The following is a 72,089-nucleotide window of genomic DNA, read 5'->3' as shown; positions in this document are numbered from 1 at the left end:
TGTATATAGCGGGGTATATTCCCTATGGGTATCAGTAACACCCCGCGGTCACTGTGTGTATATAGCGGGGTATATTCCCTATGGGTATCAGTAACACCCCGCGGTCACTGTGTGTATATAGCGGGGTATATTCCCTATGGGTATCAGTGACACCCTGCGGTCACTGTGTGTATATAGCGGGGTATATTCCCTATGGGTATCAGTGACACCCCGCGGTCACTGTGTGTATATAGCGGGGTATATTCCCTATGGGTATCAGTGACACCCCGCGGTCACTGTGTGTATATAGCGGGGTATATTCCCTATGGGTATCAGTGACACCCTGTGGTCACTGTGTGTATATAGCAGGATATATTCCCTATGGGTATCAGTGACACCCTGCGGTCACTGTGTGTTTATAGCGGGGTATATTCCCTATGGGTATCAGTGACACCCTGCGGTCACTGTGTGTGTATAGCGGGTATATTCCCTATGGGTATCAGTGACACCCTGCGGTCACTGTGTGTTTATAGCGGGGTATATTCCCTATGGGTATCAGTGACACCCTGCGGTCACTGTGTGTATATAGCGGGGTATATTCCCTATGGGTATCAGTGACACCCTGCGGTCACTGTGTGTATATAGCGGGGTATATTCCCTATGGGTATCAGTGACACCCTGCGGTCACTGTGTGTATATAGCGGGGTATAATCCCTATGGGTATCAGTGACACCCTGCGGTCACTGTGTGTATATAGCAGGGTATATTCCCTACGGGTATCAGTGACACCCTGCGGTCACTGTGTGTATATAGCGGGGTATATTCTCTATGGGTATCAGTGACACCCTGCAGTCACTGTGTGTATATAGCGGGGTATATTCCCTATGGGTATCAGTGACACCCTGCGGTCACTGTGTGTATATAGCGGGGTATATTCCCTATGGGTATCAGTGACACCCCGCGGTCACTGTGTGTATATAGCGGGGTATATTCCCTATGGGTATCAGTGACACCCTGCGGTCACTGTGTATATATAGCAGGGTATATTCCCTATGGGTATCAGTGACACCCTGCAGTCACTGTGTGTATATAGCGGGGTATATTCCCTATGGGTATCAGTGACACCCTGCAGTCACTGTGTGTATATAGCGGGGTATATTCCCTATGGGTATCAGTGACACCCTGCGGTCACTGTGTGTATATAGCAGGATATATTCCCTATGGGTATCAGTGACACCCTGCGGTCACTGTGTGTTTATAGCGGGGTATATTCCCTATGGGTATCAGTGACACCCTGCGGTCACTGTGTGTATATAGCAGGGCATATTCCCTATGGGTATCAGTGACACCCTGCGGTCACTGTGTATATAGCGGGGTATATTCCCTATGGGTATCAGTGACACCCTGCAGTCACTGTGTGTATATAGCGGGGTATATTCCCTATGGGTATCAGTGACACCCTGCGGTCACTGTGTGTATATAGCGGGGTATATTCCCTATGGGTATCAGTGACACCCTGCAGTCACTGTGTGTATATAGCGGGGTATATTCCCTATGGGTATCAGTGACACCCTGCAGTCACTGTGTGTATATAGCGGGGTATATTCCCTATGGGTATTAGTGACACCCTGCGGTCACTGTGTGTATATAGCAGGATATATTCCCTATGGGTATCAGTGACACCCTGCGGTCACTGTGTGTTTATAGCGGGGTATATTCCCTATCGGTATCAGTGACACCCTGCGGTCACTGTGTGTATATAGCGGGGTATATTCCCTATGGGTATCAGTGACACCCTGCGGTCACTGTGTGTATATAGCAGGGTATATTCCCTATGGGTATCAGTGACACCCTGCAGTCACTGTGTGTATATAGCGGGGTATATTCCCTATGGGTATCAGTGACACCCTGCGGTCACTGTGTGTATATAGCAGGGTATATTCCCTATGGGTATCAGTGACACCCTGCAGTCACTGTGTGTATATAGCGGGGTATATTCCCTATGGGTATCAGTGACACCCTGCGGTCACTGTGTGTATACAGCAGGGTATGTCCCCTATGGGTATCAGTGACACCCTGCGGTCACTGTGTGTATATAGCGGGATATATTCCCTATGGGTATCAGTGACACCCCGCGGTCACTGTGTGTATATAGCGGGGTATATTCCCTGTGGGTATCAGTGACACCCCGCGGTCACTGAGTGTATATAGCGGGGTATATTCCCTATGGGTATCAGTGACACCCTGCGGTCACTGTGTGTATATAGCGGGTATATTCCCTATGGGTATCAGTGACACCCTGCGGTCACTGTGTGTGTATAGCGGGGTATATTCCCTATGGGTATCAGTGACACCCTGCGGTCACTGTGTGTGTATAGCGGGTATATTCCCTATGGGTATCAGTGACACCCTGAGGTCACTGTGTGTATATAGCAGGGTATATCCCCTATGGGTATCAGTGACACCCTGCGGTCACTGTGTGTATATAGCGGGTATATTCCCTATGGGTATCAGTGACACCCTGCGGTCACTGTGTATATATAGCGGGGTATATTCCCTATGGGTATCAGTGACACCCTGCGGTCACTGTGTGTGTATATAGCGGGGTATATTCCCTATGGGTATCAGTGACACCCCGCGGTCACTGTGTGTGTATAGCGGGTATATTCCCTATGGGTATCAGTGACACCCCGCGGTCACTGTGTGTATATAGCGGGGTATATTCCCTATGGGTATCAGTAACACCCCGCGGTCACTGTGTGTATATAGCGGGGTATGTCCCCTATGGGTATCAGTGACACCCTGCGGTCACTGTGTGTATATAGCGGGGTATATTCCCTATGGGTATCAGTGACACCCTGCGGTCACTGTGTGTATATAGCGGGGTATATTCCCTATGGGTATCAGTGACACCCTGCGGTCACTGTGTGTATATAGCAGGGTATATTCCCTATGGGTATCAGTGACACCCTGCGGTCACTGTGTGTATATAGCAGGGTATATTCCCTATGGGTATCAGTGACACCCTGCGGTCAATGTGTGTATATAGCAGGGTATATTCTCTTTGGGTATCAGTGACACCCTGCGGTCACTGTGTGTATATATTGGGGTATATTCCCTATAGGTATCAGTGACACCCTGCGGTCACTGTGTGTATATAGCGGGCTATATTCCCTATGGGTATCAGTGACACCCTGCAGTCACTGTGTGTGTATAGCGGGGTATATTCCCTATGGGTATCAGTGACACCCTGCGGTCACTGTGTGTATATAGCGGGGTATATTCCCTATGGGTACCAGTGACACCCTGCGGTCACTGTGTGTATATAGCAGGGTATATTCCCTATGGGTATCAGTGACACCCTGCGGTCACTGTGTGTATATAGCAGGGTATATTCCCTATGGGTATCAGTGACACCCTGCGGTCACTGTGTGTATATAGCGGGGTATATTCCCTATGGGTATCAGTGACACCCTGCGGTCACTGCGTGTATATAGCGGGGTATATTCCCTATGGGTATCAGTGACACCCTGCGGTCACTGTGTGTATATAGCGGGGTATATTCCCTATGGGTATCAGTGACACCCCGCGGTCACTGTGTGTATATAGCAGAGTATATTCCCTATGGGTATCAGTGACACCCTGCGGTCACTGTGTGTATATAGCAGGGTATATTCCCTATGGGTATCAGTGACACCCTGCGGTCACTGTGTATATATAGCAGGGTATATTCCCTATGGGTATCAGTGACACCCTGCGGTCACTGTGTGTATATAGCGGGATATATCCCCTATGGGTATCAGTGACACCCTGCGGTCACTGTGTGTATATAGCAGGGTATATTCCCTATGGGTATCAGTGACACCCTGCGGTCACTGTGTGTATATAGCGGGGTATATTCCCTATGGGTATCAGTGACACCCTGCGGTCACTGTGTGTATATAGCGGGTATATTCCCTATGGGTATCAGTGACACCCTGCGGTCACTGTGTGTATATAGCAGGGTATATTCCCTATGGGTATCAGTGACACCCTGCGGTCACTGTGTGTATATAGCAGGGTATATTCCCTATGGGTATCAGTGACACCCTGCGGTCACTGTGTGTATATAGCAGGGTATATTCCCTATGGGTATCAGTGACACCCTGCGGTCACTGCATGTATATAGCAGGGTATATTCCCTATGGGTATCAGTGACACCCCGCGGTCACTGTGTGTATATAGCAGGGTATATTCCCTATGGGTATCAGTGACACCCTGCGGTCACTGCGTGTATATAGCAGGATATATTCCCTATGGGTATCAGTGACACCCTGCGGTCACTGTGTGTATATAGCAGGGTATATTCCCTATGGGTATCAGTGACACACTGCGGTCACTGTGTGTATATAGCGGGGTATATTCCCTATGGGTATCAGTGACACCCTGCGGTCACTGTGTGTATATATAGCAGGGTATATTCCCTATGGGTATCAGTGACACCGTGCGGTCACTGTGTGTATATAGCAAGGTATATTCCCTATGGGTATCAGTGACACACTGCGGTCACTGTGTGTATATAGCGGGGTATATTCCCTATGGGTATCAGTGACACCCTGCGGTCACTGTGTGTATATAGCGGGGTATATTCCCTATGGGTATCAGTGACACCCTGCGGTCACTGTGTGTATATAGAGGGGTATATTCCCTATGGGTATCAGTGACACCCTGCGGTCACTGTGTGTATATAGCAGGGTATATTCCCTATGGGTATCAGTGACACCCTGCGGTCACTGCGTGTATATAGCGGGGTATATTCCCTATGGGTATCAGTGACACCCTGCGGTCACTGTGTGTATATAGCGGGGTATATTCCCTATGGGTATCAGTGACACCCCGCGGTCACTGTGTGTGTATAGCGGGGTATATTCCCTATGGGTATCAGTGACACCCTGCGGTCACTGGGTGTATATAGCGGGGTATATTCCCTATGGGTATCAGTGACACCCTGCGGTCACTGTGTGTATATAGCGGGGTATATTCCCTATGGGTATCAGTGACACCCTGCGGTCACCGTGTGTATATAGCTGGGTATATTCCCTGTGGGTATCAGTGACACCCTGCGGTCACTGTGTGTATATAGCTGGGTATATTCCCTGTGGGTATCAGTGACATCCTGCGGTCACTGTGTGTATATAGCAGGGTATATTCCCTATGGGTATCAGTGACACCCAGCGGTCACTGTGTGTATATAGCAGGTATATTCCCTATGGGTATCAGTGACACCCTGCGGTCACTGTGTGTATATAGCGGGGTATATTCCCTATGGGTATCAGTGACACCCTGCGGTCACTGTGTGTATATAGCGGGGTATAATCCCTATGGGTATCAGTGACACCCTGCGGTCACTGTGTGTATATAGCAGGGTATATTCCCTACGGGTATCAGTGACACCCTGCGGTCACTGTGTGTATATAGCGGGGTATATTCTCTATGGGTATCAGTGACACCCTGCAGTCACTGTGTGTATATAGCGGGGTATATTCCCTATGGGTATCAGTGACACCCTGCGGTCACTGTGTGTATATAGCGGGGTATATTCCCTATGGGTATCAGTGACACCCCGCGGTCACTGTGTGTATATAGCGGGGTATATTCCCTATGGGTATCAGTGACACCCTGCGGTCACTGTGTATATATAGCAGGGTATATTCCCTATGGGTATCAGTGACACCCTGCAGTCACTGTGTGTATATAGCGGGGTATATTCCCTATGGGTATCAGTGACACCCTGCAGTCACTGTGTGTATATAGCGGGGTATATTCCCTATGGGTATCAGTGACACCCTGCGGTCACTGTGTGTATATAGCAGGATATATTCCCTATGGGTATCAGTGACACCCTGCGGTCACTGTGTGTTTATAGCGGGGTATATTCCCTATGGGTATCAGTGACACCCTGCGGTCACTGTGTGTATATAGCAGGGCATATTCCCTATGGGTATCAGTGACACCCTGCGGTCACTGTGTATATAGCGGGGTATATTCCCTATGGGTATCAGTGACACCCTGCAGTCACTGTGTGTATATAGCGGGGTATATTCCCTATGGGTATCAGTGACACCCTGCGGTCACTGTGTGTATATAGCGGGGTATATTCCCTATGGGTATCAGTGACACCCTGCAGTCACTGTGTGTATATAGCGGGGTATATTCCCTATGGGTATCAGTGACACCCTGCAGTCACTGTGTGTATATAGCGGGGTATATTCCCTATGGGTATTAGTGACACCCTGCGGTCACTGTGTGTATATAGCAGGATATATTCCCTATGGGTATCAGTGACACCCTGCGGTCACTGTGTGTTTATAGCGGGGTATATTCCCTATCGGTATCAGTGACACCCTGCGGTCACTGTGTGTATATAGCGGGGTATATTCCCTATGGGTATCAGTGACACCCTGCGGTCACTGTGTGTATATAGCAGGGTATATTCCCTATGGGTATCAGTGACACCCTGCAGTCACTGTGTGTATATAGCGGGGTATATTCCCTATGGGTATCAGTGACACCCTGCGGTCACTGTGTGTATATAGCAGGGTATATTCCCTATGGGTATCAGTGACACCCTGCAGTCACTGTGTGTATATAGCGGGGTATATTCCCTATGGGTATCAGTGACACCCTGCGGTCACTGTGTGTATACAGCAGGGTATGTCCCCTATGGGTATCAGTGACACCCTGCGGTCACTGTGTGTATATAGCGGGATATATTCCCTATGGGTATCAGTGACACCCCGCGGTCACTGTGTGTATATAGCGGGGTATATTCCCTGTGGGTATCAGTGACACCCCGCGGTCACTGAGTGTATATAGCGGGGTATATTCCCTATGGGTATCAGTGACACCCTGCGGTCACTGTGTGTATATAGCGGGTATATTCCCTATGGGTATCAGTGACACCCTGCGGTCACTGTGTGTGTATAGCGGGGTATATTCCCTATGGGTATCAGTGACACCCTGCGGTCACTGTGTGTGTATAGCGGGTATATTCCCTATGGGTATCAGTGACACCCTGAGGTCACTGTGTGTATATAGCAGGGTATATCCCCTATGGGTATCAGTGACACCCTGCGGTCACTGTGTGTATATAGCGGGTATATTCCCTATGGGTATCAGTGACACCCTGCGGTCACTGTGTATATATAGCGGGGTATATTCCCTATGGGTATCAGTGACACCCTGCGGTCACTGTGTGTGTATATAGCGGGGTATATTCCCTATGGGTATCAGTGACACCCCGCGGTCACTGTGTGTGTATAGCGGGTATATTCCCTATGGGTATCAGTGACACCCCGCGGTCACTGTGTGTATATAGCGGGGTATATTCCCTATGGGTATCAGTAACACCCCGCGGTCACTGTGTGTATATAGCGGGGTATGTCCCCTATGGGTATCAGTGACACCCTGCGGTCACTGTGTGTATATAGCGGGGTATATTCCCTATGGGTATCAGTGACACCCTGCGGTCACTGTGTGTATATAGCGGGGTATATTCCCTATGGGTATCAGTGACACCCTGCGGTCACTGTGTGTATATAGCAGGGTATATTCCCTATGGGTATCAGTGACACCCTGCGGTCACTGTGTGTATATAGCAGGGTATATTCCCTATGGGTATCAGTGACACCCTGCGGTCAATGTGTGTATATAGCAGGGTATATTCTCTTTGGGTATCAGTGACACCCTGCGGTCACTGTGTGTATATATTGGGGTATATTCCCTATAGGTATCAGTGACACCCTGCGGTCACTGTGTGTATATAGCGGGCTATATTCCCTATGGGTATCAGTGACACCCTGCAGTCACTGTGTGTGTATAGCGGGGTATATTCCCTATGGGTATCAGTGACACCCTGCGGTCACTGTGTGTATATAGCGGGGTATATTCCCTATGGGTACCAGTGACACCCTGCGGTCACTGTGTGTATATAGCAGGGTATATTCCCTATGGGTATCAGTGACACCCTGCGGTCACTGTGTGTATATAGCAGGGTATATTCCCTATGGGTATCAGTGACACCCTGCGGTCACTGTGTGTATATAGCGGGGTATATTCCCTATGGGTATCAGTGACACCCTGCGGTCACTGCGTGTATATAGCGGGGTATATTCCCTATGGGTATCAGTGACACCCTGCGGTCACTGTGTGTATATAGCGGGGTATATTCCCTATGGGTATCAGTGACACCCCGCGGTCACTGTGTGTATATAGCAGAGTATATTCCCTATGGGTATCAGTGACACCCTGCGGTCACTGTGTGTATATAGCAGGGTATATTCCCTATGGGTATCAGTGACACCCTGCGGTCACTGTGTATATATAGCAGGGTATATTCCCTATGGGTATCAGTGACACCCTGCGGTCACTGTGTGTATATAGCGGGATATATCCCCTATGGGTATCAGTGACACCCTGCGGTCACTGTGTGTATATAGCAGGGTATATTCCCTATGGGTATCAGTGACACCCTGCGGTCACTGTGTGTATATAGCGGGGTATATTCCCTATGGGTATCAGTGACACCCTGCGGTCACTGTGTGTATATAGCGGGTATATTCCCTATGGGTATCAGTGACACCCTGCGGTCACTGTGTGTATATAGCAGGGTATATTCCCTATGGGTATCAGTGACACCCTGCGGTCACTGTGTGTATATAGCAGGGTATATTCCCTATGGGTATCAGTGACACCCTGCGGTCACTGTGTGTATATAGCAGGGTATATTCCCTATGGGTATCAGTGACACCCTGCGGTCACTGCATGTATATAGCAGGGTATATTCCCTATGGGTATCAGTGACACCCCGCGGTCACTGTGTGTATATAGCAGGGTATATTCCCTATGGGTATCAGTGACACCCTGCGGTCACTGCGTGTATATAGCAGGATATATTCCCTATGGGTATCAGTGACACCCTGCGGTCACTGTGTGTATATAGCAGGGTATATTCCCTATGGGTATCAGTGACACACTGCGGTCACTGTGTGTATATAGCGGGGTATATTCCCTATGGGTATCAGTGACACCCTGCGGTCACTGTGTGTATATATAGCAGGGTATATTCCCTATGGGTATCAGTGACACCGTGCGGTCACTGTGTGTATATAGCAAGGTATATTCCCTATGGGTATCAGTGACACACTGCGGTCACTGTGTGTATATAGCGGGGTATATTCCCTATGGGTATCAGTGACACCCTGCGGTCACTGTGTGTATATAGCGGGGTATATTCCCTATGGGTATCAGTGACACCCTGCGGTCACTGTGTGTATATAGAGGGGTATATTCCCTATGGGTATCAGTGACACCCTGCGGTCACTGTGTGTATATAGCAGGGTATATTCCCTATGGGTATCAGTGACACCCTGCGGTCACTGCGTGTATATAGCGGGGTATATTCCCTATGGGTATCAGTGACACCCTGCGGTCACTGTGTGTATATAGCGGGGTATATTCCCTATGGGTATCAGTGACACCCCGCGGTCACTGTGTGTGTATAGCGGGGTATATTCCCTATGGGTATCAGTGACACCCTGCGGTCACTGGGTGTATATAGCGGGGTATATTCCCTATGGGTATCAGTGACACCCTGCGGTCACTGTGTGTATATAGCGGGGTATATTCCCTATGGGTATCAGTGACACCCTGCGGTCACCGTGTGTATATAGCTGGGTATATTCCCTGTGGGTATCAGTGACACCCTGCGGTCACTGTGTGTATATAGCTGGGTATATTCCCTGTGGGTATCAGTGACATCCTGCGGTCACTGTGTGTATATAGCAGGGTATATTCCCTATGGGTATCAGTGACACCCAGCGGTCACTGTGTGTATATAGCAGGTATATTCCCTATGGGTATCAGTGACACCCTGCGGTCACTGTGTGTATATAGCGGGGTATATTCCCTATGGGTATCAGTGACACCCTGCGGTCACTGTGTGTATATAGCGGGGTATATTCCCTATGGGTATCAGTGACACCCTGCGGTCACTGTGTGTATATAGCGGGGTATATTCCCTATGGGTATCAGTGACACCCTGCGGTCACTGCGTGTATATAGCGGGGTATATTCCCTATGGGTATCAGTGACACCCTGCGGTCACTGTGTGTATATAGCGGGGTATATTCCCTATGGGTATCAGTGACACCCCGCGGTCACTGTGTGTGTATAGCGGGGTATATTCCCTATGGGTATCAGTGACACCCTGCGGTCACTGGGTGTATATAGCGGGGTATATTCCCTATGGGTATCAGTGACACCCTGCGGTCACTGTGTGTATATAGCGGGGTATATTCCCTATGGGTATCAGTGACACCCTGCAGTCACTGTGTGTATATAGCGGGGTATATTCCCTATGGGTATCAGTGACACCCTGCAGTCACTGTGTGTATATAGCGGGGTATATTCCCTATGGGTATCAGTGACACCCTGTGGTCACTGTGTGTATATAGCAGGATATATTCCCTATGGGTATCAGTGACACCCTGCGGTCACTGTGTGTTTATAGCGGGGTATATTCCCTATGGGTATCAGTGACACCCTGCGGTCACTGTGTGTGTATAGCGGGTATATTCCCTATGGGTATCAGTGACACCCTGCGGTCACTGTGTGTTTATAGCGGGGTATATTCCCTATGGGTATCAGTGACACCCTGCGGTCACTGTGTGTATATAGCGGGGTATATTCCCTATGGGTATCAGTGACACCCTGCGGTCACTGTGTGTATATAGCGGGGTATATTCCCTATGGGTATCAGTGACACCCTGCGGTCACTGTGTGTATATAGCGGGGTATAATCCCTATGGGTATCAGTGACACCCTGCGGTCACTGTGTGTATATAGCAGGGTATATTCCCTACGGGTATCAGTGACACCCTGCGGTCACTGTGTGTATATAGCGGGGTATATTCTCTATGGGTATCAGTGACACCCTGCAGTCACTGTGTGTATATAGCGGGGTATATTCCCTATGGGTATCAGTGACACCCTGCGGTCACTGTGTGTATATAGCGGGGTATATTCCCTATGGGTATCAGTGACACCCCGCGGTCACTGTGTGTATATAGCGGGGTATATTCCCTATGGGTATCAGTGACACCCTGCGGTCACTGTGTATATATAGCAGGGTATATTCCCTATGGGTATCAGTGACACCCTGCAGTCACTGTGTGTATATAGCGGGGTATATTCCCTATGGGTATCAGTGACACCCTGCAGTCACTGTGTGTATATAGCGGGGTATATTCCCTATGGGTATCAGTGACACCCTGCGGTCACTGTGTGTATATAGCAGGATATATTCCCTATGGGTATCAGTGACACCCTGCGGTCACTGTGTGTTTATAGCGGGGTATATTCCCTATGGGTATCAGTGACACCCTGCGGTCACTGTGTGTATATAGCAGGGCATATTCCCTATGGGTATCAGTGACACCCTGCGGTCACTGTGTATATAGCGGGGTATATTCCCTATGGGTATCAGTGACACCCTGCAGTCACTGTGTGTATATAGCGGGGTATATTCCCTATGGGTATCAGTGACACCCTGCGGTCACTGTGTGTATATAGCGGGGTATATTCCCTATGGGTATCAGTGACACCCTGCAGTCACTGTGTGTATATAGCGGGGTATATTCCCTATGGGTATCAGTGACACCCTGCAGTCACTGTGTGTATATAGCGGGGTATATTCCCTATGGGTATTAGTGACACCCTGCGGTCACTGTGTGTATATAGCAGGATATATTCCCTATGGGTATCAGTGACACCCTGCGGTCACTGTGTGTTTATAGCGGGGTATATTCCCTATCGGTATCAGTGACACCCTGCGGTCACTGTGTGTATATAGCGGGGTATATTCCCTATGGGTATCAGTGACACCCTGCGGTCACTGTGTGTATATAGCAGGGTATATTCCCTATGGGTATCAGTGACACCCTGCAGTCACTGTGTGTATATAGCGGGGTATATTCCCTATGGGTATCAGTGACACCCTGCGGTCACTGTGTGTATATAGCAGGGTATATTCCCTATGGGTATCAGTGACACCCTGCAGTCACTGTGTGTATATAGCGGGGTATATTCCCTATGGGTATCAGTGACACCCTGCGGTCACTGTGTGTATACAGCAGGGTATGTCCCCTATGGGTATCAGTGACACCCTGCGGTCACTGTGTGTATATAGCGGGATATATTCCCTATGGGTATCAGTGACACCCCGCGGTCACTGTGTGTATATAGCGGGGTATATTCCCTGTGGGTATCAGTGACACCCCGCGGTCACTGAGTGTATATAGCGGGGTATATTCCCTATGGGTATCAGTGACACCCTGCGGTCACTGTGTGTATATAGCGGGTATATTCCCTATGGGTATCAGTGACACCCTGCGGTCACTGTGTGTGTATAGCGGGGTATATTCCCTATGGGTATCAGTGACACCCTGCGGTCACTGTGTGTGTATAGCGGGTATATTCCCTATGGGTATCAGTGACACCCTGAGGTCACTGTGTGTATATAGCAGGGTATATCCCCTATGGGTATCAGTGACACCCTGCGGTCACTGTGTGTATATAGCGGGTATATTCCCTATGGGTATCAGTGACACCCTGCGGTCACTGTGTATATATAGCGGGGTATATTCCCTATGGGTATCAGTGACACCCTGCGGTCACTGTGTGTGTATATAGCGGGGTATATTCCCTATGGGTATCAGTGACACCCCGCGGTCACTGTGTGTGTATAGCGGGTATATTCCCTATGGGTATCAGTGACACCCCGCGGTCACTGTGTGTATATAGCGGGGTATATTCCCTATGGGTATCAGTAACACCCCGCGGTCACTGTGTGTATATAGCGGGGTATGTCCCCTATGGGTATCAGTGACACCCTGCGGTCACTGTGTGTATATAGCGGGGTATATTCCCTATGGGTATCAGTGACACCCTGCGGTCACTGTGTGTATATAGCGGGGTATATTCCCTATGGGTATCAGTGACACCCTGCGGTCACTGTGTGTATATAGCAGGGTATATTCCCTATGGGTATCAGTGACACCCTGCGGTCACTGTGTGTATATAGCAGGGTATATTCCCTATGGGTATCAGTGACACCCTGCGGTCAATGTGTGTATATAGCAGGGTATATTCTCTTTGGGTATCAGTGACACCCTGCGGTCACTGTGTGTATATATTGGGGTATATTCCCTATAGGTATCAGTGACACCCTGCGGTCACTGTGTGTATATAGCGGGCTATATTCCCTATGGGTATCAGTGACACCCTGCAGTCACTGTGTGTGTATAGCGGGGTATATTCCCTATGGGTATCAGTGACACCCTGCGGTCACTGTGTGTATATAGCGGGGTATATTCCCTATGGGTACCAGTGACACCCTGCGGTCACTGTGTGTATATAGCAGGGTATATTCCCTATGGGTATCAGTGACACCCTGCGGTCACTGTGTGTATATAGCAGGGTATATTCCCTATGGGTATCAGTGACACCCTGCGGTCACTGTGTGTATATAGCGGGGTATATTCCCTATGGGTATCAGTGACACCCTGCGGTCACTGCGTGTATATAGCGGGGTATATTCCCTATGGGTATCAGTGACACCCTGCGGTCACTGTGTGTATATAGCGGGGTATATTCCCTATGGGTATCAGTGACACCCCGCGGTCACTGTGTGTATATAGCAGAGTATATTCCCTATGGGTATCAGTGACACCCTGCGGTCACTGTGTGTATATAGCAGGGTATATTCCCTATGGGTATCAGTGACACCCTGCGGTCACTGTGTATATATAGCAGGGTATATTCCCTATGGGTATCAGTGACACCCTGCGGTCACTGTGTGTATATAGCGGGATATATCCCCTATGGGTATCAGTGACACCCTGCGGTCACTGTGTGTATATAGCAGGGTATATTCCCTATGGGTATCAGTGACACCCTGCGGTCACTGTGTGTATATAGCGGGGTATATTCCCTATGGGTATCAGTGACACCCTGCGGTCACTGTGTGTATATAGCGGGTATATTCCCTATGGGTATCAGTGACACCCTGCGGTCACTGTGTGTATATAGCAGGGTATATTCCCTATGGGTATCAGTGACACCCTGCGGTCACTGTGTGTATATAGCAGGGTATATTCCCTATGGGTATCAGTGACACCCTGCGGTCACTGTGTGTATATAGCAGGGTATATTCCCTATGGGTATCAGTGACACCCTGCGGTCACTGCATGTATATAGCAGGGTATATTCCCTATGGGTATCAGTGACACCCCGCGGTCACTGTGTGTATATAGCAGGGTATATTCCCTATGGGTATCAGTGACACCCTGCGGTCACTGCGTGTATATAGCAGGATATATTCCCTATGGGTATCAGTGACACCCTGCGGTCACTGTGTGTATATAGCAGGGTATATTCCCTATGGGTATCAGTGACACACTGCGGTCACTGTGTGTATATAGCGGGGTATATTCCCTATGGGTATCAGTGACACCCTGCGGTCACTGTGTGTATATATAGCAGGGTATATTCCCTATGGGTATCAGTGACACCGTGCGGTCACTGTGTGTATATAGCAAGGTATATTCCCTATGGGTATCAGTGACACACTGCGGTCACTGTGTGTATATAGCGGGGTATATTCCCTATGGGTATCAGTGACACCCTGCGGTCACTGTGTGTATATAGCGGGGTATATTCCCTATGGGTATCAGTGACACCCTGCGGTCACTGTGTGTATATAGAGGGGTATATTCCCTATGGGTATCAGTGACACCCTGCGGTCACTGTGTGTATATAGCAGGGTATATTCCCTATGGGTATCAGTGACACCCTGCGGTCACTGCGTGTATATAGCGGGGTATATTCCCTATGGGTATCAGTGACACCCTGCGGTCACTGTGTGTATATAGCGGGGTATATTCCCTATGGGTATCAGTGACACCCCGCGGTCACTGTGTGTGTATAGCGGGGTATATTCCCTATGGGTATCAGTGACACCCTGCGGTCACTGGGTGTATATAGCGGGGTATATTCCCTATGGGTATCAGTGACACCCTGCGGTCACTGTGTGTATATAGCGGGGTATATTCCCTATGGGTATCAGTGACACCCTGCGGTCACCGTGTGTATATAGCTGGGTATATTCCCTGTGGGTATCAGTGACACCCTGCGGTCACTGTGTGTATATAGCTGGGTATATTCCCTGTGGGTATCAGTGACATCCTGCGGTCACTGTGTGTATATAGCAGGGTATATTCCCTATGGGTATCAGTGACACCCAGCGGTCACTGTGTGTATATAGCAGGTATATTCCCTATGGGTATCAGTGACACCCTGCGGTCACTGTGTGTATATAGCGGGGTATATTCCCTATGGGTATCAGTGACACCCTGCGGTCACTGTGTGTATATAGCGGGGTATATTCCCTATGGGTATCAGTGACACCCTGCGGTCACTGTGTGTATATAGCGGGGTATATTCCCTATGGGTATCAGTGACACCCTGCGGTCACTGCGTGTATATAGCGGGGTATATTCCCTATGGGTATCAGTGACACCCTGCGGTCACTGTGTGTATATAGCGGGGTATATTCCCTATGGGTATCAGTGACACCCCGCGGTCACTGTGTGTGTATAGCGGGGTATATTCCCTATGGGTATCAGTGACACCCTGCGGTCACTGGGTGTATATAGCGGGGTATATTCCCTATGGGTATCAGTGACACCCTGCGGTCACTGTGTGTATATAGCGGGGTATATTCCCTATGGGTATCAGTGACACCCTGCGGTCACCGTGTGTATATAGCTGGGTATATTCCCTGTGGGTATCAGTGACACCCTGCGGTCACTGTGTGTATATAGCAGGGTATATTCCCTATGGGTATCAGTGACACCCTGCGGTCACTGTGTGTATATAGCGGGGTATATTCCCTATGGGTATCAGTGACACCCTGCGGTCACTGTGTGTATATAGCGGGGTATATTCCCTATGGGTATCAGTGACACCCTGCGGTCACTGTGTGTATATAGCGGGGTATATTCCCTATGGGTATCAGTGACACCCTGCGGTCACTGTGTGTATATAGCGGGTATATTCCCTATGGGTATCAGTGACACCCTGCGGTCACTGTGTATATATAGCGGGGTATATTCCCTATGGGTATCAGTGACACCCTGCGGTCACTGTGTGTGTATATAGCGGGGTATATTCCCTATGGGTATCAGTGACACCCCGCGGTCACTGTGTGTATATAGCGGGGTATATTCCCTATGGGTATCAGTAACACCCCGCGGTCACTGTGTGTATATAGCGGGGTATATTCCCTATGGGTATCAGTGACACCCCGCGGTCACTGTGTGTATATAGCAGGGTATATTCCCTATGGGTATCAGTGACACCCTGCGGTCACTGTGTGTGTATAGCAGGGTATATTCCCTATGGGTATCAGTGACACCCTGCGGTCACTGTGTGTATATAGCAGGGTATATTCCCTATGGGTATTAGTGACACCCTGCGGTCACTGTGTGTATATAGCGGGGTATATCCCCTATGGGTATCAGTGACACCCTGCGGTCACTGTGTGTATATAGCGGGGTATATTCCCTATGGGTATCAGTGACACCCTGCGGTCACTGTGTGTATATAGCAGGGTATATTCCCTATGGGTATCAGTGACACCCTGCGGTCACTGTGTGTATATAGCAGGGTATATTCCCTATGGGTATCAGTGACACCCTGCGGTCAATGTGTGTATATAGCAGGGTATATTCCCTATGGGTATCAGTGACACCCTGCGGTCACTGTGTGTATATAGCGGGCTATATTCCCTATGGGTTTCAGTGACACCCTGCAGTCACTGTGTGTGTATAGCGGGGTATATTCCCTATGGGTATCAGTGACACCCTGCGGTCACTGTGTGTATATAGCGGGGTATATTCCCTATGGGTACCAGTGACACCCTGCGGTCACTGTGTGCATATAGCAGGGTATATTCCCTATGGGTATCAGTGACACCCTGCGGTCACTGTGTGTATATAGCAGGGTATATTCCCTATGGGTATCAGTGACACCCTGCGGTCACTGTGTGTATATAGCGGGGTATATTCCCTATGGGTATCAGTGACACCCCGCGGTCACTGTGTGTATATAATGCGGGGTATATTCCCTATGGGTATCAGTGACACCCTGCGGTCACTGCGTGTATATAGCGGGGTATATTCCCTATGGGTATCAGTGACACCCTGCGGTCACTGTGTGTATATAGCAGGGTATATTCCCTATGGGTATCAGTGACACCCTGCGGTCACTGTGTGTATATAGCAGGGTATATTCCCTATGGGTATCAGTGACACCCTGCGGTCACTGTGTGTATATAGCAGGGTATATTCCCTATGGGTATCAGTGACACCCTGCGGTCACTGTGTGTATATAGCAGGGTATATTCCCTATGGGTATCAGTGACACCCTGCGGTCACTGTGTGTATATAGCAGGGTATATTCCCTATGGGTATCAGTGACACCCTGCGGTCACTGTGTGTATATAGCAGGGTATATTCCCTATGGGTATCAGTGACACCCTGCGGTCACTGTGTGTATATAGCGGGGTATATTCCCTATGGGTATCAGTGACACCCTGCGGTCACTGTGTGTATATAGCGGGGTATATTCCCTATGGGTATCAGTGACACCCTGCGGTCACTGTGTGTATATAGCGGGGTATATTCCCTATGGGTATCAGTGACACCCTGCGGTCACTGTGTGTATATAGCGGGGTATATTCCCTATGGGTATCAGTGACACCCCGCGGTCACTGTGTGTATATAATGCGGGGTATATTCCCTATGGGTATCAGTGACACCCTGCGGTCACTGTGTGTGTATAGCGGGGTATATTCCCTATGGGTATCAGTGACACCCTGCGGTCACTGTGTGTATATAGCGGGGTATATTCCCTATGGGTACCAGTGACACCCTGCGGTCACTGTGTGCATATAGCAGGGTATATTCCCTATGGGTATCAGTGACACCCTGCGGTCACTGTGTGTATATAGCAGGGTATATTCCCTATGGGTATCAGTGACACCCTGCGGTCACTGTGTGTATATAGCGGGGTATATTCCCTATGGGTATCAGTGACACCCCGCGGTCACTGTGTGTATATAATGCGGGGTATATTCCCTATGGGTATCAGTGACACCCTGCGGTCACTGCGTGTATATAGCGGGGTATATTCCCTATGGGTATCAGTGACACCCTGCGGTCACTGTGTGTATATAGCGGGCTATATTCCCTATGGGTATCAGTGACACCCTGCGGTCACTGTGTGTATATAGCGGGGTATATTCCCTATGGGTACCAGTGACACCCTGCGGTCACTGTGTGCATATAGCAGGGTATATTCCCTATGGGTATCAGTGACACCCTGCGGTCACTGTGTGTATATAGCAGGGTATATTCCCTATGGGTATCAGTGACACCCTGCGGTCACTGTGTGTATATAGCGGGGTATATTCCCTATGGGTATCAGTGACACCCCGCGGTCACTGTGTGTATATAATGCGGGGTATATTCCCTATGGGTATCAGTGACACCCTGCGGTCACTGCGTGTATATAGCGGGGTATATTCCCTATGGGTATCAGTGACACCCTGCGGTCACTGTGTGTATATAGCAGGGTATATTCCCTATGGGTATCAGTGACACCCTGCGGTCACTGTGTGTATATAGCAGGGTATATTCCCTATGGGTATCAGTGACACCCTGCGGTCACTGTGTGTATATAGCAGGGTATATTCCCTATGGGTATCAGTGACACCCTGCGGTCACTGTGTGTATATAGCAGGGTATATTCCCTATGGGTATCAGTGACACCCTGCGGTCACTGTGTGTATATAGCGGGTATATTCCCTATGGGTATCAGTGACACCCCGCGGTCACTGTGTATATATAGCGGGGTATATTCCCTATGGGTATCAGTGACACCCTGCGGTCACCGTGTGTATATAGCAGGGTATATTCCCTATGGGTATCAGTGACACCCTGCGGTCACTGTGTGCGTATAGCAGGGTAATGTATGGAGTGCTAGTGCCATCCTGTGGTCAGTGTGTGTATTACATACCAGTGTCCCCAGGTTGATGGCGATGTTAAACCCCATCTGCACAGCCAGGAAGAGCAGGAGAATATCACCGACATAGGGACACAGCCAGGGGTGTGTAACCACCTCCAGCACAGGCATGCTCCCCCTGGGGGGGGGGCAGCAGTAACAGCAGGGGGGTTTCCCTCACTGTATTGTGATGTCATCACCATGCATACACAGCACAGGTACAGCGCGGGCAGTGCCAGCCTCCCCCTCACACACTACTACACCATGTATACACAGCACAGGTACAGCGCGGGCAGTGCCAGCCTCCCCTCACACACTACTACACCATGTATACACAGCACAGGTACAGCGCGGGCAGTGCCAGCCTCCCCCTCACACACACACTACACCATGTATACACAGCACAGGTACAGCGCGGGCAGTGCCAGCCTCCCCCTCACACACACTACTACACCATGTATACACAGCACAGGTACAGCGCGGGCAGCGGCAGTGCCAGCCTCCCCCTCACACACACTACTACATCATGTATACACAGCACAGGTACAGCGCGGGCAGTGCCAGCCTCCCCCTCACACACACTACTACACCATGTATACACAGACAGGTACAGCGCGGGCAGTGCCAGCCTCCCCCTCACACACACTACTACACCATGTATACACAGCACAGGTACAGCGCGGGCAGTGCCAGCCTCCCCCTCACACACACTACTACACCATGTATACACAGCACAGGTACAGCGCGGGCAGCAGCAGTGCCAGCCTCCCCCTCACACACACTACTACACCATGTATACACAGCACGGGTACAGCGCGGGCAGTGCCAGCCTCCCCCTCACACACACTACTACACCCTGTATACACAGCACATGTACAGCGCGGGCAGTGCCAGCCTCCCCCTCACACACACTACTACACCATGTATACACAGCACGGGTACAGCGCGGGCAGTGCCAGCCTCCCCCTCACACACACTACTACACCATGTATACACAGCACAGGTACAGCGCGGGCAGTGCCAGCCTCCCCCTCACACACACTACTACACCATGTATACACAGCACAGGTACAGCGCGGGCAGTGCCAGCCTCCCCCCCTCACACACACTACTACACCATGTATACACAGCACGGGCAGCGGCAGTGCCAGCCTCCCCCTCACACACAATACTACACCATGTATACACAGCACAGGTACAGCGCGGGCAGTGCCAGCCTCCCCCTCACACACACTACTACACCATGTATACACAGCACAGGTACAGCGCGGGCAGTGCCAGCCTCCCCCTCACACACACACACTACTACACCATGTATACACAGCACAGGTACAGCGTGGGCAGTGCCAGCCTCCCCCTCACACACACTACTACACCATGTATACACAGCACAGGTACAGCACGGGCAGTGCCAGCCTCCCCCTCACACACACTACTACACCATGTATACACAGCACAGGTACAGCGCGGGCAGCGGCAGCCTCCCCCTCACACACACTACTACACCATGTATACACAGCACAGGTACAGCACGGGCAGTGCCAGTCACCCCCTCACACACACTACTACACCATGTATACACAGCACAGGTACAGCGCGGGCAGTGCCAGCCTCCCCCTCACACACACTACTACACCATGTATACACAGCACAGGTACAGCACGGGCAGTGCCAGCCTCCCCCTCACACACACTACTACACCATGTATACACAGCACAGGTACAGCGCGGGCAGCGCCAGCCTCCCCCTCACACACACTACTACACCATGTATACACAGCACAGGTACAGCGCGGACAGTGCCAGCCTCCCCCTCACACACACTACTACACCATGTATACACAGCACAGGTACAGCGCGGGCAGCGCCAGCCTCCCCCTCACACACACTACTACACCATGTATACACAGCACAGGTACAGCGCGGGCAGTGCCAGCCTCTCCCTCACACACACTACTACACCATGTATACACAGCACAGGTACAGCGCGGGCAGCGGCAGTGCCAGCCTCCCCCTCACACACACTACTACACCATGTATATACAGCACAGGTACAGCGCGGGCAGCGCCAGCCTCCCCCTCACACACACTACTACACCATGTATACACAGCACAGGTACAGCGCGGGCAGTGCCAGCCTCTCCCTCACACACACTACTACACCATGTATACATAGCACAGGTACAGCGCGGGCAGCGGCAGTGCCAGCCTCCCCCTCACACACACTACTACACCATGTATACACAGCACAGGTACAGCACGGGCAGTGCCAGCCTCCCCCTCACACACACTACTACACCATGTATACACAGCACAGGTACAGCGCGGGCAGCACCAGCCTCCCCCTCACACACACTACTACACCATGTATACACAGCACAGGTACAGCGCGGGCAGTGCCAGCCTCCCCCTCACACACACTACTACACCATGTATACACAGCACAGGTACAGCGCGGGCAGCGCCAGCCTCCCCCTCACACACACTACTACACCATGTATACACAGCACAGGTACAGCGCGGACAGTGCCAGCCTCCCCCTCACACACACTACTACACCATGTATACACAGCACAGGTACAGCGCGGGCAGCGCCAGCCTCCCCCTCACACACACTACTACACCATGTATACACAGCACAGGTACAGCGCGGGCAGTGCCAGCCTCTCCCTCACACACACTACTACACCATGTATACACAGCACAGGTACAGCGCGGGCAACGGCAGTGCCAGCCTCCCCCTCACACACACTACTACACCATGTATACACAGCACAGGTACAGCACGGGCAGTGCCAGCCTCCCCCTCACACACACTACTACACCATGTATACACAGCACAGGTACAGCGCGGGCAGCACCAGCCTCCCCCTCACACACACTACTACACCATGTATACACAGCACAGGTACAGCGCGGGCAGTGCCAGCCTCCCCCTCACACACACTACTACACCATGTATACACAGCACAGGTACAGCGCGGGCAGTGCCAGCCTCCCCCTCTCACACACACACTACTACACCATGTATACACAGCACGGGTACAGCGCGGGCAGCGGCAGTGCCAGCCTCCCCCTCACACACACTACTACACCATGTATACACAGCACAGGTACAGCGCGGGCAGTGCCAGCCTCCCCCTCTCACACACACACTACTACACCATGTATACACAGCACAGGTACAGCGCGGGCAGTGCCAGCCTCCCCCTCACACACACTACTACACCATGTATACACAGCACAGGTACAGCGCGGGCAGCGGCAGCCTCCCCCTCACACACACTACTACACCATGTATACACAGCACAGGTACAGCGCGGGCAGTGCCAGCCTCCCCCTCACACACACTACTACACCATGTATACACAGCACAGGTACAGCGCGGGCAGTGCCAGCCTCCCCCTCACACACACACTACACCATGTATACACAGCACAGGTACAGCGCGGGCTGTGCCAGCCTCCCCCTCACACACACTACTACACCATGTATACACAGCACAGGTACAGCGCGGGCAGTGCCAGCCTCCCCCTCACACACTACTACACCATGTATACACAGCACAGGTACAGCGCGGGCAGTGCCAGCCTCCCCCTCACACATACTACTACACCATGTATACACAGCACAGGTACAGCGCGGGCAGTGGCAGCCTCCCCCTCACACACACTACTACACCATGTATACACAGCACAGGTACAGCGCGGGCAGTGCCAGCCTCCCCCTCACACACACTACTACACCATGTATACACAGCACAGGTACAGCGCGGGCAGTGCCAGCCTCCCCCTCACACACACTACTACACCATGTATACACAGCACAGGTACAGCGCGGGCAGTGCCAGCCTCCCCCTCACACACACTACTACACCATGTATACACAGCACAGGTACAGCGCGGGCAGTGCCAGCCTCCCCCTCACACACACTACTACACCATGTATACACAGCACAGGTACAGCGCGGGCAGTGCCAGCCTCCCCCTCACACACACTGCTACACCATGTATACACAGCACAGGTACAGCGCGGGCAGCGGCAGTGCCAGCCTCCCCGTCACACACACTACTACACCATGTATACACAGCACAGGTACAGCGCCGGCAGTGCCAGCCTCCCCCTCACACACACTACTACACCATGTATACACAGCACAGGTACAGCGCGGGCAGTGCCAGCCTCCCCCTCACACACACTACTACACCATGTATACACAGCACAGGTACAGCGCGGGCAGCGCCAGCCTCCCCCTCACACACACTTCTACACCATGTATACACAGCACAGGTACAGCGCGGGCAGTGCCAGCCTCCCCCCCTCACACACACTACTACACCATGTATACACAGCACAGGTACAGCGCGGGCAGTGCCAGCCTCCCTCTCACACACACTACTACACCATGTATACACAGCACAGGTACAGCGCGGGCAGTGCCAGCCTCCCCCTCACACACACTACTACACCATGTATACACAGCACAGGTACAGCGCGGGCAGTGCCAGCCTCCCCCTCACACACACTACTACACCATGTATACACAGCACAGGTACAGCGCGGGCAGCGGCAGTGCCAGCCTCCCCCTCACACACACTACTACACCATGTATACACAGCACAGGTACAGCGCGGGCAGTGCCAGCCTCCCCCTCACACACACTACTACACCATGTATACACAGCACAGGTACAGCGCGGGCAGTGCCAGCCTCCCCCTCACACACACTACTACACCATGTATACACAGCACAGGTACAGCGCGGGCAGTGCCAGCCTCCCCCTCACACACACTGCTACACCATGTATACACAGCACAGGTACAGCGCGGGCAGTGCCAGCCTCCCCCTCACACACACTACTACACCATGTATACACAGCACAGGTACAGCGCGGGCAGTGCCAGCCTCCCCCTCACACACACTACTACACCATGTATACACAGCACAGGTACAGCGCGGGCAGTGCCAGCCTCCCCCTCACACACACTACTACACCATGTATACACAGAACAGGTACAGCGCGGGCAGTGCCAGCCTCCCCCTCACACACACTACTACACCATGTATACACAGCACAGGTACAGAGCGGGCAGTGCCAGCCTCCCCCTCACACACACTACTACACCATGTATACACAGCACAGGTACAGCACGGGCAGTGCCAGCCCCCCCCTCACACACACTACTACACCATGTATACACAGCACAGGTACAGCGCGGGCAGTGCCAGCCTCCCCCTCACACACACTACTACACCATGTATACACAGCACAGGTACAGCGCGGGCAGTGCCAGCCTCCCCCTCACACACACTACTACACCATGTATACACAGCACAGGTACAGCGCGGGCAGTGCCAGCCTCCCCCTCACACACACTGCTACACCATGTATACACAGCACAGGTACAGCGCGGGCAGCGGCAGTGCCAGCCTCCCCGTCACACACACTACTACACCATGTATACACAGCACAGGTACAGCGCCGGCAGTGCCAGCCTCCCCCTCACACACACTACTACACCATGTATACACAGCACAGGTACAGCGCGGGCAGTGCCAGCCTCCCCCTCACACACACTACTACACCATGTATACACAGCACAGGTACAGCGCGGGCAGCGCCAGCCTCCCCCTCACACACACTTCTACACCATGTATACACAGCACAGGTACAGCGCGGGCAGCGGCAGTGCCAGTCTCCCCCTCACACACACTACTACACCATGTATACACAGCACTGGTACAGCGCGGGCAGTGCCAGCCTCCCCCTCACACACACTACTACACCATGTATACACAGCACAGGTACAGCACGGGCAGCGGCAGTGCCAGCCTCCCCCCCTCACACACACTACTACACCATGTATACACAGCACAGGTACAGCGCGGGCAGTGCCAGCCTCCCCCTCACACACACTACTACACCATGTATACACAGCACAGGTACAGCGCGGGCAGTGCCAGCCTCCCCCTCACACACACTACTACACCATGTATACACAGCACAGGTACAGCGCGGGCAGTGCCAGCCTCCCCCTCACACACACTACTACACCATGTATACACAGCACAGGTACAGCGCGGGCAGCGGCAGTGCCAGCCTCCCCCTCACACACACTACTACACCATGTATACACAGCACAGGTACAGCGCGGGCAGTGCCAGCCTCCCCCTCACACACACTACTACACCATGTATACACAGCACAGGTACAGCGCGGGCAGTGACAGCCTCCCCCTCACACACACTACTACACCATGTATACACAGCACAGGTACAGCGCGGGCAGTGCCAGCCTCCCCCTCACACACACTACTACACCATGTATATACAGCACAGGAACAGCGCGGGCAGCGGCAGCCTCCCCCTCACACACACTACTACACCATGTATACACAGCACAGGTACAGCGCGGGCAGCGGCAGCCTCCCCCTCACACACACTACTACACCATGTATACACAGCACAGGTACAGCGCAGACAGCGGCAGTGCCAGCCTCCCCCTCACACACTACTACACCATGTATACACAGCACAGGTACAGCGCGGGCAGTGCCAGCCTCCCCCTCACACACACTACTACACCATGTATACACAGCACAGGTACAGCGCGGGCAGTGCCAGCCTCCCCCTCACACACACTACTACACCATGTATACACAGCACAGGTACAGCGCGGGCAGTGCCAGCCTCCCCCTCACACACACTACTACACCATGTATACACAGCACAGGTACAGCGCGGGCAGTGCCAGCCTCCCCCTCACACACACTACTACACCATGTATACACAGAACAGGTACAGCGCGGGCAGTGCCAGCCTCCCCCTCACACACACTACTACACCATGTATACACAGCACAGGTACAGAGCGGGCAGTGCCAGCCTCCCCCTCACACACACTACTACACCATGTATACACAGCACAGGTACAGCACGGGCAGTGCCAGCCCCCCCCTCACACACACTACTACACCATGTATACACAGCACAGGTACAGCGCGGGCAGTGCCAGCCTCCCCCTCACACACACTACTACACCATGTATACACAGCACAGGTACAGCGCGGGCAGTGCCAGCCTCCCCCTCACACACACTACTACACCATGTATACACAGCACAGGTACAGCGCGGGCAGTGCCAGCCTCCCCCTCACACACACTGCTACACCATGTATACACAGCACAGGTACAGCGCGGGCAGCGGCAGTGCCAGCCTCCCCGTCACACACACTACTACACCATGTATACACAGCACAGGTACAGCGCCGGCAGTGCCAGCCTCCCCCTCACACACACTACTACACCATGTATACACAGCACAGGTACAGCGCGGGCAGTGCCAGCCTCCCCCTCACACACACTACTACACCATGTATACACAGCACAGGTACAGCGCGGGCAGCGCCAGCCTCCCCCTCACACACACTTCTACACCATGTATACACAGCACAGGTACAGCGCGGGCAGCGGCAGTGCCAGTCTCCCCCTCACACACACTACTACACCATGTATACACAGCACTGGTACAGCGCGGGCAGTGCCAGCCTCCCCCTCACACACACTACTACACCATGTATACACAGCACAGGTACAGCACGGGCAGCGGCAGTGCCAGCCTCCCCCCCTCACACACACTACTACACCATGTATACACAGCACAGGTACAGCGCGGGCAGTGCCAGCCTCCCCCTCACACACACTACTACACCATGTATACACAGCACAGGTACAGCGCGGGCAGTGCCAGCCTCCCCCTCACACACACTACTACACCATGTATACACAGCACAGGTACAGCGCGGGCAGTGCCAGCCTCCCCCTCACACACACTACTACACCATGTATACACAGCACAGGTACAGCGCGGGCAGCGGCAGTGCCAGCCTCCCCCTCACACACACTACTACACCATGTATACACAGCACAGGTACAGCGCGGGCAGTGCCAGCCTCCCCCTCACACACACTACTACACCATGTATACACAGCACAGGTACAGCGCGGGCAGTGCCAGCCTCCCCCTCACACACACTACTACACCATGTATACACAGCACAGGTACAGCGCGGGCAGTGCCAGCCTCCCCCTCACACACACTGCTACACCATGTATACACAGCACAGGTACAGCGCGGGCAGTGCCAGCCTCCCCCTCACACACACTACTACACCATGTATACACAGCACAGGTACAGCGCGGGCAGTGCCAGCCTCCCCCTCACACACACTACTACACCATGTATACACAGCACAGGTACAGCGCGGGCAGTGCCAGCCTCCCCCTCACACACACTACTACACCATGTATACACAGAACAGGTACAGCGCGGGCAGTGCCAGCCTCCCCCTCACACACACTACTACACCATGTATACACAGCACAGGTACAGAGCGGGCAGTGCCAGCCTCCCCCTCACACACACTACTACACCATGTATACACAGCACAGGTACAGCGCGGGCAGTGCCAGCCTCCCCCTCACACACACTACTACACCATGTATACACAGCACAGGTACAGCGCAGGCAGTGCCAGCCTCCCCCTCACACACACTACTACACCATGTATACACAGCACAGGTACAGCGCGGGCAGTGCCAGCCTCCCCCTCACACACACTACTACACCATGTATACACAGCACAGGTACAGCGCGGGCAGTGCCAGCCTCCCCCTCACACACACTACTACACCATGTATACACAGCACAGGTACAGCGCGGGCAGCGGCAGCCTCCCCCTCACACACAATACTACACCATGTATACACAGCACAGGTACAGCGCGGGCAGTGCCAGCCTCCCCCTCACACACAATACTACACCATGTATACACAGCACAGGTACAGCGTGGGCAGCGGCAGCCTCCCCCTCACACACACTACTACACCATGTATACACAGCACAGGTACAGCGCGGGCAGCGGCAGTGCCAGCCTCTCCCTCACACACACTACTACACCATGTATACACAGCACAGGTACAGCGCGGGCAGCGGCAGTGCCAGCCTCCCCTCACACACACTTCTACACCATGTATACACAGCACAGGTACAGCGCGGGCAGTGCCAGCCTCCCCCTCACACACACTACTACACCATGTATACACAGCACAGGTACAGCGCGGGCAGTGCCAGCCTCCCCCTCACACACACTACTACACCATGTATACACAGCACAGGTACAGCGCGGGCAGTGCCAGCCTCCCCCTCACACACACTACTACACCATGTATATACAGCACAGGAACAGCGCGGGCAGCGGCAGCCTCCCCCTCACACACACTACTACACCATGTATACACAGCACAGGTACAGCGCGGGCAGCGGCAGCCTCCCCCTCACACACACTACTACACCATGTATACACAGCACAGGTACAGCGCAGACAGCGGCAGTGCCAGCCTCCCCCTCACACACTACTACACCATGTATACACAGCACAGGTACAGCGCGGGCAGTGCCAGCCTCCCCCTCACACACACTACTACACCATGTATACACAGCACAGGTACAGCGCGGGCAGTGCCAGCCTCCCCCTCCCCCTGCAAAGATGGCGACGAACCCTGCAAAGATGGCAGCGAACCCTGCAAAGATGGCGACGAACCCTGCAAAGATGGCGGCGAACCCTGCAAAGATGGCGGCGAACCCTGCAAAGATGGTGGCGAACCCTGCAAAGATGGCGGCGAATCCCGCAAAGATGGCGGCGAACCCCGCAAAGATGGCGGCGAACCCCGCAAAGATGGCGGCAAACCCCGCAAAGATGGCAATAATGAATGGGAAACAATAACAAGTAAAAACAAGGCTGCCCAAACCAGCTCAGCTAGCAAGAAAACTACAGAAACTGTCCAAGAAGAGATCTCGCAGCACAATACATATGAGGTATTGGGGGAAAAGAGTTGGGGTGAAAAGATGGATGACGCAGACCCCCCGATATGTCGGACAGTCAGGCCCCACAGCGGTCTGGATCTATTCAGGACATTGAGATGGCCGGACCATCGAATAAGAGAAATCTGCCATCAGAGAGTCCCCCCGGGAGAAAGAAAATGGTCAAAAAGAAAAATGTTAATAGGAAAAAAGGGCGGTGATTGACTCACTAAATATGCCAAAGCGCCCCTCTCCGCTGAAAGTGGCAACTATTAATGTGAACAGTATTAAGGGGAAAAAGACCCGGACTGAAGCCTTTACTATTCTAAAGGACTTTAATAATGAGGTTTTCTTTTTGCAGGAAACCCGCTTGACCGCTACAAGTGACGTATTTGTGTGCAGAAGGGACTGGATTTGGGGCCCCTCTTTCTGGTCCTTTGGACCAGATAAATGTGATGGTGTAGGCATTGTTTTCAAAGGGATTTCCGTTATGTGCAACAAATTAGTTGACATAATGCCTGGAAGATGTCTTCTGTTAGATGTTAAAATTGAAGCTGTTGATTACAGACGAATTAACATTTATGGTCCTCAAAGTAGAACGGAAAGAAAAGATTTGTTTTCTTTAATAAGGCCGTATTTACATACAGCGAAAATAGTCATTTTTGGCGGGGATTTCAATTGTGTCTCACATGTTCAGGATAGAGGGAAAACCAGAGAATGTATTCAGTATGACTCCATATTTCTGAACAATATGTGCACTCAGGCTGGTTTGGTAGATGTCTTTAAGACACAAAACCCAAATAAAGCGGGGTATACATATAATAAAAGGTGACTCTAAAAGTCGGATAGACAAAATATATGTAAAAAAACAAAGTTTAATAATGTTATTTTAAAGCCTGTGGAGTTTTCGGATCACGCTCTGCTGGCGGTGACCCTAAATCTGGAAGAGTCTGGTGTGTCCGGGCCTGGTTATTGGAAATTTAACGCCAATATCCTAAAGTGTGATAAGACCGTAGCTAGGTGTAAAGATCTCCTGGAAGCCAGGTTAACATTAAAAAGCTTGTATGAAAACTCTGGTGCATGGTGGGAGGAAACAAAACACGAAATTAAGGGGTTTTTTCCAAGACGGAAGGGCGTAATTATCATAATTCGAAGTATAACAAAATATTTGTCGCTCAGACTGAGATTATTTCGCGCTTTTTCTGCCATACAAAGCGGGGAAGAGGTAAAGGCAGAATACACCCGTCAGATAAAAGGACAAATGAAGGAGTTAAAAATTAAATAAGTTTGTATGAAAACTCTGGTGCATGCTGGGAGGAAACAAAACACGAAGTTAGTGACAGAACAGATCCATGCTCCAAGGGTAACTGTGTGCATATATAACGTGGAAAATTCCAGAAACAACCTGCTCAGAATGGGTAACGGTATCAATGTCCCGTATATGAGGGGAGGGGGGGATGAGTGCCTAGGTAGCCTAAATGGCACAAAATGTATAACCCCCCCAGAATCAGTATAGCAGCCCCAAAATATATTACAATGCACAGATCCTGGTCACAGGAGTGAAACGGCGACTTTGCGGGTCTCCGGTTCTCATGTCCACCCCTGGAATCCGTCGGGGCGGTCAAATGGCGTTACCCACATATAAAACGCAACGCTCGCCACAGAATACAATTACCTGGGGCAAAGGGGGCAGAATTGCTATTGTAAGACACTACATTAAGTGGCCACAAGGGGTCACTAAAGCCCCTAAAAGCTGCACTCGGGGTAATACAGGGACGGGGCGTGTACTTTTTGCTGCGCCCCCTCCCCCCCCCCCCCCACTCCTGCCTGCTCCTCTACGTTCTGAGCCCCCCTCCTTAAATCGCGCGGGGTCACGTGACCCGCAGCATCATTTGACACGTGTGACATCATTTGACGCCGGCCGAGTCCAGGTAAGTTTTAGAGTTGCGGGGGCCTCACGCGATCCCCCCCCCCCGGCATTTCATTTAAATGCCTCGGGGAAGAGCGCGGGGCCTCTGCAGCGACCCGCGACCCCCCCCCCCCAGACAAATCCAGCACCCCCCCTGCAGCGACCCGCGCCCCCCCCCAGACAAATCCAGCACCCACCCTGCAGCGACTCGCGCCCCCCCCCAGACAAACCCAGCACCCCCCCTGCAGCGACCCGCGCGCCCACCCCCAGACAAATCCAGCACCCCCCCCCTGTGGGACCCGCTGCCCCCCCCCCCCAGACAAATCCAGCACCCCCCCTGTGGGACCCGCTGCCCCCCCCCCCAGACAAATCCAGCACCCCCCCTGCAGCGACCCGCGCGCCCCCCCCCAGACAAATCCAGCACCCCCCCTGTGGGACCCGCTGCCCCCCCCCCAGACAAATCCAGCACCCCCCCTGTGGGACCCGCTGCCCCCCCCCCCAGACAAATCCAGCACCCCCCCTGTGGGACCCGCTGCCCCCCCCCCAGACAAATCCAGCACCCCCCGTGTGGGACCCGCTCCCCCCCCCACCCCCTTCGCGCACCGCTGATATAGGGAAATACGTATGTAGGAACCGTGTGAATACCTGGGAAGAAATAGCCACCTCTGATTTATATTATATTATAATGATAGAGGTGTTCATACCAAGGCCACACAGAAACAAACCTCTCATACAAATAAAGTGATAAATATATACAGTGAAATAAAAACCCCCAGCGATTGTCCAAAGAGCAGGTGTAATTATATATATATATATATATATATATATATATATATATATATAGTGATATACCCATCAGGTGTGCAAACACAATAAAAAAACCGGTATAAGCCGTGTCAATTTGTCAGGTGCTCAGAATAACATTAAATGCATAAAGCACAGAGCTGGGCTTTATTTATGTAGGCGGATACTATTGTCGAAATTCAGTCGTTTGTGGCTATAAACGGGATACTTATGTATACACACACACACACACACACACACATATATATATATACTGTAACCGCACGCGACGGCGACAAAGCCTTTTGTTTTGACGCGCTGTCGCCGGCACTATAAGCGTAGCCTTGCTGTGATGATAGCTCTGCGGTTGCCGCTCCAAACGGAACAGCGCTCATGGCGCCGTCCCGATCACGTGACCGTCGCAGGGGCGTAAAAAAAATATTTGTCGCTCAGACTGAGATTATTTCGCGCTTTTTCTGCCATACAAAGCAGGGAAGAGGTAAAGGCAGAATACATCCGTCAGATAAAAGGACAAATGAAGGAGTGACAGTATAATCGCCTCTCCTCCCTGTATAATCGCCTCTCCTCCCTGTATAACCGCCTCTCCTCCCTGTATAATCGCCTCTCCTCCCTGTATAATCGCCTCTCCTCCCTGTATAATCGCCTCTCCTCCCTGACCCATGAGGGGGAATGTGGGGATTTTACACGTTTCACACCTGATATTTTGGAGCAGTGTAAAGAAAGGAAACAGAAGAGGGCTTTATATGAGTTATGGGATGAAAAGCAGGAATCTGTCACAGATCCGGCGAAATTACTTGCCTTGGCGACTTCTTTTTATGAGACGTTATTTAATGGGAAAAAGATAGCGAGAAGCAATACCGACAAAATATTAAAACAATGTAATACGCCTAAATCAGAACCAGAGGATTGTGCGGCCATAGATTCCCCCATCTCTGTAACGGAGGTAGAAACGGCCATCAGGTCCTTGGGGAAAAAATAAAACTCCTGGTTCTGATGGCTTAACTCCCGAGTTTTATCAGTTTTTCTGTGCGGTTCTGAGCCCAGTACTGAGCGATCTGTACAATGAGGCTTTGAATTAGACCGGATTATCATCCTCGCAGTCTCAGTCCGTATTAACTTTACTGTATAAAAAAGGTGACAGTAGATATAAAAAACTGGCGCCCAATGGCGTTATTGAATATGTATTATAAAATTCTAGCAAAGATTGTGTGTACCAGGTTGGGATCTGTAGCGGAAACGCTCATAAGTACGAGCCAGTCCTGTGGGATCCAAGGAAGGAAGATTGCCAACTCTCTTATAATATTATATAATATATAATATTACATAATATAATAATATAATAATATATATATATATAATATAATATTTATATAGTTAGATTTACATGTTAAAAGTTGTAAAACTATGTGGTATATCTTATCTCCTGTCCATGTGGATTACAATATGTAGGCCAAACTACAAGAACTGTAAATACACGCATACTTGAGCATATTGGCAATGTACGGGGAGAGGTGTTACTACACACTACCTGCCCAACCATTTTTTGCAAAAGCACAATGGGGACACATCTGGGCTCAAATTTACAGTGATAGAACAAGTGTTAGCACACTGGAGAGGTGGAGACAGACAGGCTGCTCTCAAAAAAAGAGAAAGCTTCTGGATCTTCACCTTAAAAACACTTGTACCATTAGGTCTTAACGTGGATTTTGAGCTGAGTGCTTTCTTATGAAAATCGCTTTCGTAAAACTGCTTTTTAAAGTTGAAATGCATATATTTTGCACTAATTGTGTTTTTTCCTTGTTCTTGTTTTTGAGATACATCAATCGCCGTTTTCTATATATATCATAAGTTAGATTTTGAGCGATTTTATTATATTTTATTTATCTTATATATTTTATATACAATTCTTGAAATAGCACAGTTGTATATGAGATCACTTCGGCAATATATTTTAAATATATATTAGAATAGGATTTTTGTATTATTAAAGTTATATTTTATTTTGAAGTGTATAAACATTGTTGTGTATTTTAGAGTTAATTGTATAACGGTGTTGTGATAACTATGGGAGGACATATGCAGTCTATTACCAATTTATCTATTAATCTGCTGTCCAATAGGAGGAAAGGTCAGCATAAATTAAAGGATATAAATAGTATTCCTTTATGGGTTAACGTTACTCCTGACGAAGCCGTCACTACGTACGGCGAAACGCGTAGAGCGTAACCCCTCTTGCGAGATCCAGAGGGAGAGAGCCTGCTGTGGAGTTCCGGTGGCGTCTGCTACACGCGTTGAAGAAACCGGAAGTGACGTATCGGCTCCCTGAAGCAGCGCAGGTCGGAGACCGTGTGAGGAAGCAGCACCGTGCAGAGATCCCGAGAACGCGACTCGGCTGGAATCTACACGAATACACACTTGCTGTTTATCATTCGGAATCCTGTAAGCCTCCAATTTTTATCAATGCTGGATAAATGTCTACATTTTTAAGTTTTGGATTGGTGTCTCTTTTGGATTTCTACCTCCTAATTGTTGCTCCTTTGCTAAGGGACATTTTTTACTATCATAGATGTCCACAGATAGCTAGTATCTCTACTAATCAGTGATCATTGATATCTAGCTTCATTGTGCTCTTATGAGAGCTCTGCCTGTGTATGTGTATTGTGAATTTAATGCACTATGCGAGTATCACGTTTTTTCTTTAGGCACTGACGCTCCCCTGATTCTTCTCCTTTGCACTTTGCGGACCGTGAAACAGTCCTTAAGGGTTTGAGTGTTTGTTTTTATCACATATTGCACTTTATTTTGATATAATTAGTCACTTTATTTCACTGCATGGTTTGTGTTTATTAGAGTGTTTGAGCGCCATCTAGTGTATTTTTTGTATGGTGTTAGTTAATTGCCTACCAGCAGTTAACCACCACACTGCTGGATTAGAGGCACATTTGTGAACAGGGATAAGTCCCCTGTTACATACCTCCCCTGTTTGTGGGAAGCTCGGGCTTACCACGGCCAAAGCCCATCCTTCCACTCTCATTCGAGATCTTTCTGTGACTTGAATGAGAGTGGATGGAGGAAGAGATCCCTCTGTCCCGCTGGGATTGGAGCCCTTTCTCCAGTTTATTTTTGTCTCCTCCCGAAGGTGTTTGAGATCAGCACTCCTCAGTCGCTCGAGGAGGACTTTTTCCAAGTAAAGTTTTTTTACCGAATGCGTGGTCATGAGATTTCCGTTGCGTCGGGCACTCCTCTTTTTGTAGACAAACTGTATGGCCACAGTTGTAGAGCAGTTAGGACTAGCCCTTAGAATTTTCCGCTCTTGAAGCGATCTTTCTGCACCTCCTCCACACAATGGAGTCGCCAGTTCAGCTTCTTTGGGACTGAATTGCACCTCCACCTCCCTTTCCAGAGAACGTCCTATCTTTTCAGCTTCCTCAGCTGAGGATTCTTCTGGCTTTGATTCTGCACTCCTACCTCTGTTTGTTGCCTGTTGGGCAGCTGTAGGTTTGGCTAGTGCTTTCTTAGGTGGCTGAAACTTCATAATCTTGTTTTGAAGGTGCGTGGAGTCCCCAACTCTCACTGTACCCTTGTCCTCACGGGCATTAGTTACTGTGGGATACCGGTGCTTGGGCAGGGCCAATACCTTTTTCCGTATTGGTGGAATCTGTATCAGAGTCTCCTTCATATTCTGGAGCTCTGTAATTTTTGTCGTCAAGGTTGCCGCTGCGTCTGTTTTCTCCTTGGTGTACTGACTCAAGGGAATGGAACAGTCTCTCTGTCTCTCCAGCTCTTGCTCCAGTTTCTGAGCCTTCTCACGCTCCCTCTCATACAGTCACCTGGTTTTGAAGCTCCGCCTCCAGCGATGCTCTGAAGACATGCAGCGTGGCCTATCGCTCCTCATACTGCTCTGTGGGGACGTACTGGGTATTCAGACGTTCCTGCAGCGCTTGTACCTCTTTAGCAGCCTGCAGCTTTTCTTCCTGCAGCGTTTGCTGCTTCTCCTCAGCATACTGGAGGTGCGTACGCAGACCTTGCAGTTGGTTCTACAGTCGGTGCTCTGCTTCAAACATTTCCTTGACGTGTTCTGTCAACTCAGAATTTTCTTTTTTTAATCTTAAATTTTCTCTTTTTCCAGTCTCTGTACTATTCAGGGCCTCCTTGCAGTCTACCTTCCATTTTTGCACATCTGCTTGGAAGCGGGCTGTCTCCTGGCGTGAGACTTCCATCTCCAGGTTTAGGTTCTGAAGCTCCTTCTGAGAGACTGTGAAGTTCCTTTCTGGAGACTTCCAGTTCTGTGCGGCCGCTGTTGATCTCATGATGTGAGGCATCCATGCTCTGCGGAGTGTTTGAACCTAGTTCTGAGATACATCTACCTCTGTCCGGACCCTGTTGACCTCCTGTTGTGAGGCATTCAGCTCTAGGCGAAGAGTGTGCATCTCTTGCTGGAAGACTGTCATCTGCTTCAGTGCCTCCTCATACCTCCGCTTCAGCTTAGCCATCATTTTATCAGATTGGCTCTGCTTTTCATCCATGGCGGTAATAGTAGCGTTTGCAGTGTCTAGCTCAGTCTTGAGATCGTCCAATTCTGTCCTGGCCAAAGAGTACATTGTGAGCACGTCTTTCTGTAGCTTCACGTTATTTTCCCGGAGCCGATCACAGTCACGCCTGGCAACCTTCAGGGCATCCCCAGGGCTGGTCAAGGGATCGTCACTCACTGGTTCCGGCTCCGCTTCCCTGGGATGACTGGTTGAGGGTTCCTCACTGTTGGCACCGGACAGACACTTCTTTGTGGTACACGACTTCTGCCTTGGGCCCTCTGGATATTCGGTCATCCGTGGGACGACTTCTCCATTTTCTCTAGGCTGCAGGGCATTTCGGACCCCCTTTTCCTCCGCAAGATCTGCAGATGTGTCTGTTCCTTCCACGGTAAGTGAAGAACCGCTTTTCTTTTTCATTTTTCGCCTTTTTGTTTTGGATGACACCGTCCCTTCAGGGGTACTGGGGTCTCCATCTTCATTTGAAATTTTAGCAGCATCACTGGATCCACCTGGCTTTTCTTGCAACTGTAATAGCTGACGGAAATATTCGGTGATCCACTGCTCCCGCTCTTTCTCCCGCCGATCCTATTCGTCATCAAAGGGAGCGGTCTTTTCGGTACGTACCGAGTTCAGGCACCTCCACCATTCTTGGGGTGTTTTGTGGGTGTGACTCGGTTTGGGTTCCCCATAAGAGATGTCTTCCTCCTCATCGGACTGGAAGGGCCACTCTTCCGTGGGGTAGGGTTCATTACAGGAACGCTGCATCTTGTCCTCCATTTTGGGGCCATCAGGTATATTTTTCTTCCTGACCTCAGGAGGCGCTATTGCAGCTGTTGTCACTGTATTTGCTAGAACCCCAAATAGTTGTAGTCCTACAGGTGGGCATATTTTGCTTGTAGAGGTCGTAGCTCTCACAGGCCTCTCTGTAGACTTTTCCTTCCCTTTGGTAAGTTTTACAACATTAGCATTACTGTGCATGCATTCATTCTCAACGTCTGAATAAGGCCTGAAGGGACACTGCTCCGTGTGGTGGGGTTCTTTACACCAGGAACAAATTTTCTTCCCTATTTTTACAGTCTGTATTTGACTTCAGCTGGGTGGCCATTTTAAATTCCCAGGGTTTTATTTCTTTAAATACAATGCTTGCTAGCTGCCCATTTCTGGCTTCAGCAAAGGCATTTGCTTTACACTATTTACTTGCTATGTGCAATCCCTCCGCTTCAGCAACAGAATTTGGTTTTCTGCTTGAGTTCAGTAATTTTCAGTCTCATCTCAATCTTGGGTATTATGGCATTCACTCTCCCAAGATACACAGGCAGACTTTTTTTTTTTTTTTTTTTAACGAAAACAATAAAGCCTAGCTCCTTTGGAGCGCTAACTCACTTCTTGAACCCTGACTACTGCTGGAAGGCAAAGCCCCTTTAATTCTGATCTCTGCTGCAGGTGAATCTTTGTTTTTGTTGCTCAGGTTTGTTTGCAAGACTGTATGCAGGCAAAAGCACAAATAAAAAATTCCACAGGCAATCTCCGGCCCTTTAAACTTGAAAGGCCACCTCTCATCCCAAATTTCTGACACCATATGTAGGAGGACATGTGCAGAGGTACATAATGGAGACTGTTTTAAGGTGAAATTAAAACAAGGCTTTATTGTGCCTGTCGCTTTAAACACAGCAAAAATCAACATCAGAGAAATAGTGAGCCCAATAAAACTTGCTCCACTTTTGGCATATATATATCCTTCTATTCCAGCCCCTTTTAACTGGGTGGCTACCCAGGCTATTCTCCAGCCCAAGTTATATATATATATATATATATATAAACAGTCAATGGAAAATAAAGTCTTATCTGTTTCCAGGGTTGCTGCCTTTTCTCCGGATTATCAGCATCCCGGTTTAGAAGTCTTATTTGTCATCTCCAGAGATCTGTGTTCTCTCGGTCAGTCTCTCCTGGGAGACTCAAGAACCTCTGCTCTGTTTCCTTGTTCAGCTCACACGTGAGCTAAGGAGTCTCTCTTCCTGTCTCAAAGGCAGGCTTTTTCTACCACCTGCAATCAGCCAGGTGGTGTTAGTTAATAGCCTACCAGCAGTTAACCACCACACTGCTGGATTAGAGGCACATTTGTGAACAGGGATAAGTCCCCTGTTACATGGTTATAAAACTTAATGGCCTATTTTTAGCTATTTAATTTTCGTATTCCCCCTGCCTGAGAAAGTTGTAGTTTCTTTAAATAATTTATTCAGGTGTTGTGGGGGAAACAGGCTCAATTTAGTGAGCAGACACATCACTTGCAGGTCTAGAAATAAGGGAGGTCTTAATATGGTGAACCCGGAGTTATTTTCCAAATGTTATTTTATTTACAAATTACCCCCTTATTTCATTATACCGGTCAGAGACAGGAGGTAGAATATTCTCTATTTCCTCGTTCTCTATGCCCCCCCCCCATTCATTAACACTTATCCCCCCCCCATTCATTAACACTTATCTCCCCCCCCCTCCTTTAATAGAATGAAGAGATTTCCAGCATAATTCCAACATAATTTCGGTCTGGGGGGGCAAAAAAAAAAACGAAAAAAAGAAACTAGCGCCATAGGGTGCGATGAACGAAGGTCACAGGGCCATGGCGGCCCAACCCAAAATAAGAAGGGTCCCTCCATAGGGAGCCGCCTTGGTGAGAGTGGGGTTCCCCGTTAGAGCGTGATAATAGAATGTTCCGCAGAAGAGCAGCATTCCGGAGGTCAGGAGAGAGCCAGCCTGAGGGAGAGGGGACAGTGTCACAGGGGGACAGGCACAACTCCCTTCTGTCTGTGTCACTGTGTCACCCTGCGGGGGGAGGGACAGACTCATAGCTCCCTTCTGTCTGTGTCACTGTGTCACCCTGCGGGGGGAGGGACAGGCTCATAGCTCCCTTCTGTCTGTGTCACTGTGTCACCCTGCGGGGGGAGGGACAGGCTCATAGCTCCCTTCTGTCTGTGTCACTGTGTCACCCTGCGGGGGGAGGGACAGGCTCATAGCTCCCTTCTGTCTGTGTCACTGTGTCACCCTGCGGGGGGAGGGACAGACTCATAGCTCCCTTCTGTCTGTGTCACTGTGTCACCCTGCGGGGGGAGGGACAGACTCATAGCTCCCTTCTGTCTGTGTCACTGTGTCACCCTGCGGGGGGAGGGACAGAGTCATAGCTCCCTTCTGTCTGTGTCACTGTGTCACACTGCGGGGGGAGGGACAGACTCATAGCTCCCTTCTGTCTGTGTCACTGTGTCACCCTGCGGGGGGAGGGACAGAGTCATAGCTCCCTTCTGTCTGTGTCACTGTGTCACCCTGCGGGGGGAGGGACAGGCTCATAGCTCCCTTCTGTCTGTGTCACTGTGTCACCCTGCAGGGGGAGGGACAGGCTCATAGCTCCCTTCTGTCTGTGTCACTGTGTCACCTTGCGGGGGGAGGGACAGGCTCATAGCTCCCTTCTGTCTGTGTCACCCTGCGGGGAGAGACACAGGCTCATAGCTCCCTTCTGTCTGTGTCACCCTGCGGGGGGAGGGACAGGCTCATAGCTCCCTTCTGTCTGTGTCACTGTGTCACCCTGCGGGGAGAGGGACAGACTCATAGCTCCCTTCTGTCTGTGTCACCCTGCGGGGGGAGGGACAGTCTCATAGCTCCCTTCTGTCTGTGTCACTGTGTCACCCTGCGGGGGGAGGGACAGGCTCATAGCTCCCTTCTGTCTGTGTCACTATGTCACCCTGCGGGGGGAGGGACAGGCTCATAGCTCCCTTCTGTCTGTGTCACCCTGCGGGGGGAGGGACAGGCTCATAGCTCCCTTCTGTCTGTGTCACTGTGTCACCATACGGGGGAGGGACAGGCTCATATCTCCCTTCTGTCTGTGTCACTGTGTCACCCTGCGGGGGGAGGGACAGGCTCATAGCTCCCTTCTGTCTGTGTCACTGTGTCACCCTGCGGGGGGAGGGACAGTCTCATAGCTCCCTTCTGTCTGTGTCACCCCGCGGGGGGAGGGACAGGCTCATAGCTCCCTTCTGTCTGTGTAACTGTGTCACCCTGCGGGGGGAGGGACAGACTCATAGCTCCCTTCTGTCTGTGTCACCCTGCGGGGGGAGGGACAGGCTCATAGCTCCCTTCTGTCTGTGTCACTGTGTCACCCTGCAGGGGGAGGGACAGGCTCATAGCTCCCTTCTGTCTGTGTCACTGTGTCACCCTGCGGGGGGAGGGACAGGCTCATAGCTCCCTTCTGTCTGTGTCACTGTGTCACCCTGCGGGGGGAGGGACAGGCTCATAGCTCCCTTCTGTCTGTGTCACTATGTCACCCTGCGGGGGGAGGGACGGGCTCATAGCTCCCTTCTGTCTGTGTCACCCTGCGGGGGGAGGGACAGGCTCATAGCTCCCTTCTGTCTGTGTCACTGTGTCACCATACGGGGGAGGGACAGGCTCATATCTCCCTTTTGTCTGTGTCACTGTGTCACCCTGCGGGGGGAGGGACAGGCTCATAGCTCCCTTCTGTCTGTGTCACTGTGTCACCCTGCGGGGGGAGGGACAGGCTCATAGCTCCCTTCTGTCTGTGTCACTGTGTCACCCTGCGGGGGGAGGGACAGGCTCGTAGCTCCCTTCTGTCTGTGTCACTGTGTCACCCTGCGGGGGGAGGGACAGTCTCATAGCTCCCTTCTGCCTGTGTCACTGTGTCACCCTGCGGGGGGAGGGACAGTCTCATAGCTCCCTTCTGTCTGTGTCACTGTGTCACCCTGCGGGGGGAGGGACAGGCTCATAGCTCCCTTCTGTCTGTGTCACGGTGTCACCCTGCGGGGGGAGGGACAGGCTCATAGCTCCCTTCTCTCTGTGTCACTGTGTCACCCTGCGGGGGAGGGACAGACTCATAGTTCCCTTCTGTCTGTGTCACTGTGTCACCCTGTGGGGGGAGGGACAGGCTCATAGCTCCCTTCTGTCTGTGTCACGGTGTCACCCTGCGGGGGGAGGGACAGGCTCATAGCTCCCTTCTGTCTGTGGCACTGTCACCCTGCGGGGGGAGGGACAGACTCATAGCTCCCTCCTGTCTGTGTCACCCTGCAGGGGGAGGGCCAGACTCATAGCTCCCTTCTGTCTGTGTCACCCTGCGGGGGGAGGGACAGACTCATAGCTCCCTTCTGTCTGTGTCACTCTGCGGGAGGAGGGGACAGTCTCTTAGCTCCCTTCTGTCTGTGTCACCCTGCGGGGGGAGGGACAGACTCATAGCTCCCTTCTGTCTGTGTCACTGTGTCACCCTGCGGGGGGAGGGACAGTCTCATAGCTCCCTCCTGTCTGTGTCACCCTGCGGGGGGAGGGACAGACTCATAGCTCCCTTTTGTCTGTGTCACTGTGTCACACTGCGGGGGAGGGACAGACTCATAGCTCCCTTCTGTCTGTGTCACTGTGTCACTCTGCGGGGGGAGGGACAGGCTCATAGCTCCCTTCTGTCTGTCACTGTGTCACCCTGCGGGGGGAGGGACAGACTCATAGCTCCCTTCTGTCTGTGTCACCCTGCGGGGGGAGGGACAGGCTCATAGCTCCCTTCTGTCTGTCACTGTGTCACTCTGCGGGGGGAGGGACAGGCTCATAGCTCCCTTCTGTCTGTGTCACTGTGTCACCCTGCGGTGGGAGGGACAGACTCATAGCTCCCTTCTGTCTGTGTCACTGTGTCACCCTGCGGGGGGAAGGACAAACTCATAGCTCCCTTCTGTCTGTGTCACTGTGTCACCCTGCGGGGGGAGGGACAGACTCATAACTCCCTTCTGTCTGTCACTGTGTCACCCTGCGGGGGGAGGGACAGGCTCATAGCTCCCTTCTGTCTGTCACTTTGTCACACTGCGGTGGGAGGGACAGGCTCATAGCTCCCTTCTGTCTGTGTCACCCTGCGGGGGGAGGAACAGACTCATAGCTCCCTTCTGTCTGTCACCCTGCGGGGGGAGGGACAGACTCATAGCTCCCTTCTGTCTGTGTCACTGTGTCACCCTGCGGGGGGAAGGACAGACTCATAGCTCCCTTCTGTCTGTGCCACTGTGTCACCCTGCGGGGGGAGGGACAGACTCATAGCTCCCTTCTGTCTGTCACTGTGTCACCCTGCGGGGGGAGGGACAGACTCATAGCTCCCTTCTGTCTGTGTCACTGTGTCACCCTGCGGGGGGAGGGACAGGCTCATAGCTCCCTTCTGTCTGTGTCACTGTGTCACCCTGCGGGGGGAGGGACAGGCTCATAGCTCCCTTCTGTCTGTGTCACTGTGTCACCCTGCGGGGGGAGGGACAGTCTCATAGCTCCCTTCTGTCTGTGTCACTGTGTCACCCTGCGGGGGGAGGGACAGGCTCATAGCTCCCTTCTTTCTGTGTCACTGTGTCACCCTGCGGGGGGAGGGACAGTCTCATAGCTCCCTTCTGTCTGTGTCACTCTGTCACCCTGCGGGGGGAGGGACAGGCTCATAGCTCCCTTCTGTCTGTGTCACTGTGTCACCCTGCGGGGGGAGGGACAGGCGGGGGGAGGGACAGGCTCATGGCTCCCTTCTGTCACTGTGTCACTCTGCGGGGGAGGGACAGGCTCATAGCTCCCCTCTGTCTGTGTCACTGTGTCACCCTGCGGGGTGAGGGACAGGCTCATAGCTCCCTTCTGTCTGTCACTGTGTCACCCTGCGGGGGGAGGGACAGACACAAAGCTCCCTTCTGTCTGTGTCACTGTGTCACCCTGCGGGGGGAGGGACAGACTCATAGCTCCCTTCTGTCTGTGTCACTGTGTCACCCTGCGGGGCAGGGACAGGCTCATAGCTCCCTTCTGTCTGTGTCACTGTGTCACCCTGCGGGGGGAGGGACAGGCTCATGGCTCCCTTCTGTCTGTGTCACTGTGTCACCCTGCGGGGGGAGGGACAGGCTCATAGCTCCCTTCTGTCTGTGTCACTGTGTCACCCTGCGGGGGGAGGGACAGGCTCATGGCTCCCTTCTGTCTGTGTCACTGTGTCACCCTGCGGGGGGAGGGACAGGCTCATGGCTCCCTTCTGTCACTGTGTCATCCTGCGGGGGGAGGGACAGGCTCATGGCTCCCTTCTGTCACTGTGTCACTCTGCGGGGCAGGGCGTCTGTCACATACCAGCAGCGGTCTCCTGCAGTGTGGCACTGCCAGTAATGCCAGGCTATGCAGGAAGTGATAATGATTTCCTGTTGCGTAGAGCTAAGAAAAATACAGAAATAAGAGAGGCAGCTAAGTACTGGTTGTAGGTCAGCGTGTTTTCTTGCCCTAGTCCTATATTGTGTGTTCTTGGCCTCGGTCAGGCACGGAACATCAAACTGGGTTTCGATTTATAACGATTCTCTATTCGACGCCATTTCCAAGAACACATTGTGTGTGCGTTCCTCAGTTATCAGACAGACACAGTGTCCAGCCCGTATCTCCCCACTAATGGATGAAGTCTCCCCAGTGATCTCCAGGTCCTGGGGTTACAGCCTCTCTTCTCCACGTCGCTCCCACACATTCCCTCATCCCATCCTCTCCAGCCCGTGTCTCCCCACTGCTGGATGAAGTCTCCCCGGTGATCCCCCAGGTCCTGCGGTTACAGCCTCTCTTCTCCACGTCGCTCCCACACATTCCCTCGTCCCATCCTCCCCAGCCCGTGTCTCCCCACTGCTGCATGAAGCCTCCCCAGTGATCTCCCAGGTCCTGCGGTTACAGCCTCTCTTCTCCACGTCGCTCCCACACATTCCCTCATCCCATCCTCTCCAGCCCGTGTCTCCCCACTGCTGGATGAAGTCTCCCCAGCGATCTCCCAGGTCCTGCGGTTACAGCCTCTCTTCTCCACGTCGCTCCCACACATTCCCTCATCCCATCCTCTCCAGCCCGTGTCTCCCCACTGCTGGATGAAGTGTCCCCAGCGATCTCCCAGGTCGTGCGGTTACAGCCTCTCTTCATGTCGCTTCCACACAGTACCTTCCTCCCATCTTACTTTTGGGCATCTTGGAATCCAGTCGAGTTCCATCTTTGTCCAATGAAGGTAATTTCTTCATGTGATATGGCCAGCCCAACGCCATTTTAATTTCATCTCCCGTGCGATGATGTCACATGCTTTTGTTTGGTTTCAAACCCATTCATTCTTTTTCCTGTCTCTTTGGGTAATACCCAGCATGCATCTCTCCCTACTTTGTGTTGTCTGAAGCTTCTGAATTATCTTCACATTTAGGGTCCAAGTGTCACATCCATACGTGAGCACGGGCAGGATACACGGGTCACACACATACGTGAGCACGGGCAGGATACACGGGTCACACACATACGTGAGCACGGGCAGGATACACGGGTCACACACTTTCCTTGAGGCAGTGAGAGGTTCCCCTGTAATAGTGTCTTGTTTCTTCCAAACGCCTCCATCCCATCTTCATTCTCCTACTGATCTCATTCATAAGGTTCCCCCCATTGTTACTCGCCGGACGAGGCAGCCATCGTCCTCCAAGTCTCCTAGTTCCATTCATTTCCATCTTTGGTCTCGCTGAGAGTCACACGGTGTCCCACTTTCTTACTCACTGAGTCACGCGGTGTCCCACTTTCTTACTCGACGAGTCACGCGGTGTCCCACTTTCTTACTCGACGAGTCACGCGGTGTCCCACTTTCTTACTCGCCGAGTCACGTGGTGTCCCCCTTTCTCACTCGCTGAGAGTCACGCGGTGTCCCACTTTCTTACTCGACGAGTCACGCGGTGTCCCACTTTCTTACTCGCCGAGTCACGCGGTGTCCCCCTTTCTCACTCGCTGAGAGTCACGCGGTGTCCCACTTTCTTACTCGACGAGTCACGCGGTGTCCCACTTTCTTACTCGACGAGTCACGCGGTGTCCCACTTTCTTACTCGACGAGTCACGCGGTGTCCCACTTTCTTACTCGACGAGTCACGCGGTGTCCCACTTTCTTACTCGCCGAGTCACGTGGTGTCCCCCTTTCTCACTCGCTGAGAGTCACGCGGTGTCCCACTTTCTTACTCGACGAGTCACGCGGTGTCCAACTTTCTTACTCGCCGAGTCACGCGGTGTCCCCCTTTCTCACTCGCTGAGAGTCACGCGGTGTCCCACTTTCTTACTCGACGAGTCACGCGGTGTCCCACTTTCTTACTCGACGAGTCACGCGGTGTCCCACTTTCTTACTCGACGAGTCACGCGGTGTCCCACTTTCTTACTCGACGAGTCACGCGGTGTCCCCCTTTCTTACTCGCTGAGAGTCACGCGGTGTCCCACTTTCTTACTCGCCGAGAGTCACGCGGTGTCCCCCTTTCTTACTCGCCGAGAGTCACGCGGTTTCCCCCTTTCTTACTCGCCGAGAGTCACGCGGTGTCCCCCTTTCTTAGTCGCCGAGTCACGCGGTGTCCCCCTTTCTTACTCGCCGACAGTCCTGCGGTGTCCCCCTTTCTTACTCGCCGAGAGTCACGCGGTGTCCCCCTTTCTTACTCGCCGAGAGTCACGCGGTGTCCCCCTTTCTTACTCGCCGAGAGTCACGCGGTGTCCCCCTTTCTTACTCGCCGAGAGTCACGCGGTGTCCCCCTTTCTTACTCGCCGACAGTCACGCGGTGTCCCCCTTTCTTACTCGCCGACAGTCACGCGGTGTCCCCCTTTCTTACTCGCCGACAGTCACGCGGTGTCCCCCTTTCTTACTCGCCGACAGTCACGCGGTGTCCCCCTTTCTTACTCGCCGACAGTCACGCGGTGTCCCCCTTTCTAACTCGCCGAAAGTCACGCGGTGTCCCCCTTTCTTACTCGCCGACAGTCACGCGGTGTCCCCCTTTCTTACTCGCCGAGAGTCACGCGGTGTCCCACTTTCTTACTCGACGAGAGTCACGCGGTGTCCCCCTTTCTTACTCGCCGAGAGTCACGCGGTGTCCCCCTTTCTTACTCGCCGAGAGTGATGCGGTGTCCCCCTTTCTTACTCGCCGAGAGTCACGCAAGGTCACACTTTATTACTCGCCGAGAGTCACGCGGTGTCCCCCTTTCTTACTCGCCGAGAGTCACGCGGTGTCCCCCTTTCTTACTCGCTGAGTCACGCGGTGTCCCCCTTTCTTACTCGCTGAGTCACGCGGTGTCCCCCTTTCTTACTCGCTGAGTCACGCGGTGTCCCCCTTTCTTACTCGCTGAGAGTCACGCGATGTCCCCCTTTCTTACTCGCTGAGAGTCACGCGGTGTCCCCCTTTCTTACTCGCTGAGAGTCACGCGGTGTCCCTTTCTTACTCGCTGAGTCACGCGGTGTCCCCCTTTCTTACTCGCTGAGTCACGCGGTGTCCCCCTTTCTTACTCGCTGAGAGTCACGCGGTGTCCCCCTTTCTTACTCGCTGAGTCACGCGGTGTCCCCCTTTCTTACTCGCTGAGAGTCACGCGGTGTCCCCCTTTCTCACTCGCTGAGAGTCACGCGGTGTCCCCCTTTCTTACTCGCTGAGAGTCACGCGGTGTCCTCCTTTCTTACTCGCTGAGTCACGCGGTGTCCCCCTTTCTCACTCGCTGAGTGTCACGCGGTGTCCCCCTTTCTTACTCGCCGAGTGTCACGCGGTGTCCCCCTTTCTTACTCGCTGAGAGTCACGCGGTGTCCCCCTTTCTTATTCGCTGAGAGTCACGCGGTGTCCCCCTTTCTTACTCGCCGAGAGTCACGCGGTGTCCCCCTTTCTTACTCGCTGAGTCACGCGGTGTCCCCCTTTCTCACTCGCTGAGAGTCACGCGGTGTCCCCCTTTCTTACTCGCTGAGAGTCACGCGGTGTCCCCCTTTCTCACTCGCTGAGAGTCACGCGGTGTCCCCCTTTCTCACTCGCTGAGTGTCACGCGGTGTCCCCCTTTCTTACTCGCTGAGTCACGCGGTGTCCCCCTTTCTTACTCGCTGAGAGTCACGCGGTGTCCCCCTTTCTTACTCGCTGAGTGTCACGCGGTGTCCCCCTTTCTTACTCGCTGAGTGTCACGCGGTGTCCCACTTTCTTACTCGCTGAGAGTCACGCGGTGTCCCACTTTCTTACTCGCTGAGAGTCACGCGGTGTCCCCCTTTCTTACTCGCTGAGTCACGCGGTGTCCCCCTTTCTTACTCGCCGAGAGTGATGCGGTGTCCCCCTTTCTTACTCACTGAGTCACGCGGTGTCCCCCTTTCTTACTCGCCGAGAGTGATGCGGTGTCCCCCTTTCTTACTCGCTGAGAGTCACGCGGTGTCCCCCTTTCTTACTCGCCGAGAGTCACGCAAGGTCACACTTTCTTACTCGCTGAGAGTCACGCGGTGTCCCCCTTTCTCACTCGCTGAGTCACGCGGTGTCCCACTTTCTCACTCGCTGAGAGTCACGCGGTGTCCCCCTTTCTTACTCGCTGAGAGTCACGCGGTGTCCCACTTTCTTACTCGCTGAGAGTCACGCGGTGTCCCACTTTCTCACTCGCTGAGAGTCACGCGGTGTCCCCCTTTCTTACTCGCTGAGAGTCACGCGGTGTCCCCCTTTCTTACTCGCTGAGTCACGCGGTGTCCCCCTTTTTTACTCGCTGAGAGTCACGCGGTGTCCCACTTTCTCACTCGCTGAGAGTCACGCGGTGTCCCCCTTTCTTACTCGCTGAGTCACGCGGTGTCCCCCTTTTTTACTCGCTGAGAATCACGCGGTGTCCCACTTTCTCACTCGCTGAGAGTCACGCGGTGTCCCCCTTTCTTACTCGCTGAGAGTCACGCGGTGTCCCACTTTCTCACTCGCTGAGAGTCACGCGGTGTCCCCCTTTCTTACTCGCCGAGAGTCACGCAAGGTCACACTTTATTACTCGCCGAGAGTCACGCGGTGTCCCCCTTTCTTACTCGCTGAGAGTCACGCGGTGTCCCCCTTTTTTACTCGCTGAGAGTCACGCGGTGTCCCACTTTCTCACTCGCTGAGAGTCACGCGGTGTCCCCCTTTCTTACTCGCTGAGAGTCACGCGGTGTCCCACTTTCTCACTCGCTGAGAGTCACGCGGTGTCCCCCTTTCTTACTCGCTGAGTCACGCAGTGTCCCCCTATCTTACTCGCTGAGAGTCACGCGGTGTCCCCCTTTCTTACTCGCTGAGTCACGCGGTGTCCCCCTTTCTTACTCGCTGAGTCACGCGGTGTCCCCCTTTCTTACTCGCTGAGTCACGCGGTGTCCCCCTTTTTTACTCGCTGAGAGTCACGCGGTGTCCCACTTTCTCACTCGCTGAGAGTCACGCGGTGTCCCCCTTTCTTACTCGCTGAGAGTCACGCGGTGTCTCCCTTTCTTACTCGCTGAGTCACGCGGTGTCCCCCTTTCTTACTCGCTGAGAGTCACGCGGTGTCCCACTTTCTTACTCGCTGAGAGTCACGCGGTGTCCCACTTTCTCACTCGCTGAGAGTCACGCGGTGTCCCCCTTTCTTACTCGCTGAGTCACGCGGTGTCCCCCTTTCTTACTCGCTGAGTCACGCGGTGTCCCCCTTTCTTACTCGCTGAGTCACGCGGTGTCCCCCTTTTTTACTCGCTGAGAGTCACGCGGTGTCCCACTTTCTCACTCGCTGAGAGTCACGCGGTGTCCCCCTTTCTTACTCGCTGAGAGTCACGCGGTGTCCCCCTTTCTTACTCGCTGAGTCACGCGGTGTCCCCCTTTCTTACTCGCTGAGAGTCACGCGGTGTCCCACTTTCTTACTCGCTGAGAGTCACGCGGTGTCCCACTTTCTCACTCGCTGAGAGTCACGCGGTGTCCCCCTTTCTCACTCGCTGAGAGTCACGCGGTGTCCCCCTTTCTTACTCGCTGAGAGTCACGCGGTGTCCCACTTTCTCACTCGCTGAGAGTCACGCGGTGTCCCACTTTCTCACTCGCTGAGAGTCACGCGGTGTCCCCCTTTCTTACTCGCTGAGTCACGCAGTGTCCCCCTATCTTACTCGCTGAGAGTCACGCGGTGTCCCCCTTTCTTACTCGCTGAGTCACGCGGTGTCCCCCTTTCTTACTCGCTGAGTCACGCGGTGTCCCCCTTTTTTACTCGCTGAGAGTCACGCGGTGTCCCACTTTCTCACTCGCTGAGAGTCACGCGGTGTCCCCCTTTCTTACTCGCTGAGAGTCACGCGGTGTCCCCCTTTCTTACTCGCTGAGAGTCACGCGGTGTCCCCCTTTCTTACTCGCTGAGTCACGCGGTGTCCCCCTTTTTTACTCGCTGAGAGTCACGCGGTGTCCCACTTTCTCACTCGCTGAGAGTCACGCGGTGTCCCCCTTTCTTACTCGCTGAGAGTCACGCGGTGTCCCCCTTTCTTACTCGCTGAGTCACGCGGTGTCCCCCTTTCTTACTTGCTGAGAGTCACGCGGTGTCCCACTTTCTTACTCGCTGAGAGTCACGCGGTGTCCCACTTTCTCACTCGCTGAGAGTCACGCGGTGTCCCCCTTTCTCACTCGCTGAGAGTCACGCGGTGTCCCCCTTTCTTACTCGCTGAGAGTCACGCGGTGTCCCACTTTCTCACTCGCTGAGAGTCACGCGGTGTCCCACTTTCTTACTCGCTGAGAGTCACGCGGTGTCCCACTTTCTCACTCGCTGAGAGTCACGCGGTGTCCCCCTTTCTTACTCGCTGAGAGTCACGCGGTGTCCCACTTTCTTACTCGCTGAGAGTCACGCGGTGTCCCACTTTCTTACTCGCTGAGAGTCACGCGGTGTCCCACTTTTTCACTCGCTGAGAGTCACGCGGTGTCCCCCTTTCTTACTCGCTGAGAGTCACGCGGTGTCACACTTTCTCACTCGCTGAGAGTCACGCGGTGTCCCCCTTTCTTACTCGCTGAGTCACGCAGTGTCCCCCTTTCTTACTCGCTGAGAGTCACGCGGTGTCCCCCTTTCTTACTCGCTGAGAGTCACGCGGTGTCCCCCTATCTTACTCGCTGAGAGTCACGCGGTGTCCCACTTTCTTACTCGCTGAGAGTCACGCGGTGTCCCACTTTCTTACTCGCTGAGAGTCACGCGGTGTCCCACTTTCTCACTCGCTGAGAGTCACGCGGTGTCCCCCTTTCTTACTCGCTGAGAGTCACGCGGTGTCCCACTTTCTTACTCGCTGAGAGTCACGCGGTGTCCCCCTTTCTTACTCGCTGAGAGTCACGCGGTGTCCCCCTTTCATACTCGCTGCGGCGACTTCTCCGATTTGTTGCTGGAGATCTTCTGGGTTTGTTTCAGAAATAAACAATGTCACCTGCAGAGCGGAGGGGACTCAAATATTCACTGTTTATTCCTTTTTCTTCCCAATTCAATGTCTTGAACAATTCTTTGTGTGGCAGTGACAAGCTTTGGTGACACGGTGCTTCCCTCACGCAGCTTGGATCTTCATCTAATGGTTGATGTGGCATTCTTGTAAATGTTGCTTATTATCTCAATGTAAGCTTCAACATTTTGTCTCCTTCATGTATCTAGGGCCTCTGAGGAGTAAACAGAAGAAAATGCTCTCCCGTTATCTATGAATCCTGCGCGGAGTGGGAGAGGGTACTCATTTCTCCAGGAAATCACTTGTTGTACGCCTTCGATGGTATCCATTGTGTTGCATCACCTGAGAAATCCGGCGTGTTCTCCAGGCCGGGCAAAGTCCCGAGGGTGTCGTAGCCGATTAGGGAGTAAGTATCTCCATACAAACACTTTAAGTGATTGGAAGTAGCTGATTGGTCGGTAGTACTTGGGGTCTGTGTCTCCGGGCGTGTGGGTGAGGATAAGGATCTGATTAGTGAGGATCTCCGTACACACCCTGTGATTGGAAGTAGCTGATTGGTCGGTAGTACTTGGGGTCTGTGTCTCCGGGCGTGTGGGTGAGGATAAGGATCTGATTAGTGAGGATCTCCGTACACACCCTGTGATTGGTAGTAGCTGATTGGTCGGTAGTACTTGGGGTCTGTGTCTCCGGGCGTGTGGGTAAGGATAAGGATCTGATTAGTGAGGATCTCCGTACACACCCTGTGATTGGAAGTAGCTGATTGGTCAGTAGTACTTGGGGTCGGTGTCTCCGGGCGTGTGGGTGAGGATAAGGATCTGCTTAGTGAGGATCTCCGTACACACCCTGTAAGGGATTGGAAGTAGCTGATTGGTCGGTAGTACTTGGGGTCTGTGTCTCCGGGCGTGTGGGTAAGGATAAGGATCTGATTAGTGAGGATCTCCGTACACACCCTGTGATTGGCAGTAGCTGATTGGTCGGTAGTACTTGGGGTCTGTGTCTCCGGGCGTGTGAGTGAAGATAAGGATCTGATTAGTGAGGATCTCCGTACACACCCTGTGATTGGAAGTAGCTGATTGGTCGGTAGTACTTGGGGTCTGTGTCTCCGGGCGTGTGGGTGAGGATAAGGATCTGATTAGTGAGGATCTCCGTACACACCCTGTGATTGGAAGTAGCTGATTGGTCGGTAGTACTTGGGGTCTGTGTCTCCGGGCGTGTGGGTAAGGATAAGGATCTGATTAGTGAGGATCTCCATACACACCCTGTGATTGGAAGTAGCTGATTGGTCGGTAGTACTTGGAGTCTGTGTCTCCGGGCGTGTGGGTGAGGATAAGGATCTGATTAGTGAGGATCTCCGTACACACCCTGTGATTGGAAGTAGCTGATTGGTCGGTAGTACTTGGGGTCTGTGTCTCCGGGCGTGTGGGTGAGGATAAGGATCTGATTAGTGAGGATCTCCGTACACACCCTGTGATTGGAAGTAGCTGATTGGTCGGTAGTACTTGGGGTCTGTGTCTCCGGGCGTGTGGGTGAGGATAAGGATCTGATTAGTGAGGATCTCCGTACACACCCTGTGATTGGAAGTAGCTGATTGGTCGGTAGTACTTGGGGTCTGTGTTTCGTGGCGTGTGGGTGAGGATAAGGATCTGATTAGTGAGGATCTCCGTACACACCCTGTGATTGGAAGTAGCTGATTGGTCGGTAGTACTTGGGGTCTGTGTTTCGTGGCGTGTGGGTGAGGATAAGGATCTGATTAGTGAGGATCTCCGTACACACCCTGTGATTGGAAGTAGCTGATTGGTCGGTAGTACTTGGGGTCTGTGTCTCCGGGCGTGTGGGTGAGGATAAGGATCTGATTAGTGAGGATCTCCGTACACACCCTGTGATTGGAAGTAGCTGATTGGTCGGTAGAACTTGGGGTCTGTGTCTCCGGGCGTGTGGGTGAGGATAAGGATCTGATTAGTGAGGATCTCCGTACACACCCTGTGATTGGAAGTAGCTGATTGGTCGGTAGTACTTGGGGTCTGTGTTTCGTGGCGTGTGGGTGAGGATAAGGATCTGATTAGTGAGGATCTCCGTACACACCCTGTGATTGGAAGTAGCTGATTGGTCGGTAGTACTTGGGGTCTGTGTTTCGTGGCGTGTGGGTGAGGATAAGGATCTGATTAGTGAGGATCTCCGTACACACCCTGTGATTGGAAGTAGCTGATTGGTCGGTAGTACTTGGGGTCTGTGTCTCCGGGCGTGTGGGTGAGGATAAGGATCTGATTAGTGAGGATCTCCGTACACACCCTGTGATTGGAAGTAGCTGATTGGTCGGTAGTACTTGGGGTCTGTGTTTCCGGGCGTGTGGGTGAGGATAACGATCTGATTAGTGAGGATCTCCGTACACACCCTGTGATTGGAAGTAGCTGATTGGTCGGTAGTACTTGGGGTCTGTGTCTCCGGGCGTGTGGGTGAGGATAAGGATCTGATTAGTGAGGATCTCCGTACACACCCTGTGATTGGAAGTAGCTGATTGGTCGGTAGTACTTGGGGTCTGTGTCTCCGGGCGTGTGGGTGAGGATAAGGATCTGATTAGTGAGGATCTCCGTACACACCCTGTGATTAGAAGTAGCTGATTGGTCGGTAGTACTTGGGGTCTGTGTCTCCGGGCGTGTGGGTGAGGATAAGGATCTGATTAGTGAGGATCTCCGTACACACCCTGTGATTGGAAGTAGCTGATTGGTCGGTAGTACTTGGGGTCTGTGTTTCGTGGCGTGTGGGTGAGTATAAGGATGATTAGTGAGGATCTCCGTACACACCCTGTGATTGGAAGTAGCTGATTGGTCGGTAGTACTTGGGGGTCTGTGTCTCCGGGCGTGTGGGTGAGGATAAGGATCTGATTAGTGAGGATCTCCGTACACACCCTGTGATTGGAAGTAGCTGATTGGTCGGTAGTACTTGGGGTCTGTGTCTCCGGGCGTGTGGGTGAGGATAAGGATCTGATTAGTGAGGATCTCCGTACACACCCTGTGATTGGAAGTAGCTGATTGGTCGGTAGAACTTGGGGTCTGTGTCTCCGGGCGTGTGGGTGAGGATAAGGATCTGATTAGTGAGGATCTCCGTACACACCCTGTGATTGGAAGTAGCTGATTGGTCGGTAGTACTTGGGGTCTGTGTTTCGTGGCGTGTGGGTGAGGATAAGGATCTGATTAGTGAGGATCTCCGTACACACCCTGTGATTGGAAGTAGCTGATTGGTCGGTAGTACTTGGGGTCTGTGTTTCGTGGCGTGTGGGTGAGGATAAGGATCTGATTAGTGAGGATCTCCGTACACACCCTGTGATTGGAAGTAGCTGATTGGTCGGTAGTACTTGGGGTCTGTGTCTCCGGGCGTGTGGGTGAGGATAAGGATCTGATTAGTGAGGATCTCCGTACACACCCTGTGATTGGAAGTAGCTGATTGGTCGGTAGTACTTGGGGTCTGTGTTTCCGGGCGTGTGGGTGAGGATAACGATCTGATTAGTGAGGATCTCCGTACACACCCTGTGATTGGAAGTAGCTGATTGGTCGGTAGTACTTGGGGTCTGTGTTTCCGGGCGTGTGGGTGAGGATAAGGATCTGATTAGTGAGGATCTCCGTACACACCCTGTGATTGGAAGTAGCTGATTGGTCGGTAGTACTTGGGGTCTGTGTTTCGTGGCGTGTGGGTGAGTATAAGGATGATTAGTGAGGATCTCCGTACACACCCTGTGATTGGAAGTAGCTGATTGGTCGGTAGTACTTGGGGGTCTGTGTCTCCGGGCGTGTGGGTGAGGATAAGGATCTGATTAGTGAGGATCTCCGTACACACCCTGTGATTGGAAGTAGCTGATTGGTCGGTAGTACTTGGGGTCTGTGTCTCCGGGCGTGTGGGTGAGGATAAGGATCTGATTAGTGAGGATCTCCGTACACACCCTGTGATTGGAAGTAGCTGATTGGTCGGTAGAACTTGGGGTCTGTGTCTCCGGGCGTGTGGGTGAGGATAAGGATCTGATTAGTGAGGATCTCCGTACACACCCTGTGATTGGAAGTAGCTGATTGGTCGGTAGTACTTGGGGTCTGTGTTTCGTGGCGTGTGGGTGAGGATAAGGATCTGATTAGTGAGGATCTCCGTACACACCCTGTGATTGGAAGTAGCTGATTGGTCGGTAGTACTTGGGGTCTGTGTTTCGTGGCGTGTGGGTGAGGATAAGGATCTGATTAGTGAGGATCTCCGTACACACCCTGTGATTGGAAGTAGCTGATTGGTCGGTAGTACTTGGGGTCTGTGTCTCCGGGCGTGTGGGTGAGGATAAGGATCTGATTAGTGAGGATCTCCGTACACACCCTGTGATTGGAAGTAGCTGATTGGTCGGTAGTACTTGGGGTCTGTGTCTCCGGGCGTGTGGGTGAGGATAAGGATCTGATTAGTGAGGATCTCCGTACACACCCTGTGATTGGAAGTAGCTGATTGGTCGGTAGTACTTGGGGTCTGTGTCTCCGGGCGTGTGGGTGAGGATAAGGATCTGATTAGTGAGGATCTCCGTACACACCCTGTGATTGGAAGTAGCTGATTGGTCGGTAGTACTTGGGGTCTGTGTCTCCGGGCGTGTGGGTGAGGATAAGGATCTGATTAGTGAGGATCTCCGTACACACCCTGTGATTGGAAGTAGCTGATTGGTCGGTAGTACTTGGGGTCTGTGTTTCGTGGCGTGTGGGTGAGTATAAGGATGATTAGTGAGGATCTCCGTACACACCCTGTGATTGGAAGTAGCTGATTGGTCGGTAGTACTTGGGGGTCTGTGTCTCCGGGCGTGTGGGTGACGATAAGGATCTGATTAGTGAGGATCTCCGTACACACCCTGTGATTGGAAGTAGCTGATTGGTCGGTAGTACTTGGGGTCTGTGTCTCCGGGCGTGTGGGTGAGGATAAGGATCTGATTAGTGAGGATCTCCGTACACACCCTGTGATTGGAAGTAGCTGATTGGTCGGTAGTACTTGGGGCTGTGTCTCCGGGCGTGTGGGTGAGGATAAGGATCTGATTAGTGAGGATCTCCGTACACACCCTGTGATTGGAAGTAGCTGATTGGTCGGTAGTACTTGGGGCTGTGTCTCCGGGCGTGTGGGTGAGGATAAGGATCTGATTAGTGAGGATCTCCGTACACACCCTGTGATTGGAAGTAGCTGATTGGTCGGTAGTACTTGGGGTCTGTGTCTCCGGGCGTGTGGGTGAGGATAAGGATCTGATTAGTGAGGATCTCCGTACACACCCTGTGATTGGAAGTAGCTGATTGGTCGGTAGTACTTGGGGTCTGTGTCTCCGGGCGTGTGGGTGAGGATAAGGATCTGATTAGTGAGGATCTCCGTACACACCCTGTGATTGGAAGTAGCTGATTGGTCGGTAGTACTTGGGGTCTGTGTCTCCGGGCGTGTGGGTGAGGATAAGGATCTGATTAGTGAGGATCTCCGTACACACCCTGTGATTGGAAGTAGCTGATTGGTCGGTAGTACTTGGGGTCTGTGTCTCCGGGCGTGTGGGTGAGGATAACGATGCCATTACTCCATTGTTCTGGAATGTTCCTGTTCTTCACGCCGCATGGAAAGAGTTTTACGAGGATTTTCTCTGCTTCTTCTGAGATTTCAGGTGTAATTCCCTCTTCCCCGGGTGCCTTCCCATCCTCATGGATATTATTGCCTTTGCCACTTCTTCTGGAAGGACACGTGGTCCATCATTCGTGGTTTCTTCCTCTGCGCCGGTATTATCGGTGTTCCTGTACAATTTCATGTAGAAGTCCCAATTCTCTTTATGATAAGCGCACGGTCTGAGCAATGATTCACTTCTTCCCAATTACACATCGCTGCGTCGTCTTCTTTAAGCTTTTGTCTTCCATCGTTTTCCTCACCGCATCACCGTTACAGTCTCTTATATCCTCAGTTATACGTTTGGGGATCGCACGGCTCTATATATTCAGTTACACGTTTGGGGAGCGCACGGCTCTGTATATTCAGTTATACGTTTGGGGATCGCACGGCTCTGTATATTCAGTTATACGTTTGGGGATCGCACGGCTCTGTATATTCAGTTATACGTTTGGGGAGCGCACGGCTCTGTATATTCAGTTATACGTTTGGGGAGCGCACGGCTCTGTATATTCAGTTATACGTTTGGGGATCGCACGGCTCTGTATATTCAGTTATACGTTTGGGGATCGCACGGCTCTGTATATTCAGTTATACGTTTGGGGATCGCACGGCTCTGTATATTCAGTTATACGTTTGGGGATCGCACGGCTCTGTATATTCAGTTATACGTTTGGGGATCGCACGGCTCTGTATATTCAGTTATACGTTTGGGGATCGCACGGCTCTGTATATTCAGTTATACGTTTGGGGAGCGCACGGCTCTGTATATTCAGTTATACGTTTCGGGATCGCACGGCTCTGTATATTCAGTTATACGTTTGGGGAGCGCACGGCTCTGTATATTCAGTTATACGTTTGGGGATCGCACGGCTCTGTATATTCAGTTATACGTTTGGGGAGCGCACGGCTCTGTATATTCAGTTATACGTTTGGGGAGCGCACGGCTCTGTATATTCAGTTATACGTTTGGGGAGCGCACGGCTCTGTATATTCAGTTATACGTTTGGGGATCGCACGTCTCTGTATATTCAGTTATACGTTTGGGGATCGCACGGCTCTGTATATTCAGTTATACGTTTGGGGAGCGCACGGCTCTGTATATTCAGTTATACGTTTGGGGATCGCACGGCTCTGTATATTCAGTTACACGTTTGGGGATCGCACGGCTCTGTATATTCAGTTACACGTTTGGGGAGCGCACGGCTCTGTATATTCAGTTATACGTTTGGGGATCGCACGGCTCTGTATATTCAGTTATACGTTTGGGGAGCGCACGGCTCTGTATATTCAGTTATACGTTTGGGGAGCGCACGGCTCTGTATATTCAGTTATACGTTTGGGGATCGCACGGCTCTGTATATTCAGTTATACGTTTGGGGATCGCACGGCTCTGTATATTCAGTTATACGTTTGGGGAGCGCACGGCTCTGTATATTCAGTTATACGTTTGGGGATCGCACGGCTCTGTATATTCAGTTACACGTTTGGGGATCGCACGGCTCTGTATATTCAGTTACACGTTTGGGGAGCGCACGGCTCTGTATATTCAGTTACACGTTTGGGGAGCGCACGGCTCTGTATATTCAGTTATACGTTTGGGGATCGCACAGCTCTGTATATTCAGTTATACGTTTGGGGATCGCACGGCTCTGTATATTCAGTTATACGTTTGGGGATCGCACGGCTCTGTATATTCAGTTATACGTTTGGGGAGCGCACGGCTCTGTATATTCAGTTATACGTTTGGGGATCGCACGGCTCTGTATATTCAGTTATACGTTTGGGGATCGCACGGCTCTGTATATTCAGTTATACGTTTGGGGAGCGCACGGCTCTGTATATTCAGTTATACGTTTGGGGAGCGCACGGCTCTGTATATTCAGTTATACGTTTGGGGATCGCACGGCTCTGTATATTCAGTTATACGTTTGGGGAGCGCACGGCTCTGTATATTCAGTTATACGTTTGGGGATCGCACGGCTCTGTATATTCAGTTATACGTTTGGGGATCGCACGGCTCTGTATATTCAGTTATACGTTTGGGGATCGCACGGCTCTGTATATTCAGTTATACGTTTGGGGAGCGCACGGCTCTGTATATTCAGTTATACGTTTGGGGAGCGCACGGCTCTGTATATTCAGTTATACGTTTGGGGAGCGCACGGCTCTGTATATTCAGTTATACGTTTGGGGATCGCACGGCTCTGTATATTCAGTTATACGTTTGGGGAGCGCACAGCGCTGTATATTCAGTTATACGTTTGGGGAGCGCACTGCTCTGTATATTCAGTTATACGTTTGGGGATCGCACGGCTCTGTATATTCAGTTATACGTTTGGGGATCGCACGGCTCTGTATATTCAGTTATACGTTTGGGGAGCGCACGGCTCTGTATATTCAGTTATACGTTTGGGGATCGCACGGCTCTGTATATTCAGTTATACGTTTGGGGAGCGCACGGCTCTGTATATTCAGTTATACGTTTGGGGATCGCACGGCTCTGTATATTCAGTTACACGTTTGGGGATCGCACGGCTCTGTATATTCAGTTATACGTTTGGGGATCGCACGGCTCTGTATATTCAGTTATACGTTTGGGGAGCGCACGGCTCTGTATATTCAGTTATACGTTTGGGGAGCGCACGGCTCTGTATATTCAGTTATACGTTTGGGGAGCGCACGGCTCTGTATATTCAGTTATACGTTTGGGGAGCGCACAGCGCTGTATATTCAGTTATACGTTTGGGGATCGCACGGCTCTGTATATTCAGTTATACGTTTGGGGAGCGCACGGCTCTGTATATTCAGTTATACGTTTGGGGAGCGCACAGCGCTGTATATTCAGTTATACGTTTGGGGATCGCACGGCTCTGTATATTCAGTTATACGTTTGGGGATCGCACGGCTCTGTATATTCAGTTATACGTTTGGGGAGCGCACGGCTCTGTATATTCAGTTATACGTTTGGGGATCGCACGGCTCTGTATATTCAGTTATACGTTTGGGGAGCGCACGGCTCTGTATATTCAGTTATACGTTTGGGGAGCGCACGGCTCTGTATATTCAGTTATACGTTTGGGGATCGCACGGCTCTGTATATTCAGTTATACGTTTGGGGAGCGCACGGCTCTGTATATTCAGTTATACGTTTGGGGATCGCACGGCTCTGTATATTCAGTTATACGTTTGGGGAGCGCACGGCTCTGTATATTCAGTTATACGTTTGGGGAGCGCACGGCTCTGTATATTCAGTTATACGTTTGGGGATCGCACGGCTCTGTATATTCAGTTATACGTTTGGGGATCGCACGTCTCTGTATATTCAGTTATACGTTTGGGGATCGCACGGCTCTGTATATTCAGTTATACGTTTGGGGAGCGCACGGCTCTGTATATTCAGTTATACGTTTGGGGATCGCACGGCTCTGTATATTCAGTTATACGTTTGGGGATCGCACGGCTCTGTATATTCAGTTATACGTTTGGGGAGCGCACGGCTCTGTATATTCAGTTATACGTTTGGGGAGCGCACGGCTCTGTATATTCAGTTATACGTTTGGGGAGCGCACGGCTCTGTATATTCAGTTATACGTTTGGGGAGCGCACGGCTCTGTATATTCAGTTATACGTTTGGGGAGCGCACGGCTCTGTATATTCAGTTATACGTTTGGGGAGCGCACGGCTCTGTATATTCAGTTATACGTTTGGGGAGCGCACGGCTCTGTATATTCAGTTACACGTTTGGGGAGCGCACGGCTCTGTATATTCAGTTATACGTTTGGGGATCGCACGGCTCTGTATATTCAGTTATACGTTTGGGGAGCGCACGGCTCTGTATATTCAGTTATACGTTTGGGGATCGCACGGCTCTGTATATTCAGTTATACGTTTGGGGATCGCACGGCTCTGTATATTCAGTTATACGTTTGGGGATCGCACGGCTCTGTATATTCAGTTATACGTTTGGGGAGCGCACGGCTCTGTATATTCAGTTATACGTTTGGGGAGCGCACGGCTCTGTATATTCAGTTATACGTTTGGGGAGCGCACGGCTCTGTATATTCAGTTATACGTTTGGGGAGCGCACGGCTCTGTATATTCAGTTATACGTTTGGGGAGCGCACGGCTCTGTATATTCAGTTATACGTTTGGGGAGCGCACGGCTCTGTATATTCAGTTATACGTTTGGGGATCGCACGGCTCTGTATATTCAGTTATACGTTTGGGGATCGCACGGCTCTGTATATTCAGTTATACGTTTGGGGATCGCACGGCTCTGTATATTCAGTTATACGTTTGGGGATCGCACGGCTCTGTATATTCAGTTATACGTTTGGGGATCGCACGGCTCTGTATATTCAGTTATACGTTTGGGGAGCGCACGGCTCTGTATATTCAGTTATACGTTTGGGGAGCGCACGGCTCTGTATATTCAGTTATACGTTTGGGGAACGCACGGCTCTGTATATTCAGTTATACGTTTGGGGATCGCACGGCTCTGTATATTCAGTTATACGTTTGGGGATCGCACGGCTCTGTATATTCAGTTATACGTTTGGGGAGCGCACGGCTCTGTATATTCAGTTATACGTTTGGGGAGCGCACGGCTCTGTATATTCAGTTATACGTTTGGGGATCGCACGGCTCTGTATATTCAGTTATACGTTTGGGGATCGCACGGCTCTGTATATTCAGTTACACGTTTGGGGATCGCACGGCTCTGTATATTCAGTTATACGTTTGGGGAGCGCACGGCTCTGTATATTCAGTTATACGTTTGGGGATCGCACTGCTCTGTATATTCAGTTATACGTTTGGGGATCGCACTGCTCTGTATATTCAGTTACACGTTTGGGGATCGCACGGCTCTGTATATTCAGTTATATACGTTTGGGGATCGCACGGCTCTGTATATTCAGTTATACGTTTGGGGAGCGCACGGCTCTGTATATTCAGTTATACATTTGGGGAGCGCACGGCTCTGTATATTCAGTTATACGTCTGGGGATCGCACGGCTCTGTATATTCAGTTATACGTTTGGGGAGCGCACGGCTCTGTATATTCAGTTATACGTTTGGGGATCGCACGGCTCTGTATATTCAGTTACACGTTTGGGGATCGCACGGCTCTGTATATTCAGTTATACGTTTGGGGATCGCACGGCTCTGTATATTCAGTTATACGTTTGGGGATCGCACGGCTCTGTATATTCAGTTATACGTTTGGGGATCGCACGGCTCTGTATATTCAGTTATACGTTTAGGGATCGCACGGCTCTGTATATTGTTATACATTTAGGGATCGCACGGCTCTGTATATTCAGTTATACGTTTGGGGATCGCACGGCTCTGTATATTCAGTTATACGTTTGGGGAGCGCACGGCTCTGTATATTCAGTTATACGTTTGGGGATCGCACGGCTCTGTATATTCAGTTATACGTTTGGGGAGCGCACGGCTCTGTATATTCAGTTATACGTTTGGGGAGCGCACGGCTCTGTATATTCAGTTATACGTTTGGGGATCGCACGGCTCTGTATATTCAGTTATACGTTTGGGGAGCGCACGGCTCTGTATATTCAGTTATACGTTTGGGGATCGCACGGCTCTGTATATTCAGTTATACGTTTGGGGATCGCACGGCTCTGTATATTCAGTTATACGTTTGGGGAGCGCACGGCTCTGTATATTCAGTTATACGTTTGGGGAGCGCACGGCTCTGTATATTCAGTTATACGTTTGGGGATCGCACGGCTCTGTATATTCAGTTATGCGTTTGGGGAGCGCACGGCTCTGTATATTCAGTTACACGTTTGGGGAGCGCACGGCTCTGTATATTCAGTTACACGTTTGGGGAGCGCACGGCTCTGTATATTCAGTTACACGTTTGGGGAGCGCACGGCTCTGTATATTCAGTTATACGTTTGGGGAGCGCACGGCTCTGTATATTCAGTTACACGTTTGGGGATCGCACGGCTCTGTATATTCAGTTATACGTTTGGGGATCGCACGGCTCTGTATATTCAGTTACACGTTTGGGGATCGCACGGCTCTGTATATTCAGTTATACGTTTGGGGATCGCACGGCTCTGTATATTCAGTTATACGTTTGGGGATCGCACGGCTCTGTATATTCAGTTATACGTTTGGGGATCGCACGGCTCTGTATATTCAGTTATACGTTTGGGGATCGCACGGCTCTGTATATTCAGTTACACGTTTGGGGAGCGCACGGCTCTGTATATTCAGTTATACGTTTGGGGAGCGCACGGCTCTGTATATTCAGTTATACGTTTGGGGATCGCACGGCTCTGTATATTCAGTTATACGTTTGGGGATCGCACGGCTCTGTATATTCAGTTATACGTTTGGGGATCGCACGGTTCTGTATATTCAGTTATACGTTTGGGGATCGCACGGCTCTGTATATTCAGTTATACGTTTGGGGAGCGCACGGCTCTGTATATTCAGTTATACGTTTGGGGAGCGCACGGCTCTGTATATTCAGTTATACGTTTGGGGATCGCACGGCTCTGTATATTCAGTTATACGTTTGGGGATCGCACGGTTCTGTATATTCAGTTATACGTTTGGGGAGCGCACGGCTCTGTATATTCAGTTATACGTTTGGGGAGCGCACGGCTCTGTATATTCAGTTACACGTTTGGGGATCGCACGGCTCTGTATATTCAGTTATACGTTTGGGGATCGCACGGCTCTGTATATTCAGTTATACGTTTGGGGATCGCACGGTTCTGTATATTCAGTTATACGTTTGGGGATCGCACGGCTCTGTATATTCAGTTATACGTTTGGGGATCGCACGGCTCTGTATATTCAGTTATACGTTTGGGGATCGCACGGTTCTGTATATTCAGTTATACGTTTGGGGAGCGCACGGCTCTGTATATTCAGTTATACGTTTGGGGAGCGCACGGCTCTGTATATTCAGTTATACGTTTGGGGATCGCACGGCTCTGTATATTCAGTTATACGTTTGGGGATCGCACGGCTCTGTATATTCAGTTATACGTTTGGGGATCGCACGGTTCTGTATATTCAGTTATACGTTTGGGGATCGCACGGCTCTGTATATTCAGTTATACGTTTGGGGATCGCACGGTTCTGTATATTCAGTTATACGTTTGGGGATCGCACGGCTCTGTATATTCAGTTATACGTTTGGGGATCGCACGGCTCTGTATATTCAGTTACACGTTTGGGGATCGCACGGCTCTGTATATTCAGTTATATACGTTTGGGGATCGCACGGCTCTGTATATTCAGTTATACGTTTGGGGATCGCACGGCTCTGTATATTCAGTTATACGTTTGGGGAGCGCACGGCTCTGTATATTCAGTTACACGTTTGGGGATCGCACGGCTCTGTATATTCAGTTATACGTTTGGGGATCGCACGGCTCTGTATATTCAGTTATACGTTTGGGGATCGCACGGCTCTGTATATTCAGTTATACGTTTGGGGAGCGCACGGCTCTGTATATTCAGTTATACGTTTGGGGAGCGCACGGCTCTGTATATTCAGTTATACGTTTGGGGATCGCACGGCTCTGTATATTCAGTTATACGTTTGGGGATCGCACGGCTCTGTATATTCAGTTATACGTTTGGGGAGCGCACGGCTCTGTATATTCAGTTATACGTTTGGGGATCGCACGGCTCTGTATATTCAGTTATACGTTTGGGGATCGCACCGCTCTGTATATTCAGTTATACGTTTGGGGAGCGCACGGCTCTGTATATTCAGTTATACGTTTGGGGAGCGCACGGCTCTGTATATTCAGTTATACGTTTGGGGATCGCACGGCTCTGTATATTCAGTTATACGTTTGGGGATCGCACGGCTCTGTATATTCAGTTATACGTTTGGGGAGCGCACGGCTCTGTATATTCAGTTACACGTTTGGGGATCGCACGGCTCTGTATATTCAGTTATACGTTTGGGGAGCGCACGGCTCTGTATATTCAGTTATACGTTTGGGGATCGCACAGCTCTGTATATTCAGTTACACGTTTGGGGATCGCACGGCTCTGTATATTCAGTTATACGTTTGGGGATCGCACAGCTCTGTATATTCAGTTACACGTTTGGGGATCGCACGGCTCTGTATATTCAGTTATATACGTTTGGGGAGCGCACGGCTCTGTATATTCAGTTATACGTTTGGGGAGCGCACGGCTCTGTATATTCAGTTATACGTTTGGGGATCGCACGGCTCTGTATATTCAGTTATACGTTTGGGGATCGCACGGCTCTGTATATTCAGTTACACGTTTGGGGATCGCACGGCTCTGTATATTCAGTTATAGGTTTGGGGAGCGCACGGCTCTGTATATTCAGTTACACGTTTGGGGACTGCACGGCTCTGTATATTCAGTTATACGTTTGGGGAGCGCACGGCTCTGTATATTCAGTTATACGTTTGGGGAGCGCACGGCTCTGTATATTCAGTTACACGTTTGGGGATTGCACGGCTCTGTATATTAGTTATACGTTTGGGGATTGCACGGCTCTGTATATTCAGTTACACGTTTGGGGAGCGCACGGCTCTGTATATTCAGTTATACGTTTGGGGAGCGCACGGCTCTGTATATTCAGTTATACGTTTGGGGAGCGCACGGCTCTGTATATTCAGTTATACGTTTGGGGATCGCACGGCTCTGTATATTCAGTTATACGTTTGGGGAGCGCACGGCTCTGTATATTCAGTTATACGTTTGGGGAGCGCACGGCTCTGTATATTCAGTTATATACGTTTGGGGAGCGCACGGCTCTGTATATTAGTTATACGTCTGGGGATCGCACGGCTCTGTATATTCAGTTATATACGTTTGGGGAGCGCACGGCTCTGTATATTCAGTTATACGTTTGGGGCTCGCACTGCTCTGTATATTCAGTTATATACGTTTGGGGAGCGCACGGCTCTGTATATTAGTTATACGTTTGGGGATCGCACGGCTCTGTATATTCAGTTATATACGTTTGGGGAGCGCACGGCTCTGTATATTAGTTATACGTTTGGGGATCGCACGGCTCTGTATATTCAGTTATACGTTTGGGGATCGCACGGCTCTGTATATTCAGTTACACGTTTGGGGAGCGCACGGCTCTGTATATTCAGTTATACGTTTGGGGATCGCACGGCTCTGTATATACAGTTATAGGTTTGGGGAGCGCACGGCTCTGTATATTCAGTTACACGTTTGGGGATCGCACGGCTCTGTATATTCAGTTACACGTTTGGGGATTGCACGGCTCTGTATATTAGTTATACGTCTGGGGATCGCACGGCTCTATATATTCAGTTATACGTTTGGGGAGCGCACGGCTCTGTATATTCAGTTATACGTTTGGGGAGCGCACGGCTCTGTATATTCAGTTATACGTTTGGGGATCGCACGGCTCTGTATATTCAGTTATATACGTTTGGGGAGCGCACGGCTCTGTATATTAGTTATACGTCTGGGGATCGCACGGCTCTGTATATTCAGTTATACGTTTGGGGAGCGCACGGCTCTGTATATTCAGTTATACGTTTGGGGAGCGCACGGCTCTGTATATTCAGTTATACGTTTGGGGATCGCACGGCTCTGTATATTCAGTTATATACGTTTGGGGAGCGCACGGCTCTGTATATTAGTTATACGTTTGGGGAGCGCACGGCTCTGTATATTCAGTTATATACGTTTGGGGAGCGCACGGCTCTGTATATTAGTTATACGTCTGGGGATCGCACGGCTCTGTATATTCAGTTATACGTTTGGGGATCGCACGGCTCTGTATATTCAGTTATACGTTTGGGGATCGCACGGCTCTGTATATTCAGTTATATACGTTTGGGGAGCGCACGGCTCTGTATATTAGTTATACGTTTGGGGATCGCACGGCTCTGTATATTCAGTTATATACGTTTGGGGAGCGCACGGCTCTGTATATTCAGTTATACGTTTGGGGATCGCACGGCTCTGTATATTCAGTTATACGTTTGGGGATCGCACGGCTCTGTATATTCAGTTATATACGTTTGGGGAGCGCACGGCTCTGTATATTAGTTATACGTTTGGGGAGCGCACGGCTCTGTATATTCAGTTCTTATTCTAAGATATTGGAATTGCTTAATTTCATGTTATTTGATATTTTCTTATCCTGTGTGTGTTGGCGATTCCTCCAGTTTTTTTCCGATGTTCTGGTTTGTTCTCGAGCGCGCTGGAGCGCTGTTTCCACTAGTTAAAATTATTTTCCGCTATTGCTGAGGTTCTTGATGTTGATTGTCCTGTTTTCTTCCCATTTTCACATTTTGCAGCGAACAGAAAGAAGTGTATATGTAAGTGTATATATATTATTTTGAGTGGTGTGATGTGTTATTTTAAGTCACCTCTTTTAGATAATCATCTCGGTCGCTGCGTCTGAATCCTGCACGAAAAAGAAAAAAAGCCAATCAATGAGTGACTTGTATAAAGAAGAATATGTACTGTATATACCAGTTATGCCCTGTATATGGGATACACACATATCCAATATACAAGGTCCAGGACACCATATACAGGACCTAGGCCGATACATACTGTATGGGTGCAACCTATACACAGGGCCCAGGACACCATACATAGGAGAATTCGCCTATATACAGCGACCAGGAGAACCATATATGGTGATACTACGGTGTATCTATATACAGGGCACATGAAACCATAAATAAAGGGAAATAGCATATATACAGGGCCTGGGATATGTTTAAGAGATGATAACCTATATTCAAGGGTTATGACACCATATATAAAGGGATACAAGGCCAAGGACACAATAGGGAATATAAACTCAATGGAGGGTACAGGAGACTGTATATAGGGGATACAGCCTATATACAAAGCCTACATATATAAAAAGGGATACAGTGTAATATATATATATTATATATGAAGCCAGACATACACACCTGCTCTCACCCACGCCTCCCTGCCATCTCTTCCCCTTTAAATGGTGTTAACCTTTTCATTTAACACCCATCTACAGCACTTACACCCGGACCTGCTGTCTCTGTAAGTTCCCCAGTAAACCTCTTAGATTGTAAGCTCTTCGGGGCAGGGATTTCCTTTCCTATTGTGTGATTTTGCTGCACTTATTGTATAATTATAATTCGCTGTACTGTATTCTTTGTGAAGCGCTGAGTACACTTTTGGCGCTATATAAATAAAGACATACAATACAGTATATATATTTGTGTGTGTGTGGAAACCTATATACATGACCCAGAACACAACCTATATACAGGGACCAGCACATCATACATATGGGCTATAACCTGTACACAGGGCCCTATACATAGGTGTTACAACCTATATACTATGTCTAGGAAATACATATATAGCGGATAGAGCCTATATTCAGGACCTAGGAGATATATACACACACACACACACACACACACACACACACACACACACACCACCTGTACACAGTGTCCAGAATACTATATACGGGGGGATACAACCAATACACAGGGACCAGGACAACCATACATAGTTACATAGTAGATGAGGTTGAAAGACGTGCGTCCATCAAATTCAACCTATGCTAAATTTAGACAACAGATACCTGATCCTATATCTATACTTATTGATCCAGAGGAAGGCAAACAAAAAAAAACCCAGTGTTATATCATCCAATGTTATCTCATAAGGGAAAATAAATCCCTTCCTGACTCCTAGAATCGGATTAATCCCTGGATCAGCGTTCTTCCCATGTATACTTATTTGGTATATCCCTGAATACCTTTCCTTTCTAAAAAGATGTCCAACATTTTTTTGAACAAATCTATTGTATCTGCCATCCCAGTCTCCATGGGTAATGAATCCCACACTGTAACTGCCCTTACTGTAAAGAACCCTTTCCTTTGTTGCTGGTGAAATCTCCTTTCCTCCAACCTTAAGGGATGACCCCGAGCCCTTTGTACTGCCCGTGGGATGAATAGTTCTTTTGAAAGCTCCTTGTATTGTCCCTGAATATATTTGTATATAGTTATCATATCCCCTCTTAGACGCCTCTTTTCTAATGTAAATAAATCTAATTTAGCTAGCCTCTCCTCATAAGTTAGATTGTCCATCCCCTTTATTAATTTGGTGGCTCTTCTCTGTACTCTCTCTAGTTCCATAATGTCTTTTCTTAGGATTGGTGCCCAAAATTGTACTCCATATTCAAGGTGTGGTCTTACTAATGCTTTGTAAAGGGGCATAATTATGTTTACTTCCCTTCCATCCATCGCCCGTTTGATGCAAGATAAGATCTTGTTTGCCTTTGCAGCTACTGCCTGACATTGGGCACTATTGCTAAGCCTGCTGTCTACAAGCACTCCTAAATCCTTCTCCATCAAGGATTCCCCCAATTTGTCCCCATTTAATGTGTAAGTCGCCTTTTTATTCTTGCATCCCAAATGCATAACCTTACATTTATCTGTATTAAACCTCATCTGCCATTTACCAGCCCATGTCTCCTGTCTCTCTAAGTCCTTCTGAAAAGAAATTACATCCTGCTCTGATTCTATTACCTTACACAATTTAGTATCATCAGCAAAGATGGAGACTTTGCTCTCGATGCCAACCTTAAGGTCATTAATAAACAAGTTAAAAAGCAGGGGTCCCAGTACCGATCCCTGAGGTACTCCACTCACGACTTTAGCCCAACCTGAAAAAGTTCCATTTATGACAACCCTCTGTTGTCTCCTTCAACCAGTTTTCAATCTAGAAGCAAATATTATTACTGAGTCCAATTTGCTTTATTTTGTGCATCAACCTCTTGTGTGAAACCGTATCAAAAGCCTTTGCAAAATCTAAGTAGACCACATCAACGGCATTACCCTGGTCCAATATGGTTACCCGACCTGCATATATGACCAAAGGCACCATCTATAGGAGACAATCTACATACAGGACACGGGAAACCATATATACAGAGGGAAACCTCTTATACAGGCATACCCCGCTTTAAGGACACTCACTTTAAGTACACTCGCGAGTAAGTACATCTCGCTCAGTAGTCAAACGGCAGCTCACGCATGCGCCTGTCAGCACGTCCTGAACAGCAATACCGGCTCGCTACCTGCACCGAAGCTGTGCGCAAGTGGGGAGACTATAGAGCCTGTTACAAATGTGTTATTTACATCAGTTATGCACGTATATGACGATTGCCGTACAGTTCATGCATCTATAAGTGGGGGAAAGGTAGTGCTTCACTTTAAGTACATTTTCGCTTTACATACGTGCTCCGGTCCCATTGCGTACGTTAATGCGGGGTGTGCCTGTGTTACATAGTTACATACATGCTCCGGTCCCATTGCGTACGTTAATGCGGGGTATGTCTGTGTTACATAGTTACATACATGCTCCGGTCCCATTGCGTACGTTAATGCGGGGTATGCCTGTATACAGGACTCAGAATGCGTTTAAATGATACAACCTCTACCCAGGGCCCATGACACCATATATTAGGGATACAACCTATATACAGAACCCAGTACACCCAATATAAAAAAGGGACACTGCCTATACACAGGGCATAGGATACCACATATAAAGGGATACAGCTTATATGCTGGGCCCATGACACAAAATAGAAGGGACACAACCTACATGCCAGCACACCATACATATGGGATACAGGGGCCCTATATATAGGACACACACTGCCCAGAATACAATATACAGGGGATATACATATATATATATATATATACACACACACACACACACCCTCCCCCCCTATACGGGGATGTAACCTATATACAGGACACACATATATATATACGTGATACACCTATAGACAGGACACAGATGAGTGATGCCACTTATATACAGGGCATATATGTAAGGGGTACCACTTATATGCACCCCCTCCTCTCACCATGTGCCCCATAAGCCCCTGCTGTCACAGCCAGAGCCCCTGAAAAGGCGCCAATTCTTCCCCACAGCCTGGGGGTCGCCATTTTAACTCATGAATATGCAGCAGCCGCCGCCATTCCATATTAAGATCCGCTCCACCCAGCCAATCACCGAGCTCCATTGATCCTACGTCACCGCCCCCATATGGCTCCGCCTTTTTTTATCCTGTTCAATCCGCAGGCGGGTGACATCCACGCGCCTGGAAACTACCGAAGCGCTGATTGGTGGGCGGGGGTCGGCGTCACTCAGAGAGGGCGGGGCCGCTGACAGGGGGAATGGGCACAAAGGCGCCCGCCATCTTGTGGCTTGGAAGCGCAAAATGTGTTAGTCACGTGACACCGTCTCCGCCGCCATCTTGAGTATGGGCAAGTGCCCAGTGTAACCATGCACAAGTGGGAGAAACCCTACAAATAAGTGAAAACCCTACAAATAAGTGAAAACCCTACAAATAAGTGAAAGCCCCACAAAATAGGCATTTTTTAAGCCCACCAACCACAGCACTGCCATTCCCTACAAAATATACACATCATTTCATTTAGCACACAGTAAATGTCCTCTATGCGGGTCGCGTTCATTATGTGGACATGTATTATAGTCATATTTGATTACACATGTTTCATTAGGTTTTATTTCTGTATTTCCAGGTTTTCCGCCTGTCAAAGGGGGCTTTTGCCAGCAACAAAGATGGCCGTCGGTGGATTCAAGCTCCTCCCACTCCCCCGCAACATCCTGCATGCATTGGGAAATTGGACTACAGGGACCATAAGGCACTCAGTGTGGGGGGTGGGGGTGTTGTTGATAACCCAGCTCCTGAGTGCCTTATTGCCCCTGTAACAGCCATTATATATACCCCGTGATGGGGTAACCCAGCTCCTGAGTGCCTTATTGCCCCTGTAACAGCCTTTATACACCCCCTGATGGGATAATACTGCTCATGAGTGCCTTATTACCCCTGTAACAGCCATTATATATACCCCCTGATGGGGTAACCCGGCTATTGAGTGCCTTATTGCCCCTGTAACAGCCATTATATATACCCCCCTGATATGGCAACCCTGCTCCCGGGGTGCCTTATTGCCCCTGTAACAGCCATTACATATATCCCCCTGATATGGTAACCCTACTCCCGGGGTGCCTTATTGCCCCTGTAACAGCCATTACATATACCCCCCTGATATGGTAACCCTACTCCCGGGGTGCCTTATTGCCCCTGTAACAGCCATTACATATATCCCCCTGATATGGTAACCCTACTCCCGGGGTGCCTTATTGCCCCTGTAACAGCCATTACATATATCCCCCTGATATGGTAATCCTGCTCCCGGGGTGCCTTATTGCCTCTGTAACAGCCATTACATATACCCCCTGATATGGTAACCCTGCTCCCGGGGTGCCTTATTGCCCCTGTAACAGCCATTACATATATCCCCCTGATATGGTAACCCTGCTCCCGGGGTGCCTTATTGCCCCTGTAACAGCCATTACATATATCCCCCTGATATGGTAACCCTGCTCCCGGGGTGCCTTATTGCCCCTGTAACAGCCATTACATATATCCCCCTGATATGGCAACCCTGCTCCTGGGGTGCCTTATTGCCCCTGTAACAGCCATTATATATACCCCCTGATATGGTAACCCTGCTCCCGGGGTGCCTTATTGCCCCTGTAACAGCCATTATATATACCCCCTGATATGGTAACCCTAGTCCCGGGGTGCCTTATTGCCCCTGTAACAGCCATTATATATACCCCCTGATATGGTAACCCTGCTCCCGAGTGCCTTATTGCCCCTGTAACAGCCATTACATATACCCCCGGATATGGTAACCCTACTCCCGGGGTGCCTTATTGCCCCTGTAACAGCCATTACATATACCTCCGTGCCTTATTGCCCCTGTAACAGCCATTACATATACCCCCTGATATGGTAACCCTGCTCCCGGGGTGCCTTATTGCCTCTGTAACAGCCATTACATATACCCCCGGATATGGTAACCCTGCTCCCGGGGTGCCTTATTGCCTCTGTAACAGCCATTACATATACCCCCGGATATGGTAACCCTGCTCCCGGGGTGCCTTATTGCCTCTGTAACA

At 51.0% G+C, this 72,089-nt stretch overlaps 1 protein-coding gene across 1 annotated transcript; it reads right to left on the bottom strand.

The window, feature by feature from the left end:
• Positions 1–38,727: 38,727 nt before the first annotated feature.
• Positions 38,728–70,109, bottom strand: TMEM256 (transmembrane protein 256). Its single transcript, XM_075581144.1, has 4 exons — positions 69,958–70,109; positions 66,437–66,474; positions 43,349–43,429; positions 38,728–38,995 (listed from the first exon to the last, which is right to left on the bottom strand). The coding sequence occupies exons 1-4, from the start codon at positions 70,037–70,039 to the stop codon at positions 38,852–38,854; spliced, it is 345 nt and encodes a 114-aa protein (XP_075437259.1). The 5' UTR covers positions 70,040–70,109; the 3' UTR covers positions 38,728–38,851.
• Between the last annotated feature and the right edge of the window lie 1,980 nt (positions 70,110–72,089).

This window comes from Ascaphus truei, unplaced genomic scaffold (assembly GCF_040206685.1).
Source record: "Ascaphus truei isolate aAscTru1 unplaced genomic scaffold, aAscTru1.hap1 HAP1_SCAFFOLD_1079, whole genome shotgun sequence".
Taxonomy (NCBI): Eukaryota; Metazoa; Chordata; class Amphibia; order Anura; family Ascaphidae; genus Ascaphus; species Ascaphus truei.
The sequence above is the reverse complement of the archived record's forward strand: the minus strand, read 5'-3'. Positions and strand labels throughout refer to the sequence as shown.

What these genes read in the sequence shown, in the direction of transcription:
- TMEM256 (XM_075581144.1), bottom strand. Translation starts at nt 70,039, where the DNA reads ATGGCGACCCCCAGGCTGTGGGGAAGAATTGGCGCCTTTTCAGGGGCT. An exon ending in AGGGGCTTATGGGGCACATG is followed by an intron (nt 66,475 to 69,957) that starts GTGAGAGGAGGG and finishes TTTTTCGTGCAG; the next exon opens with GATTCAGACGCAGCGACCGA. An exon ending in ACTGCAGGAGACCGCTGCTG is followed by an intron (nt 38,996 to 43,348) that starts GTATGTGACAGA and finishes CCTCTCCCTCAG; the next exon opens with GCTGGCTCTCTCCTGACCTC.